Below are 72,089 nucleotides of genomic sequence, written 5' to 3'. Positions count from 1 at the left end.
GAGATACAAATATCACAGAGAGAGAGAGACTGAGATACAAATATCACAGAGAGAGAGAAAGACTGAGATACATATATCACAGAGAGAGAGACTGAGATTCATATATCACAGAAAGAGAGTGACTGATTTACAAATATCACAGAGAGAGCGAGACTGAGGTATAAGTAACACAGAGAGAGAAAGACTGATATACAAATATCACAGAGAGAGAGTGACTGAGATACAAGTATCACAGAGAGAGAGACTGAGATGCAAATATCACAGAGAGAGAGAGACTGAGATACAAAAATCTCAGAGAGAGAAACTGAGATACAAGTATCACAGAGAGAGAGAGACTGAGATACAAATTAACACAGAGAGAGAGTGAGATACAAATATCACAGAGACAGAGAGAAACTGAGATACAAATATCACAGAGAGAGAAAGACTGAGATACAAATATCACAGAGAGAGAGAGATTGAGATACAAATATCACAGAGAGAGAGACTGAGATACAAATATCACAGAGAGAGAGAGACTGAGATACATATATCACAGAGAAAGCGAGACTGAGATACAAGTATCACAGAGAGAGAGAGACTGAGATACAAATATCACATAGAGAGAGTGACTGAGATACAAATATCACAGAGAGAGTGACTGAGATGCAACTATCACAGAGAGAGAGAGACTGAGATACAAATATCAAAGAGAGAGAGAGAGACTGAGATGCAAATATCACAGAGAGAGATAGACTGAGATACAAATATCACAGTGAGAGAGATACTGAGATACAAATATCACAGAGAGAGAGACTGAGATACAAATATCACAGAGAGAGAGAGACTTAGATACAAATATCACAGAGAGAGAGAGACTGAGATACAAATACCACAGAGAGAGACTGAGATACAAATATCACAGAGAGAGAAACTGAGATACAAATATCACAGAGAGAGAGAGACTGAGATACAAATATCACATAGAGAAAGAGACTGAGATACAAATATCACAGAGAGAGAGAGAAACTGAGATTCAAATATCGCAGAGAGAGAGAGACTGAGATACAAATATCACAGAGGGAGAGAGACTGAGATACAAATATCACAGAGAGAGAGAGACTGAGATACAAATATCACAGAGAGAAACTGAGATACAAATATCACAGAGAGAGAGAGACTGAGACACAAATATCACAGGGAGAGAGAGACTGAGATACAAATATAACAGAGAGAGAGAGACTGAGATACAAATATCACAAAGAGAGACTGAAATACAAATATCACAGAGAGAGAGAGACTGAGATACAAATATCACAGAGAGAGGGACATTGAGATACAAATGTCACAGAATAATAGAGACTGAGATACAAATATCACAGAAAGAGAGTGACTGATATACAAATATCACTGAGAGAGCGAGACTGAGATACAAATATCTCAAAGAGAGAAACTGATATGCAAGTATCACAGAGAGAGAGAGACTGAGATACAAATAACACAGAGAAAGAGTGAGATAGAAATATCACAGAGAGAGAGAGAAACTGAGATACAAATATCACAGAGAGAGAGTGACTGAGATACAAATATCACAGAGAGAGAGAGATTGAGGTACAAATATCACAGAGTGAGAGAGACTGAGATTCAAATATCACAGAGAGAGAGAGACTGAGATACATATATCACTGAGAGAGAGAGAATGAGATACAAATATCACAGAAAGAGTGTGACTGATATACAAATATCACAGAGAGAGCGAGACTAAGATACAAGTATCACAGAGAGAGAGAGACTGAGATACAAATATCACATAGAGAGAGTGACTGAGATACAAATATCACAGAGAGAGTGACTGAGATGCAACTATCACAGAGAGAGAGAGACTGAGATACAAATATCAAAGAGAGAGAGAGAGACTGAGATGCAAATATCACAGAGAGAGATAGACTAAGATACAAATATCACAGTGAGAGAGATACTGAGATACAAATATCACAGAGAGAGAGACTGAGATACAAATATCACAGAGAGAGAGAGACTTAGATACAAATATCACAGAGAGAGAGACTGAGATACAAATACCACAGAGAGAGACTGAGATACAAATATCACAGAGAGAGAAACTGAGATACAAATATCACAGAGAGAGAGAGACTGAGATACAAATATCACAAAGAGAGAGAGACTGAGATACAAATTTCACAGAGAGAGAGAGAAACTGTGATTCAAATATCGCAGAGAGAGAGAGACTGAGATACAAATATCACAGAGGGAGAGAGACTGAGATACAAATATCACAGAGAGAGAGAGACTGAGATACAAATATCACAGAGAGAAACTGAGATACAAATATCAGAGAGAGAGAGAGACTGAGATACAAATATCACAGAGAGAGACTGAGATACAAATATAACAGAGAGAGAGAGACTGAGATACAAATATCACAGAGAGAGACTGAGATACAAATATCACAGAGAGGGAGACAAACTGAGATACAAATATCACAGAGAGAGAGAGACTGAGATACAAATATCAAAGAGAGAGTGAGATTGAGATACAAATATCACAGGGTGAGAGAGACGGAGATACAAATATCACAGAGAGTGAGAGACTGAGATACTAATATCACAGAGAGAGAGAGACTGAGATACAAATATCACAGAGAGAGAGAGAGACTGAGATTCAAATATCACAGAGAGAGTGAGACTGAGATACAGATATCACAGAAAGAGAGTGACTGATATACAAATATCACAGAGAGAGCGAGACTGAGGTAAAAGTAACACAGAGAGAGAGAGACTGAGATACAAATATCACAGAGAGAGAGTGACTGAGATAAAAATATCACAGAGAGAGAGACTGAGATGCAAATATCACAGAGAGAGAGAGACTGAGATACAAATATCACAGAGAGAGAGAGAAACTGAGATACAAATATCACAGAGAGAGAAACTGAGATAAAAGTATCACAGAGAGAGAAAGACTGAGATACAAATAACACAAGAGAGAGTGAGATACAAATATCACATAGAGAGAGAGAAACTGAGATACAAATATCACAGAGAGAGAGAGACAGATACAAATATCACAGAGAGAGAGATTGATATACAAATATCACAGAGTGAGAGAGACTGAGATACAAATATCAAAGAGAGAGAGAGACTGAGATACATATATCACAGAGAGAGACTGAGATACAAATATCACAGAAAGAGAGTGGCTGATATACAAATATCACAGAGAGAGCGAGACTGAGGTACACGTATCACAGAGAGAGAGAGACTGAGATACAAATATCACAGAGAGAGAGTGACTGAGATACAAATATCACAGAGAGAGTGACTGAGATACATATATCACAGAGAGAGAGAGACTGAGATACAAATATCACAGAGAGAGAGAAACTGAGATACATATATCACAGAGAGAGAGAGACTGAGATACAAATATCACAGAGAGAGTGAGATTGAGATACAAATATAACAGGGTGAGAGAGATTGAAATACAAATATCACAGAGAGAGAGAGACTGAGATACAAATATCACAGAGAGAGAGAGACTGAGATACAAATATCACAGAGAGAGAGAGAGACTGAGATACAAATATCACAGAGAGAGAGACTGAGATTCATATATCACAGAAAGAGAGTGACTGATATACAAATATCACAGAGAGAGCGAGACTGAGGCATAAGTAACACAGAGAGAGAGAGACTGATATACAAATATCACAGAGAGAGAGTGACTGAGATACAAGTATCACTGAGAGAGAGACTGAGATGCAAATATCACAGAGAGAGAGAGACTGAGATACAAAAATCTCAGAGAGAGAAACTGAGATACAAGTATCACAGAGAGAGAGAGACTGAGATACAAATTAACACAGAGAGAGAGTGAGATACAAATATCACAGAGAGAGAGAGAAACTGAGATACAAATATCACAGAGAGAGAAAGACTGAGATACAAATATCACAGAGAGAGAGAGATTGAGATACAAATATCACAGAGAGAGAGACTGAGATACAAATATCACAGAGAGAGAGAGACAGAGATACAAGTATCACAGAGAGAGACTGAGATACAAATATCACATAGAGAGAGTGACTGAGATACAAATATCACAGAGAGAGTGACTGAGATGCAACTATCACAGAGAGAGAGGGACTGAGATACAAATATCAAAGAGAGAGAGAGAGACTGAGATGCAAATATCACAGAGAGAGATAGACTGAGATACAAATATAACAGTGAGAGAGATACTGAGATACAAATATCACACAGAGAGAGACTGAGATACAAATATCACAGAGAGAGAGAGACTTAGATACAAATATCACAGAGAGAGAGAGACTGAGATACAAATACCACAGAGAGAGACTGAGATACAAATATCACAGAGAGAGAAACTGAGATACAAATATCACAGAGAGAGAGAGACTGAGATACAAATATCACATAGAGAAAGAGATTGAGATACAAATATCACAGAGAGAGAGAGAAACTGAGATTCAAATATCGCAGAGAGAGAGAGAATGAGATACAAATATCACAGAGGGAGAGAGACTGTGATACAAATATCACAGAGAGAGAGAGACTGAGATACAAATATCACAGAGAGAGAGAGACTGAGATACAAATATCACAGAGAGAGAGAGACTGAGATACAAATATCACAGAGAGAAACTGAGATACAAATATCACAGAGAGAGAGAGACTGAGATACAAATATCACAAAGAGAGACTGAGATACAAATATAACAGAGAGAGAGAGACTGAGATACAAATATCACAGAGAGAGACTGAGATACAAATATCACAGAGAGAGAGACAAACTGAGACACAAATATCACAGAGAGAGAGAGACTGAGATACAAATATCAAAGAGAGAGTGAGATTGAGATACACATATCACAGGGAGAGAGAGACGGAGAAACAAATATCACAGAGAGTGAGAGACTGAGATACTAATATCACAGAGAGCGAGAGACTGAGATACAAATATCACAGAGAGAGAGAGAGACTGAGATTCAAATATCACAGAGAGAGAGAGACTGAGATACAGATATCACAGAAAGAGAGTGACTGATATACAAATATCACAGAGAGAGCGAGACTGAGGTAAAAGTAACACAGAGAGAGAGAGACTGAGATACAAATATCAGAGAGAGAGAGAGTGACTCAGATACAAATATCACAGAGAGAGAGACTGAGATGCAAATATCACAGAGAGAGAGAGACTGAGATACAAATATCACAGAGAGAGAGAGAAACTGAGATACAAATATCACAGAGATAGAAACTGAGATACAAGTATCACAGAGAGAGAAAGACTGAGATACAAATAACACAGAGAGAGAGTGAGATACAAATATCACATAGAGAGAGAGAAACTGAGATACAAATATCACAAAGAGAGAGAGACAGATACAAATATCACAGAGAGAGAGATTGATAAACAAATATCACAGAGTGAGAGAGACTGATATACAAATATCAAAGAGAGAGAGAGACTGAGATACATATATCACAGAGAGAGAGAGACTGAGATACAAATATCACAGAGAGTGACTGATATACAAATATCACAGAGAGAGCGAGACTGAGGTACACGTATCACAGAGAGAGAGAGACTGAGATACAAATATCACAGAGAGAGAATGACTGAGATACAAATATCACTGAGAGAGTGACTGAGATACAAATATCACAGAGAGAGAGAGACTGAGATACAAATATCACAGAGAGAGAGAAACTGAGATACATATATCACAGAGAGAGAGAGATTGAGATACAAATATCACTGAGAGAGTGAGATTGAGATACAAATATAACAGGGTGAGAGAGACTGAAATACAAATATCACAGAGAGAGAGAGACTGAGATACAAATATCACAGAGAGAGAGAGAGACTGATATACAAATATCACAGAAAGAGAGTGACTGATATACATATATCACAGAGAGAGCGAGACTGAGGTACAAGTATCACAGAGAGAGAGAGACTGATATACAAATATCACAGAGAGAGACTGACTGAGATACAAATATCACAGAGAGAGAGACTGAGATGCAAATATCACAGAGAGAGAGAGACTGAGATACAAAAATCTCAGAGAGAGAAACTGAGATACAAGTATCACAGAGAGAGAGAGACTGAGATACAAATAACACAGAGAGTGAGATACAAATATCACAGAGAGAGAGAGAAACTGAGATACAAATATCACAGAGAGAGAGAGACTGAGATACAAATATCACAGAGAGAGAGAGATTGAGATACAAATATAACAGGGTGAGAGAGACTGAAATACAAATATCACAGAGAGAGAGAGACTGAGATACAAATATCACAGAGAGAGAGAGAGACTGAGATACAAATATCACAGAGAGAGAGAGACTGATATACAAATATCACAGAAAGAGAGTGACTGATATACATATATCACAGAGAGAGCGAGACTGAGGTACAAGTATCACAGAGAGAGAGAGACTGATATACAAATATCACAGAGAGAGACTGACTGAGATACAAATATCACAGAGAGAGAGACTGAGATGCAAATATCACAGAGAGAGAGAGACTGAGATACAAAAATCTCAGAGAGAGAAACTGAGATACAAGTATCACAGAGAGAGAGAGACTGAGATACAAATAACACAGAGAGTGAGATACAAATATCACAGAGAGAGAGAGAAACTGAGATACAAATATCACAGAGAGAGAGAGACTGAGATACAAATATCACAGAGAGAGAGAGATTGAGATACAAATATCACAGAGAGAGAGAGACTGAGATACAAATATCACAGAGAGAGACTGAGATACATAAATCACAGAGAGAGAGAGACTGATATACATATATCACAGAGAGAGAGAGACTGAGATACAAATATCACAGAAAGAGAGTGACTCATATACAAATATCACAGAGAGAGCGAGACTGAGTTACACGTATCACAGAGAGAGAGAGACTGAGATACAAATATCACAGAGAGAGAGTGACTGAGATACAAATATCACAGAGAGAGTTACTGAGATGCAAATATCACAGAGAGAGAGAGACTGAGATACAAATATCACATAGAGAGAGAGACTGAGATACAAATATCACAGAGAGTGTGACAGAGATACAAATATCACAGAGAGAGAGAGACTGAGATACAAAAATCACAGAGAGAGAGATACTGAGATACAAATATCACAGAGAGAGAGAGACTGAGATACAAATATCACAGAGAGAGAGAGACTGAGATACAAATATCACAGAGAGAGACTGAGATACAAATATCACAGAGAAAGAGAGACTGAGATACAAATATCACAGAGAGAGAGACTGAGATACAAATATCACAGAGAGACGGAGACTGATATACTAATATCACAGCGAGAGACTGAGATACAAATATCACAAGGAGATTGACTAAGAAACAAATATCAAAGAGAGAGAGCGAGAGACAGATACTAATATCACAGGGAGACAGAGACTGAGATACATAAATCAGAGAGAGAGAGAGACTGAGATACAAATATCACAGAGAGAGACTGTGATACAAATATCACAGAGAGAGAGAGACTGAGAAACAAATATCACAGAGAGAGAGACTGACATACAAACATCACAGAGAGAGAGAGAGACTGAGATACAAATATCACAGAGAGAGATAGACACAAATATCACGGAGAGAGAGAGAGACTGAGATACAAATATCACAGAGAGAGAGAGACTGAGATACAAATATCACAGAGAGTGAGAGACTGAGATACAAATATCACAGAGAGAGAGAGAGACTGAGATACAAATATCACAGAGAGAGAGAGAGACTGAGATACAAATATCACAGTGGGAGAGAGAGACTGAGATACAAATATCACAGAGAGAGAGAGAGACTGAGATACAAATATCACAGAAAGAGAGAGAGTGAGATACAATTATCACAGAGAGGGACTGAGATACAAATATCACAGAGAGAGAGACTGAGATACAAATGTCACAGAGAGAGAGACTGAGATACATATATCACAGACAGAGAGGCTGAGATACAAATATCACAGAGAGAGACTGAGATACAAATGTCACAGAGAGAGTGACTGAGATACATATATCACAGAGAGAGAGACTGAGATACAAATATCACAGAGAGAGAGACTGAGAAACAAATATCACAGAGAGAGAGTGAGACTGAGATACAAATATCACAGAGAGAGAGAGACTGAGATACAAACATCACAGAGAGAGAGTGAGACTGAGATACAAATATCACAGAGAGAGAGACTGAGATACAAATATCACAGAGAGAGAGTGAGACTGAGATACAAATATCACAGAGAGAGAGACTGAGATACAAATATCACAGAGAGAGAGTGAGACTGAGATACAAATATCACAGAGTGAGTCTGAGATACAAATATCACAGAGAGAGAGTGAGACTGAGATACAAATATCACAGAGAGAGTGAGACTGAGATACAAATATCACAGAGAGAGAGACTGAGAAACAAATATCACTGAGAGAGAGACTGAGATACAAATATCACAGAGAGAGAGAGACTGATATACAAATATCACAGAGAGTGAGAGACTGAGATACAAATATCACAGAGAGAGAGAGACTGAGATACAAATATCACAGAGAGAGAGAGACTGAGATACAAATATCACAGAGAGAGAGAGACTGAGATACAAATATCACAGAGAGAGAGAGACTGAGAAACAAATATCACAGAGAGAGAGAGACTGAGATACAAATATCACAGAGAGAGAGAGACTGAGATACAAATATCACAGAGAGAGAGAGACTGAGATACAAATATCACAGAGAGAGAGAGACTGAGATACAAATATGCTAGAGACGGGGCGCATTTTAGTTATAGCGACCACAACATGGAGATGGGTTTATTTCATTGTCTACTGTTGGGTGTACCTGGCTGGTTCGCAGTTCCTTCCTTTTACTGTGGATTTAAATTCAGCACTTTTAATTTTTAATCTCTTCCTGAGTTCGGACATTTGGTTTGATGTCTGTTGGTTTTCCTGAAATGTCTCGATTGGTAATTCCTTTCAGATAGGTTCCTTGTTGGCTTTCCTCATATTCAGCTTGGGAGGTGGCCTCACAATTTCAAGCAGTTCCCTACCTCATTCTATCATACAAAATCGGAGCAGGAAGTAGGCCATTCAGCCCCTCTAGCCTGCTCCGCCATTCAATAAGATCATGGCTGATCCGTTTGTCTTTCAAGTTCGACATTCCCATCTTCCTCTGATAACTTTTGATTCCCTTACCTAACATGAATCTATTTACCTCCACTTTAAAAATGCTCACTGAACCCACACCTCCACTCCGCCTTCTGAGGCACAGAGTTCCACAGTCGCACAACCCTCCAAGAGGAAAAAATTCTCCTCATCTCTGTCCTAAAAGGGCCCCTAAAACAGTCTCCCCTAGGTCTGGATTCACCTACAAGAGGGAACATCCTTTCCACGTCCACCTTGTCAAGACCGTTCAGGGTCTTATATACTTCAGTCAAATCACCCCCTCACTCTTCTAAACTCCAGTGGAAACAAGCCCAGTCTGTCCAACCTTTCCTCACCAGACAACCCACTCATTCCAGGGATCGATCGAGTGAACCTCCCCTGAACCACCTCCAATGCATTTACATCCTTCCTTAAATAAGGAGACCAAAACGGCACACACTATTCTCGTTTTCTTAAAAGTTCAACTGAAAGTTCTTTTTTTTAAAAGCAAACATTTTTTAAACATAAAGCAGCGTTTTTGTGACACTGAGCAACCCTAGGAATCTCGCCATTTCCCATTCTGTCCTGGGGATGGGAAAGTTTGCTCCTGCCTGGACCTTTCCCGCCCTGGGGTGCACTTACCCCTGACCCGCCACATGTCCCAGGTCGGTCACCTGAGCCTTGGCAAACCCGTTTCTTGTGAGGTTGACCACACGGTCAGCTTGAGAAATGGGCTTCCAGTTGTTCTCCATGGCTTTCCCAGCTGTCAGTGCGCACTGGTAGGTGGTCTTGTTCCGCTACACAGCGGTGTAGGTCCATCGCTACCTGATTCACCAGCCTTTTGGCAGGTGGCTGTGGTGTTTCTGAGTCCAGACAGTGTGACTCGGTGCTGTAAGAGCCCATCTGGAGTTGTGCAGGCGGCGGTTTCCTGCTTTTGGGGGGTCGGAGGCACCTGCCAGTATTTCTTTAATAAGTCTATCTTCGTGATATAGGCTGCGTTGCCTCCTCTGTCTACGCAACCCCCCAGGCAAGGTGTCAGGTAGGACTCAGCTCCAGTTACTGCAAGGCCTTATGGAGGCATCCAGCTGAGGCATCAGCACAACTGGGGAACTCCCAGCTGCTGTCACTGGGCTCCAGCTGTTTGGGCCCCAGCATACGTTTCATCTCCTCCCGGACCAGGGTCAGTTTCCCTGGACTGAGACAGTCGGGATTCTGCTTGAGGGGAGGGGTCTCTCCCACATCCACATTGTGTAGAGCTAAAGGGGAGCAGCCTGGCTCATTTCCACTGTTAAACGCAGTTGCCGGGTCTGTGTTTAAATGGGTGAATATGGCGTCTAATTTGTCTAAAGTGTCTGTGTTTGCTAACCGGAGAGGAGAGGCTTCAATTTGGGTCTCACGCAAGCCCCCCTCTAATACATCTTCACTCTCTCTTTCATCCTCCTGTGTTTTTTGCTATCTGACACACCGTTACCTGCTTGCCCCCTTCTGGGCTATGGTACTGCTTTAATATTGTTATAATCCCAGTTGATGCTGCTCCTGGACAAATCAGATCCCAGGGTGGAACCCAGCTTGATAGATCCTAACTTGTATTGAAACGTGGAGTGTGGCTACTGAACAGAGTCACAGGAGTCAACTGATGAACTTTTTAACAAAAGAGTAAAACATTTATTCGACCAGATGAATTATATTACAAGACTCCTTCACCCACAACTATACCTTGACAGAATTAGACAGGTTTGCAAGGATAACACAAGTTACAAAGGCTATCTTATACTCTCATGCTCCCAGTAAATGCACAGTCCAAGTAAACCAATAGGCAGCCTGTGGTCAAGCACATCACGCTCTGAAGCCAAGTGACAGATGCAATCCCAAAGTGATGCTATGGATCGCTCCTCAACTCCCCTCACCCCAAGGCACTTGTCACACCAGCAGCCAACTGGTCTCTCTGAAACTCTGTCTTTGACACAAGGGTTTAATCTCCACTCTTCAAGAAATCGCTTTGGAATCTTCTCCCAAACTGACACTTCCTCTTAGACCTTTCACAAGGGTCCACCTCCAGGGTTTTGAACTCTCCTTCTGATGTTCCTCTCCCCCTTGGATTGCCACTTGCATTCGTGCTTCACTTCCCACACACTCTCTCTCTCAGATGCTCAGCCTATGCCAACAGGATACCACGGCTTCACATTCCCCTTGCAAAGAGTCACCAACCTTTGGCTGCCTCCTTGGATCTTCTGCCTATTTTGCATCCTGCAGCTTCCTCCCTTTAAGCTCGGGGTCTTCCTCTGCTCCTCACACTTAACTTCACTTAACACGACCTTTTCCAGACTCCGACTCTTCCTTTGACCAGAAGGTCTTCTTGGGAACTTTCTCCTGTTTCACTCCCTGGTTTTGGCTTCTTCTTTATTTTGGGTCTTGCTGTCTGTCCCTTTCCTATGGTGTTTCTCCTGGCAGCTCCTTTCAACTGAACTGAAACTACTTTTCTGTTTTTCTCTGTCCCTGTGGGCCTCCTGTTGCTAGGCAGATTTTCCACCTTGTGTTTGCTTTAACTCCCCTTCATGAGTCGTAAAACCTCATTAAAATGTAGGTATCTTTTAAAGTGAAACCAAAACTGAAATTCCCCACTTTCTTAACACACAAATGCTGAAATACAAATTAAACTTAAACTTAAAGATGTACCTTATTCCTCACATACAAATACACATACCTTCATTAAAACTATCTGTAATTCCTAAAAAAAATGTGTTGACTGTTTTTTCCTCCTATCTGGGGTGTTGATTCAATAGTTTACCTTCCCAATTCTGGACATGAAATTTGAGTTGTGATCCAACTGGCCTCTGGGAATCGGGTAGCCACATCCATAACAGTAAAAATACACTGGGACCCCCCTTTGGTTTTTGGCAGGGGGCCCCAGGAAAGCACCTTGCTCAAGGGTTCCCCAAAGGTGGGTATGGGGGATCATCGGTGCAGGTTTAATTGCAGGCTGTGGTTTCCCCACTACCTGACAGATGTGGCAGGTTTTCTAGAGCCTCGTCACATCTTTCTGGAGGTGAGGCCAGCAAAAACGCTGGCTTCAGCAGGCTGGGGTTTTTCGCATACCGACAAAGCCCAGCCGTCGGGATTTTGTGGGCTAGCCTCAGTAATTTCTCCCCCCAGATACCTTGGCGGTGCCACTTTACCTGCTGGGTCGCTGTCCACTCCTCATCGGCGGGTCTGTGAGGGGCTCGCCAACTTCCTGATCAGCGCCTCATTTTTAAATTGACAGCACTGCGTGACTCTCTCCGCGTCAGCTTCGGTTTGGGCAGTCCGTGCTGATTTCTTTAGCACCGGGTTGTCTTGCTGAGTCGCAACCGAGGGAGGCCCACTCGTCACATCCTTAGAGGCTTCGAAATTACTGAGAAAGGTTTTGGATAACTCAGGTGGCAGGGTCCCCTGTCTGCAGCGGTGGTTCGATCCCCTCTACCCGGGCTCGTTTCGCTACAGACTGGGTTGCCGTGCAGTTGGGAATAATGCCAGGGACTGTCCCCTGCAGCTGCAGTGCCTCCCAAGCTTCTCTAAAACCAGGGGGCGCCACTGAGGTCATTGCTGAGGAGTAGGTCAACCCTGTCCACAAGTAAACTGGGGACGACTCCCATGGCCACTTGTCCTGAAATAAGGTTGGACTCCAGGCGCACCCTGTGGGCATGTCCAGCCCCGTGATAGCCTTCACCAGCACTCTGGCCTGTGCTCCTCCAGAGGGGAGGAAAGGTTACACCTCCTCCCAGCCATCGAGGTTTGCTGGCCCCAGTATCCCTCACTATGACTATGGGCTTCCTCGCCATGCTCTAGGGAAATGGGGGACGCATTTCGTTCTGACACTAAGTCCTCCTGACTCTCCGGGACTTTGCTAAACTCAACCACCCTCGCAGGGGCACGTTTACAGGGACTTGCTGCTGTGGCTCGGGCCAAAACCCTGCTCTGTTATGCTCGTTGTCTGGCTCCCTTTCTCTGCACAGGGCTGATGTTCCCCAGTAAATCCTACAGACTTTCCCTGGAACCTCCAGCAATCAGAAAGGAGGGTGTCCGGCTATACGGCAATTGTAACACCCAGACTTCTGCAGCCTCACTCCTCCTTCCTGCCCCATCCTTCCCGGCCGGAGGAGGGAGTCCCTGTCTCTCCAGCCACGGGCGCTCAGCTTCCTCTCTCTCTCCCGTTTGCTATCCTTTTCAGATTGTTTGGGATGAAGGCTTGTGGACAAGTTCATAACCATCAGCCAGGGCCGCTACCCATCCAGGCCCTTTTAACTCCCTCCTGTCCTATCCTGGCCCCTTTTACTTCTACTGGCCTGGCCTTTGCTTTGTAAAACTCAAGTGGCTTCTCCCTCCCTGGCCACCACAACACTTAGGGGTTCTATCATTCTCCAAAGGGCCTCCAAACCTCTTCCGGATCCCTGCCTCTCTGTAGATCCCCTGCCTCTCCATTGGTCCCTGAATCTCTGTGGATCCCTGCCTCTCCGTAGATCCCCTGCCTCTCCGTAGATCCCCTGCCTCTCCGTAGATCCCCTGCCTCTCCGTAGATCCCCTGCCTCTCCGTAGATCCCTGCCTCTCCGTAGATCCCCTGCCTCTCCGTAGATCCCCTGCCTCTCCGTAGGTCCCTGCCTCTCCGTAGAACCCTGCCTCTCTGTAGATCCCTGCCTCTCTGTAGATCCCTGCCTCTCCGTAGGTCCCTGCCTCTCCGCAGATGCCTGCCTCTCCGCAGATGCCTGCCTCTCCGTAGATCCCTGCCTCTCCGCAGGTCCCTGCCTCTTCGTAGATCCCTGCCTCTCTGTAGATCCCTGCTAGCTTTCTCCAGCCTTTTGAGTCTCTCTGGTCTGCTCTTGACTTCTTAGGGGTATTACCTTCCGGCCTAGGTTGGTTTCCTCGATTCCCTGACCCCCCTGATAACCAGCCCCCTGCCCACATGCAGCGCACATATTCTTATCTCCCTCCCTTGTTGTTTCCTTTGGAAAGCTCTCTCTTTCTACTTTCCCCTCTCACCTCTCTCACTCTTTACTCTCTTCTCTCTCTCCCCTCTCTGTTTTCAATTTGCTTTCTGTTTTTGCTTCTGTCTCTTTCGTCTCTCTTCCCTCTGTCCCTCCCTTTCAGATTCCAGCTCTAACCGTTTCTGTTCTGGCTGCAATTTCGCCAAAGCTATTTTTTCTGTTTCAATTGTCTCAGGTTCTCTGGCTGCCAGTTTGAACATGTCAGGTTTCCTGACTCTTGGGCAAAGCGCTTACGCTGACTCCTTAGCTACACTCCCCAAGGCTCAGAGCCTTTAAATTATCAAGAGTCATTCCGATCTGCTCAAAAGATGCCGCTGGCTTTGAATGTGGACATTTTTGACACTTCAGTATTGCAAGCCCAATTGGTGGAGGCGATGGTGTAGTGGTATTGTCGCTGGACTAGTAATCCCGAGACCCAGGGTAACACCCAGGGTTTGAATCCTGACACAGCAGATGGTGGAACTGAATTCAATAAAAATCTGGAATTGAAAGTCTAACAATGACCATGAAACCATTGTCGATGGTCATAAAAACCCCATCTGGTTCACTAATGCCCTTTAGAGAAGGAAATCTGTCATCACCTGGTCTGCCCTATACTCGATGGAGTTTAGAAGAATGAGGGGAGATCTGATTGAAACTTACAGAATACTGAAAGGCCTGGATAGAGTGGATGTGGGGAAGATGTTTCCATTAGTAGGAGAGACTAGGACCCGAGGGCACAGCCTCAGAGTAAAGGGAAGACCTTTTAGAACAGAGATGAGGAGAAACTTCTTTAGCCAGAGAGTGGTGAATCTATGGAATTCATTGCCACAGAAGGCTGTGGAGGCCAGGTCACTGAGTGTATTTAAGACCAAGATAGATAGGTTCTTGATTGGTAAGGGGGATCAAAGGTTATGGGGAGACGGCGGGAGAATGGGGTTGAGAAACTTATCAGCCATGATTGAATGGCGGAGCAGACTCGATGGGCCGAATGGCCTAATTTCTGCTCCTATGTCTTATGGTCTTATGGCCCTACATGTGACTCAAGAGCCACAGCAATGTGCTTGACTCTTAAATGCCCTCTGAACAAGGGCAGTTAGGGATGGGCAATAAATGCTGGCCTAGCCAGCGACGCCCACATCCCATGAATAAAATAAAACCTGGATAGCGGTTATTTTAAAAATCGCTTCTAGGTAACAATTGACTAACCCCTCTCCCAAATCTCTCCTAGGTCTATGGGATCAATCCCAGGTCAAGCGCCCTAACTTCTGTGACGAACCCGCAAGGAGGGGTGAAGTGACTCTGCTATTCTCCAGCTCCAGGTGTTCTCCACATCTGCCTAGCCCCACACACAGTATCCAGGACAAATGGCAGATTAAGAGGATAGGCTCATAGTTCATGAAGAATAAAACATGTTAGCTGTTCCTGGCCATTTTGTTCCGTTGTCTCCATGGCGATTCCCATGTTTTATTCCCAAAAGGGCCTCGGTTCGGTTGATATTCTGGCACGATGCGTTAATGGTTATGGTAATGAGATAGCGATGTGTATCATGACGTCAAAGTGAGATCAGCAGTCATGTGCTTGAGACTCTGGAGAGAAGATGGGATCATCTGTACCAGAGAGAGAGGTGCACTGATCTAGTGGCTGATCATGTGTACAGCATGAATAAAATAGTTTTGAAGAAACCTACCTGGGTCAGGCCAAAGTCACCAATGAGGAGAGGGGAATCTTCCCAGTGTGGGTAATGCATTTGGGGAGGGCAAACAATAAACGGGAGGATATTGGGAGGGGCAGTGGAAGTGACAGACCTTGGAGCTGAGAGACCCCAAAGGTGGCAGGACAGGTGGATAAGGTGGTAAAGAAAGCATATGGAATGCTTTCCTTCATTGGGCGAGGTATTGAATACAAAAACAGGGGTGTAACGCTGGAGCTGTATAAAACGCGGGTTAGGCCACAGCTGGAATTTTGTGTACAGTTCTGGTCACCACATTACAGTAAGGACATAATTGCACTGGAGAGAGTGTGGAGGAGATTTACAAAAATTGCCCCTTGAGAAGGTGGTGGTGAGCTGCCTTCTTGAACCGCTGCAGTCCCTGTGGTGTAGGTACACCCACAGCGCTGTTAGGGAGGGAGTTCCAGGATTTTGACCCAGTGACAGTGAAGGAACTGTGATATATTTCCAAATCAGGATGGTGAGTGACTTGGAGGGGAACTTCCAGCTGGTGGTGTTCCCATGTGTCTGCTGCCCTTGTCCTTCTAGATGGTAGTGGTCGTGGGTTTGGAAGGTGCTGTCGAAGGAGCCTTGGTGAATTCCTGCAGTGCATCTTGTAGATAGTACACACACTGCTGTTACTGTGCGTCAGTGGTGGAGGGAGTGAATGTTTGTGGATGTGGTGCCAATCAAGCATTTGTCCTGGATGGTGTCGAGCTTCTTGAGTTGTGGGAGCTGCACTCATCCAGGCAAGTGGGGAGTATTCCATCAAACTCCTGACTTGTGCCTTGTAGATGGTGGACAGGCTTTGGGGAGTCAGGAGCTGAGTTACTCATTGCAGGATTCCTAGCCTCTGACCTGCTCTTGTAGCCACAGTATTTATATGACTGGTTCAGTTCAGTTTCTGGTCAATGGTAACCCCCAGGATGTTGATAGTGGGGGATTCAGTGATGCTAATGCCATTGAATGTCACGGGGCGATGGTTAGATTCTCTCTTGTTGGAGACGGTCATTGCCTGGCACTTGTGTGGAGTGAATGTTACTTGCCACTTGTCAGCCCAAAACTGGATATTGTCCAGATCTTGTTGCATTTGGACATGGACTGCTTCAGTATCTGAGGAGTCGCGAATGGTGCTGAACATTGTGCAATCATCAGCGAACATCCCCACTTCTGACCTTATGATGGAAGGAAGGTCATTGATGAAGTAGCTGAAGATGGTTGGGCCGAGGACACTACCCTGAGGAACTCCTGCAGTAATGTCCTGGAGCTGAGATGACTGGCCTCCAACAACCACAACCACTTTCCTTTGTGCTAGGTATGACTCCAACCAGGGGAGAGTTTTCCCCCCTGATTCCCACTGACTCCAGTTTTGCTAGGGCTCCTTGATGCCACACTCGGTCAAATGCTGCCTTGATGTCAAGGGCAGTCACTCTCACCTCACCTCGGGAGTTCAGCTCTTTTGTCCATGTTTGAACCAAGGCTGTAATGAGGTCAGGAGCTGAGTGGCCATGGCAGAACCCAGACTGGGCATCAATGGGGAGGTTATTGCTAAGCAAGTGCCGCTTGATAGCACTGTTGATGACCCCTTCCATTACTTTACAGATGATGGAGAGTAGACTGATGGGGCGGTAATTGGCCGGGTTGGATTTGTCCTGCTTTTTGTGTGCAGGACATACCTGGATAATTTTCCAAATTGCCGGGTAGATGCCAGTGTTGTAGCTGTACTGGAACAGCTTGGCTAGGGGCACAGCAAGTTCTGGAGCACAAGTCTTCAGTACTATTGCTGGAATATTGTCAGGGCCCATAGCCTTTGCAGTATCCAGTGTCTTCAGCTATTTCTTGATATCATGTGGAGTGAATTGAATTGGCTGAAGACGGGCATCTGTGACGCTGGGGACCTCCGGAGGAGGATGAGATGGATCATCCACTCGGCCCTTCTGGCTGAAGATTGTAGCAAATGCTTCAGCCTTATCTTTTGCACTGATGTGCTGGGCTCCCCCATCATTGAGGATGGGGATATTTGTGGAGCCTCCTCCTCCAGTGAGTTGTTTAATTGTTCACCACCATTCACAACTGGATGTGGCAGGACTATAGAGCTTAGATCTGATCTGTTGGTTGTGGGATCGCTTAGCTCTGTCTATCGCTTGCTGTTTATGTTGTTTGGCATGTAAGTAGTCCTGTGTTATAGCTTCACCAGGTTGACACCTCATTTTTAGGTATGCCTGGTGCTGCTCCTGGCATGCCCTCCTGCACTCTTCATTGAACCAGGGTTGATCCCCTGGCTTGATGGTAATGGTAGAGTGGGGGATATGCCGGGCCATGAGGTTACAGATTGTGTTCGAGTACAATTCTGCTGCTGCTGATGGCCCACAGCGCCTCATGGATGCCCAGTCTTGAGTTGCTAGATCTGTTTGAAATCTATCCCATTTAGCACGGTGATAGTGCCACACAACACGATGGAGGGTATCCTCAATGTGAAGGTGGGACTTCGTCTCCACAATGACTGTGCGGTGGTCACTCCTACAGATACTGTCATGGACAGATGCATCTGCAGGTTGGTGAGGATGAGGTCAAGTATGTTTTTCCCTCTTGTTGGTTCCCTCACCACCTGCCGCAGACCCAGTCTAGCAGCTATGTCCTTTAGGACTCGGCCAGCTCGGTCAGTAGTGGTGCTACCGAGCCACTCTTGGTGATGGACATTGAAGTCCCCACCCAGAGTACATTCTGCACCCTTACCACCCTCAGTGCTTCCTCCAAGTGATGTTCAACATGGAGGAAGCACTGATTCATCAGCTGAGGGAGGGCGGGACGTGGTCATCAGCAGGAGGTTTCCTTGCCCATGTTTGACCTGATGCTATGAGGCTTCATTTGTGGCCTGTCCTGTCGGTGGGACATACCCAGGGAAGGTGATGGGGGTGTCTGGGACATTATCTGTAAGGTATGATTGCGTGAGGGTGACCATGTCAGGCTGTTGCTTGACTAGTCTGTGAGACAGCTCTCCCAATTCTGCCACTAGCCCCCAGATGTTAGTAAGGGGGACTTTGCAGGGTCGACAGGGCTGAGTTTGCCGTTGTCGTTTCTGGTGCCTAGGTCGATTCCCTGGTCCGTACTGTTTCATTCCTTTTTGACTTTTTAGCAGATTTATACCACTGAGTGTCTCGCTTGTCCATTTCAGACAACAGTTAAGAGTCAACCACGTCGCTGTGGGTCTGGAGTCACATGTAGGCCAGGCTGGGCAAGGACAGCAGATTTCCCTCCCTAAAGGACATGAGTGAACCAGATGGGTTTTTACAACAATCAACAATAGTTTTGTGGTCATCGTTAGACTTTTAATTCCAGATTTTTATTGAATTGAAATTTGACCAATGACCCATGGTGGGATTCGAATCCCGGTCTCCAGAGCAGTCCCCTAGATCTTTGGATTACTAGTCCAGGGACAATACCACCACGCCACTCACTCCCCTCCCAGAGTTTAATAATCACTAAAATAGATTTTAACATTGTCTTTAAAAAACCTGACATTATATTTGGGGGAGATGTAGTATAATGGGTTAATAGAAATGGTAAAGAGATAATGATGTGCATCAAGATGTCACAGTGACATTAGCAGTCGTCTGCTAAATACTCTGGAGAGCTAATGGAACAGTCTGTACACAAGACAGATTCAATGGCCTATTAGTTATTCATGTATATAATCTCAATAAAGTAGTTTAGAAAAAACCTACCTGAGTCTGACCTCAGATAACCTGGGGAGACAGAATTGTTCCCAGTATAGAATAGGAAACAAGATAAACTATAAAACCGAGCTGACTCTCTCTCCCTCTCCCCTGAAGGTGCTGACTCTCTCTCCCCCTCCCCTGAAGGTGCTGACTCTCTCTCCCCCTCCCCTGAAGGTGCTGACTCTCTCTCTCCCCCTCCCCTGAAGGTGCTGACTCTCTCTCTCCCCCTCCCCTGAAGGTGCTGACTCTCTCTCCCCCTCCCCTGAAGGTGCTGACTCTCTCTCCCCCTCCCCTGAAGGTGCTGACTCTCTCTCCCCCTCCACTGAAGGTGCTGACTCTCTCTCTCCCCCTCCCCTGAAGGTGCTGACTCTCTCACTCCCTCCCCTGAAGATACTGATTTGAACCCAGAATTCAGGCTGGCACTGCGGCAGTATAAGGTGCTTGCTCTGTATTGCGAGAGATGCTGTCTTTCAGATGGAACTGTAACCTGGACAAAATGCAAAATCTCTCTGCCTCCTACATGCCTCTGTGGTGCCCCTCTGACCCCATTGCCCCTCCATCACCAAGACTATATCTGTAACGTGGGCCCATCTCTGATACCATAAGACCATAAGATATAGGAGCAGAAATTAGGCCATTCGGCCCATCGAGTCTGCTCCGCCATTCAATCACGGCTGATAAGTTTCTCAACCCCATTCTCCCGCCTTCTCCCCGTAACCTTTGATCCCCTTACCAATCAAGAACCTATCTATCTCGGTCTTAAATACACTCAATGACCTGGCCTCCACAGCCTTCTGTGGCAATGAATTCCATAGATTCACCACTCTCTCTGGCTAAAGAAGTTTCTCCTCATCTCTGTTCTAAAAGGTCTTCCCTTTACTCTGAGGCTGTGCCCTCGGGTCCTAGTCTCTCCTACTAATGGAAACATCTTCCCCACGTCCACTCTACCCAGGCCTTTCAGTATTCTGTAAGTTTCAATCAGATCCCCCCTCATCCTTCTAAACTCCATCGAGTATAGACCCAGAGTCCTCAAACGTTCCTCATATGTTAAGCCTTTCATTCCTGGGATTGTTCTCGTGAACCTCCTCTGGACCCTCTCCAGGGCCAGCACATCCTTCCTGAGATACGGGGCCCAAAATTGCTCACAATATTCTAAATGTGGTCTGACCAGAGCCTTATAAAGCCTCAGCAGCACATCCCTGCTTTTATATTCTAGTCCTCTCGAAATAAATGCCAACATTGCATTTGCCTTCCTAACTACCGACTCAACCTGCAAGTTAACCTTAAGAGAATCCTGGACTAGGACACCCAAGTCCCTTTGCACTCCAGATTTCTGAATTCTCTCCCCATTTAGAAAATAGTCTATGCCTCTATTCTTCCTACCAAAGTGCATGACCTCGCACTTCCCCACCTTGTATTCCATCTGCCACTTCTTTGCCCATTCTCCTAACCTGTCCAAATCCTTCTGCAGCCTCCCCGCCTCCTCAATACTACCTGTCCCTCCACCTATCTTTGTATCATCTGCAAACTTAGCCAGGGTGCCCTCAGTTCCTTCATCTAGATCATTAATGTATAAAGTGAAAAGTTGTGGTCCCAACACTGACCCCTGCGGAACTCCACTAGTCACCGGCCACCATCCTGAGAATGACCCCCTTATCCCCACTCTCTGCCTCCTGCCAGACAGCCAATCTTCTATCCATGCTAGTACCTTGCCTCTAACACCATGGGCTCTTATCTTACTGAGCAGCCTCCTGTGCGGCACCTTGTCAAAGGCCTTCTGGAAGTCCAAGTAGATAACATCCATTGGCTCTCCTTTGTCTAACCTACTCATTACCCCCTCAAAGAATTCTAACAGATTTGTCAGGCATGACCTCCCCTTGATGAAACCATGCTGACTTTGCCCGATTTTACCATGCACTTCCAAGTATTCTGAAATCTCATCCTTAATAATACCTGCTGCTGGAACCCTCGTTGCCTCGAGATTTTGCTAAACCGATGTCCTTCCAACTGATCTTCCCGGGTGGAAGTTAAGGATCTGACGCCAACTCTTCAAGGAAAAGCCGGTGTATTTTCCCACTGTGCCCCGACGGATATATACCCTCCACCAAGATCACTAAAACCGACCATCTTGGTCATTATGTTTGGAAATAGGGACAGTTTAAGTAAGTTATATTTGTATCTGTGGGTGTTAGGAATGAGTTTTAGCTTTAAAGTTTAAGTTTAATTTCTATTTCTGCATTTGTGAGTTAAGAAAAGGCGACGGTGAGTTTCAGTTTTACTATAAAAAGGTGAAACATGGGGTTCATTAGTTTCATTTTGCAGGTCTAAAGCTACTTTGCATTTCTGAGGAGTTTTACCACTTTAAGTGAAGCTAAAGCGAACACAAGAGTAGAAAAAACTGTGCTGCTGCCAAGCAACAGGGTCCAGAGAAGCAGAACCCACCCACCCGCCCACACAGAAAAATGAAAGAGAAAGCAGTCTGAGTTCAGCTGGAAGTAGCTGCCGGAGAGCAAAGGGAGAGGTAGCAAGTTCCAAGCTGAAAGGAGGTGGTCCCCCAGTCCAGGGGAGTGGAACAGGAGAAAGTCCCAAGAAGATCTTTTAGCCAAAGGAAGACTAGGGATGTGGAAAAGGTCCTGTTAAGTGAAGTCAAGAGTGAGGAGCAGAGGAAGGCTTTGAGCTTAAAGAGAAAAGCTGCAGGAAACGGAGTCAGAGCGATATAACGGTTTGTGAGAGCCCAGAATGTCCAAAGGGATGGCTGAGTTTCTGTAACTCTATGGCTAAGTGATGCAGTGCTGTGCATCGTTGTCATGGCTGAGCGTTTGAGTGTGTATGGAAGGATGCTGGAATGTACGTGGTGGCCCGGGTGGGGGGAGAGGGACATCGGAAGGACAGTTCGAAACCCTGAGAGAAAGCGTCAGTTTGGGAGGGGATTCCAATGGAAGTTCTTGGAGAGTGGAGCCTGGCACCACCCCCCCCGCCACCCTCAGGAATGGTTTCACTGGCTGTGAGGCCTTTCGTGAGGTCCTGGGGATGCTGTTATGATGCGCAGTCATATCATGACGACTTTTTTTCCCCCCCAGCCAACTCTTTTTCAGGTTACGTTTTTCAACCCTGGGCTGAGTTTGAAGGCTGTTTTCAAAACAGACTCCGAGGTTCACCCTGGCTTTCTCCTTGTGGATCCAGACTGGAATCACTTCGGAAGTGACCAAGAGGAGACGCTCTGACAGACGGGCATTCCACAGGCGGAAGAAAGATCCATTGCTCTGAAGAAGAGTCATACGGACTCAAAACGTCATCTCTGTTTCTCTCTCCACGGACGCTGTCAGGCCTGCTGAGTCTTTCCAGCAATTTCTGTTTTTGTTTCAGGTTTCCAGCATCCGCAGCATTTTGCTTTTATCCAATGGAAAGGCGATTGGTAGAGCTTGAGTATTTTTTTGACAAGCGAGGCATGTTATCACAGCTGGCAAGAGTAACAGGGGAACAACAATTTATACTGCATGGGAAGAGAGTGGCCGGTTGGTTGGCAAGTGGTTGATTCAGGGTCCACCAATCTGGGTCTAACTGCCAACTAATCGGCACTCTCTTCCCATGCAGTATAAATTGTTGTTCCCCAGTCACTGTTGGTAAACTCTTGCTGGCTCTCCTGATGAGTGCAAGACTGAAAGTTTTGATTAGATGTCTCTTTTTTTGAGCAATCCTCAAGATCCACTGACCTGATGGCTTTGTTTGAAGGACAAAGGCCTTGGCTGCTCTGGGCCTTAAGGAATTTGAACACAGCAGGTGGTTAAGAAAAGACTGTTGAAGGGGATTACCATTTCCTTTGTTTGAAACACACATTCTGCACCGCTACAATGGCCATTTTTGCTTGAGAGAACACGGAAAAGACCCGGCAAGCTGCCTAGAAGCAGAAATGTCAGGAGGCATCTTGAAACAGCTTCAGAGGAGCAGACAGGAGCTTCAGCTTGTGGCGGGTGGGGGGAGGAGGGGACAGAGAGACACACATCCAGAAACAGCTCCTGGTTTGCTGTGAGTAACTGGACAGCCGCAAGTGCCAAACCTGCAGTAGCTTTAAAGCAAAGCAAGGAACACTTCCCTGTACCATCTACCTGGGAACGCCAGCTCAGGAAATTCAACCCTGGACGCCATCGCAGCCGCTGAGACGCTCCTGCAGTTCCAAACCTTCACGTCAGACAACCTCACACCTAAACTTCAAAGCAACAACCCTGCACCGAGTTTACTGACTGAACTGTGTTCAATTTGCTTTTTACTTCATCAGCAACTAATCTCGACAAGTGAGAAAGAGGAGGGCAGGGGTGGTGGGGAGGTAAGAGAGAGACAGGGGGACAGAGAGAAAGAGAGAGAGACCGGGGGAGAGAGAGAAAGAGAGAGACCGGGGGGAGAGAGAGAAAGAGAGAGACCGGGGGGAGAGAGAGAGAGAGACAGGGGGAGAGAGAGAGAGAGAGAGACCGGGGGGGGGGAGAGAGAGAGAGAGAGAGAGAGACAGGGGGAGAGAGAGAGAGAGAGAGAGAGAGACAGGGGGAGAGAGAGAGAGAGAGAGAGACAGGGGGAGGGAGAGAGAGAGAGACAGAGGGAGACAGGGGGAGAGAGAGAGACAGGGGGAGAGAGAGAGAGAGAGACAGGGGGAGAGAGAGAGACAGGGGGAGAGAGAGAGAGAGACGGGGAGAGAGAGAGAGAGACGGGGTGGGGGAGAGAGAACGGGGGAGGGATGGAGAGAGAGAGTGGGGAAGGGAGGGGGAGAGAGAGAGCGGAGGGAGGGAGGGAGAGAGAGAGAGAGAGAGAATGGGTGGAGGTAGAGAGAGCGCGGGGGAGGGAGATAGAGGGCAGGGAGAGAGAGAGAGCGGGGGGAGGGAGGGGGAGAGAGAGAGCGGGGGGAGGGAGGGGGAGAGAGAGAGGGGGGGGAGGGATGGAGACAGGGGGAGAGAGAGCACTGGTTGGGGACGCATGATCGGTATAATTTCTCCCTCAGTGACCCCCAGCAGTGTAGTGATAAATGAACCTGTCCTATTGGGTACAATGGGCTTTGCTGCCTGGTTATTGTAAATAGACTCACTCACTCCATGGGTAAGAAATACACATCCACACCCAAACCTCCTGATCCCGGACACCTTCCCTCCCTCAGTGACCGGCCTGGTGGAAACCTCAGCATGAACAACTCTCCAAAGCCCTGAAATCTGACCAAGGCCCAACAGCCACAGTCAGGTCTTGATCCTGGAGGAATGTCAGCCTCGGTCAGACCCAGGTTTCGCTCTCTCCACGTGCTGTCCCTCTCAGCTCACACCGACCCAGCGATACCTCCCATCTCGAGACCCCGTCCCCATTCCAGTCCCACTGCCCCAGGACGCAGCAGACCATTAGCAACCTTGCTGTCGTATCTGACCCTGAGAGGAGCTTCTGACTGCACCTCCACGCCCGCAGTAACTATTCCCCGCTTTGTAACTCCTCACACCCTCACAGGGCCCTCAGCTCCTCGGGTACTCCAATCCTCACTCACACTTCACCTTCCGGGTGTGACAATTCCAGCACTTCAGCCTCCCCATCCCTCCAACGCTCCAAACTTCAGGCTCATCCCAAACTCTCCGGCACATGCTAGCTCTCATAGAAAGGTTACCGCAGACAAAGAGGCCATTCAGCCCATCGAGTCTGCGCTGGTTAAAGGGAGGAGGGAAAACAGAAACTGGCCGCTCATTTTTAACCCCACTTTCCAGCCCCTGGTCCGTATCCTGGCAGGTTCCAGATCTTCAGCTCCAGATCCAGGTTCTGTTTACATGAGTCGAGTGTTTCAACCTCAACCACCAACTTAGGCAGCGAATTCCAGACACCCACCACCCTCCGGGGGAACAGACCACCCTCTGGGGGGGAGACAGGCCACCCTCTGGGGGGGGACAGGTTTCTCCTCCTGTCCCCTCCACACCTTCCCCTTCCCCCAACTCTAAACAAAATGATAAATCTCACATTGAGGATCCTTCACCGAGGGACAGCCTCGATTGAGAAATTCCCCTCTTCAAATCCACCCCCCACCCTCCCTCCCTCCTCCCAACCCCCCACCCTCCATCCCCCTCCCCCCCTCCCTCCGCCCCACCCTCCTCCCTCCCTCCGCCGCGCCCTCCTCCCTCCCTCCCTCCTCCCGCCCCTGCCCTCCTCCCCCATCACCTGCCCTCCTCCCCACCCTCCTCTCCACCAGCCCCCTCCCTCCCCCCCTCCGCCCTCCTCCCTCCTCCCTCTCTCCCTCCACCACGCCCTCCCTCCGCCCACTCCCCCCACAATCTCTCTAGTCGCCTCCAGGTTAAAGGGCCAGGTACCTCAGAGAGAGACGAAGGGAAAGTTCTCCTCTCGGAAGGTCGTGAATCTCCAATTCTCCACCTCAACCCCACTACCCTCCGAGGTCTCTGCGTTACTCCAACTCCGGCCTCTCGAGCATCCCCCACCCCCCGATTCCCATCGCTCCACCATTGGCGGCCGTGCCTTCAGCTGCCTGGGGGTGGGGGGCACTGAGCTCTGGGATTCCCTCCCTCAGCCTCTCCACCCCTCCACGTTGCACCTTAACATCTACCTCCTCCCACCCACCCTCGCGGTGTGGCTCATTCACATTCCTGAGAGGCACCTGGCAACGGCTTGTGCTACAATTCAGGCGCTACCTAAATGCAGGCTGTTGTTGGAGGGCAGCGCACCTGGGCTAGGAACTCCATTCGAGGGAGAGAGAGAGAGAGAGAGAAGCTGATTCCTTGCTGGAGACTTACAGATAGCCTCAGGGGTGGTTTGTGGGGGCTCCGAGGTGCTCAGTTAGGGAGTGGGTGATGGGGGGAGGCAGAGCTGTCTACCTGGGGGGGCGGGGGTAGGAACTCAGGCTTCAGGGGTTCAGAGTCAGGCAGGTCGGGGAGTGCAGCCCCTGCCTTTACCAGGAGCTGAGGTAGTGCCGGGGTCCCGAGAATGCCCAGTCCGACATGGGATCACAGCCAGGATTGGGATTTTGGGAATACTTACGAAGCGGAGTTGAGGACATTACCATTGACCAGAAACTGAACTGGACTAGCCATATAAATACTGTGGCTACAAGAGCAGGTCAGAGGCTGGGAATCCTGAGGAGAGTAACTCAGCTCCTGACTCCCCAAGGCCTGTCCACCATCTACAAGGCACAAGTCAGGAGTGTGATGGAATACTCCCCACTTGCCTGGATGAGTGCAGCTCCCACAACACTCAAGAAGCTCAACACCATCCAGGACAAAGCAGCTCCGCTTGATTGACACCCCATCCACAAACATTCACTCCCTCCACCACCGACGCACAGTAGCAGCAGTGTGTGTACCATCTACAAGATGCACTGCAGGAACTCACCAAGGCTCCTTCGACAGCACCTTCCAAACCCACGACAACTACCATCTAGAAGGACAAGGGCAGCAGACACATGGGGAACACCACCACCTGGAAGTTCCCCTCCGAGTCACTCACCATCCTGACTTGGAAATATATCGGCCGTTCCTTCACTGTCACTGGGTCAAAATCCTGGAACTCCCTCCCTAACAGCACTGTGGGTGTACCTACACCACAGGGACTGCAGCGGTTCAAGAAGGCAGCTCACCATCACCTTCTCAAGGGGTAATTAGGGATGGGCAATAAATGCTGGGCCCAGCCAGCGAAGCCCACATCCCGTGAATGAATCAAATAAAACTCGAGCTCCGACCCTAGTTAATGGCAGAAACTCCCTCTACTGTCATTTTCAGATTCATCTCCTCAGCCTCAGGGAGAAGCAGCTGGTGACGTGCAGTCCAGAGTCTGGAGCAGGGCGGCAATGGGACTGGGCAGAATCACTACTCCCAGCTCCTCCAGTCACAGCTTCCCTCCCTCCCAACGCTCACTGCTCCTCAAGGTACAGACTCTGTCTCTGGAGGAGCCAACAAACCGGGAGAGGCAGAGAGGGAGGGAGAGACAGGGGAGGGACTGGAATTGGGGGGTGACAGGGGCTGGAATGGGGGGGGTGACAGGGGCTGGAATGGGGTGGGGGGGGGTGACAGGGGCTGGAATGGCGGGGGGGGTGACAGGGGCTGGAATGGGGGGGGGCGGTGACAGGGGCTGGAATGGGGCGGAGACAGGGGTTGGAATGGGGTGTAAGAGGGGAGGGTAGGGGTTGGCGGGTGGGGTGATCTGGGAGGATGGGAAGGTGAGGGGTGCTGAGTGTGTACGTGAGGCACAGGGGAAGTGCCGGCTGAATTCTAACCCGGGTTTCGAATGGGTTGATATCGAGAGAGCGTGACAGAGACAGAGAGAAGCTGAAACTCTATAAAACCATTAACTCCATCAACCTTCAAACTCAAGACCCGCACATTCCATAGAGCACAAAACCCACAGCCCTTAAACCCCGAGTCCCATTGACGACCCCCCACCCCTCCCCGAGGCCCATTGACCCCGCCCGAGTCCCATTGACCGCCCCCACCACCCCCCCACCCCACCGAGTCCCATTGACCCCCCCGAGGCCCCATTGACCCCTGAACTCCTTGACCTATGAGCCCCACATCCAATGAACTGTAAAAGCTGCAACACAAGGCGGACAAGGTGTGCCCTTCAATCCACACAACCCCCAAACTCCAGGGCCAGGAGATCCACCAACCAAAATCCATCAACTTCACGGCCCCCAAACTACACAGCAACTGGCTAACCAACAACCAGCGACACCCTGACCTCTGAGCCTTCAACACCCAGGCCCATGAACCCCGACAAACCTTGAACCCCATGGCCTGCAGCCCATCAACTCTGGGTCCTGTTGCCCTGGCCACTTGAAACAAGGGCCTCATTGACCTACCATCCCCACAACCCAGGAGCCACCAACATAGAACAAAGTCCAGCACAGGAACAGGCCCTTCGGCCCTCCAAGCCTGCGCCGATCATATTGCCCGTCAACTAAAACATTTTGCCCTTCCGGGGTCCGTATCCCTCTATTCCCATCCTATTCATGTATTTGTCAAGCTGCCTCTTAAACATCACTATCGTACCTGCTTCCACCACCTCCTCTGGCAGTGAATTCCAGACACTCACTACCCTCTGTGTAAAAAAACTTGCCCCGCACATCTCCTCTATAGTTTTCTCCTCTCACCTTAAATCTATGTCCCCTAGTAATTGACTCTTCCACCCTGGGAAAAAGCTTCTATCTACTCTGTCCATGCCACTCATCATTTTGTAAACTACTATCAAGTCGCCCCTCAATCTCCGTCGCTGTAGTGAGAACAATCCGAGTTTCTCCAACCTCTCCTCATAGCTAATAACCTCCAGACTAGGCAGCATCCTGGTAGACCTCCTCTGCACCCTCTCCAACATCTCCATATCCTTCTGGTAATGTGGTGACCAGAATTGCACGCAATATTCCAAGTGTGGCCTAACCAAGGTTCTATACAGCTGCAGCATGACTTCCCAGCTTTTATACTCAATACCCCTGCCAATGAAGGCAAGCATGCCATATGCCTTCCTGACTACCTTATCCACCTGCGTTGCCACTTTCAGTGACCTGTGGACCTGTACACCCAGATCCCTCTGCCCGTCAATGCACTTAAGGGTTCTGCCATTTACTGTATAATTCCTGCCTGTATTAGACCTTCCGAAATGCATTACCTCGCATTTGTCCGGATTAAACTCCATCTGCCATTTCTCCACCCAAGTCTCAAACCGATCTATATTCCGTTGTATCCTTTGACAACCCTCTTCACTAACTGCAACTCCTCCAACCTTAGTGTCGTCTGCAAACTTACTAATTAGCCCAGTTACATTTTCCTCCAAATCATTTACATATACTACAAACAGCAAAGGTCCCAGCACTGATCCCTGCGGAACTCCACTAGTCACAGCTCTCCATTCAGAAAATCACCCTTCCACTGCTACCCTCTGTCTTCTATGACCAAGCCAATTCTGTATCCATCCTGCCAGCTCACCTCTGATCCCGTGCGACTTTACCTTCTGTACCAGTCTGCCATGAGGGACCTTGTCAAAGGCCTTACTGAAATCCATGTATATAACATCCACTGCCCTTCCATCGTCGATCATCTTTGTCACTTCCTCGAAAAACTCGATCAAGTTAGTGAGACACGACCTCCCCTTCACAAAACCATGCTGCCTCTCACTAATACACCCATTTGCTTCCAAATGGTAGGAAATCCTGTCACGAAGAATCTTCTCCAATAATTTCCCTACCACTGACGTAAGGCTCACCGGCCTGTAATTTCCTGGATTATCCCTGCTACCCTTCTTAAACAATGGAACAACCTGCGAACTCCATGAACCGTGTGACCTGTGCCCCTCAAAACTCTTCAGCCATGAGCCCCGCGACCCCTCTGACCCACGCCTCGAGGCCCAAGGAACCTGTCGAGCGCAATCTTCGCGCAACAAACCATAAACCCCCTGATCCGTGTGGCCCATGACCCCCCCCCACGACCTGCACACCACGAACCCGTGACCCAAGAACCTTGAGTTCCAAGGCCTATGACCCACAACCCATGACCCTTGAACCCTGGCGGCTCAGCTGGGCGACAGGGGTCAGGACAACCCGGCGTGAGTGTGGGCAGAGAACCCCGACAAAGCCAAAGCCCCGGTTTCCGCAACTTGCCCCTCAGGAAGGGGCCGGGTCTCCTGTGATAGCGAGACACCCCAAACCGGCCCCCTTGGGCGTGGTGCAGTCGTCAGAGTCAGAGGAGGAACATCATCACAACCAGTTTAAAAAAAAAACCTCCATTTTGATTTATTTAAAATGTTAGACAAATAAAACAGCTGTGCGGAGAGTCTGACCAGCAACCAAATGCAGCAGCTCAGTGTGAGACCCTCAGACATCCACTCCAGGGACACAGGGTCAGGTCACCTCACTCAGCCCGGGCACAAGCACACCATCATTTCAAGCTCTGCAGGAATCTGTTAGTGCAGCACAGGTCACAGGTCTCCAACTGAGGGGAGAGAGAGAGAGAGAGAGAGAGAGAGAGAGAGCGCGCGGGGGGGAGAGACAGACAGAAAGAGGAAGGAAGGGACTGCCAGGGGGGAGGGATGGGAGAGAGAAGGAGATAGGGGAAGGGTACAAGGGGGTGAGGAGGGAGGGGAGTGAGGGAAGAGGGAGGGAGGGGAGTGGGGGAAGAGGGAGGGAGGGGAGTGGGGGAGGAGGGAGGGAGGGGAGTGGGGGAGGAGGGAGGGGATTAGGGGAGAGGGATGGGGTGAAGGTTAGGGGAGGAAAGGAGATTGGGGGCAGAGGCAGAGATTGGGGGGCAGGGGCAGAGATTGGCGGGCAGGGGCAGAGATTGAAGGAGGGGGAGGGAGGTGATGAGGGGAGGGGGAGGGAGATGATGAGGAGAGGGGGAGGGAGGTGATTAGGGGAGGGGGAGGGAGGTGATGAGGGGAGGGGGAGGGAGATGATGAGGGGAGGGGGAGGGAGATGATGAGGGGAGGGGGAGGGAGATGATGAGGGGAGGGGGGGAGACGAGGGTTTGGGAGGTGGGGAGACGAGTGTTCGGGAGGGGGGGAGACGAGGGTTCGGGAGGGGGGGAGACGAGGGTTCGGGAGGGGGGGAGACGAGGGTTCGGGAGGGGGGAGACGAGGGTTCGGGAGGGGGGGAGACGAGGGTTCGGGAGGGGGGGAGACGAGGGTTCGGGAGGGGGGGAGACGAGGGTTCGGGAGGGGGGGAGACGAGGGTTCGGGAGGGGGGGAGACGAGGGTTCGGGAGGGGGGGAGACGAGGGTTCGGGAGGGGGGGAGACGAGGGTTCGGGAGGGGGGGAGACGAGGGTTCGGGAGGGGGGGAGACGAGGGTTCGGGAGGGGGGGAGACGAGGGTTCGGGAGGGGGGGAGACGAGGGTTCGGGAGGGGGGGAGACGAGGGTTCGGGAGGGGGGGAGACGAGGGTTCGGGAGGGGGGGAGACGAGGGTTCGGGAGGGGGAGATGAGGGTTCGGGAGGGGAAGATGAGGGTTCGGGAGGGGGGGGAGACGAGTGTTCGGGAGGGGGGGAGGAAGGAAGAGGGGTGGGGGGGTATCACTGTGCTGTGGAATCTCTTCTTTCAGGATGAACTGGATCCTGGGGCGCCACTTGTTGAAGCTTTGCTACTGTCTGAGGCAGCTTCGTCTTCTACGACAGAAAAACACAACGATCAGATATCCTGAAACTCCAGAGAGACAGAGAGAGAGACAGAGCACGAGAGAGAGAGAGAGAGAGGCAGGGAGAGAGAGACAGAGCACAAGAGAGAGAGAGTGAGGCAGGGGGAGAGAGAGAGAGAGCACGAGAGAGAGAGAGAGTGAGGCAGGGAGAGAGAGGCAGGGAGAGAGAGACAGAGCACGAGAGAGAGACAGAGAGAGGCAGGGAGAGAGAGACAGAGCACAAGAGAGAGAGAGAGGCAGGGAGAGAGAGACAGAGCACAAGAGAGAGAGAGAGGCAGGGAGAGAGAGGCAGAGCACAAGAGAGAGAGAGAGAGGCAGGGAGAGAGAGGCAGGGAGAGAGAGGCAGGGAGAGAGAGTCAGAGCACGAGAGAGGGAGAGAGGCAGGGAGAGAGAGGCAGAGCACAAGAGAGAGAGAGAGGCAGGGAGAGAGAGGCAGAGCACAAGAGAGAGAGAGAGGCAGGGAGAGAGAGGCAGGGAGAGAGAGTCAGAGCACGAGAGAGAGTGAGGCAGGGAGCGAGAGACAGAGCACAAGATAGAGACAGAGAGGGGCAGGGAGAGAGAGACAGAGCACGAGAGAGAGAGAGTGAGGCAGGGGGAGAGAGACAGAGCACGAGAGAGAGAGAGTGAGGCAGGGGGAGAGAGACAGAGCACGAGAGAGAGACAGAGAGAGGCAGGGAGAGAGAGGCAGAGCACGAGAGAGAGAGAGAGAGAGGCAGGGAGAGAGAGACAGAGCGAGGCAGGAAGAGAGAGACAGACAGAGCACAAGGGAGAGAGAGTGAGGCAGGGAGAGAGGGGCACAGCGAGGCAGGGAGAGAGAGACAGACAGAACACGAGAGTGAGTGAGAGAGAGCGAAGCAGGGAGAGAGAGGCAGGGAGAGAGAGGCAGACAGAGCACGAGAGAGAGAGAGTGAGGCAGGGAGAGAGAGACAGCGAATCAGAGAGAGAGACAGAGACAGAGCGAGGCAGAGAGAGAGACATAGACAGAGCGAGGCAGAGAGAGAGAGAGAGAGACAGACAGAGACAGGGCTCTGTAACCTCCTCCAGGCCCTACAACCCTCCCTATCTCTGTAACCTCCTCCAGGCCCTACAACCCTCCCTATCTCTGTAACCTCCTCCAGGCCCTACAACCCTCCCTATCTCTGTAACCTCCTCCAGCCCCTACACCCCTCCCTATCTCTGTAACCTCCTCCAACCCCTACAACCCTCCCTATCTCTGTAACCTCCTCCAGCCCATACACCCCTCCCTATCTGTAACCTCCTCCAGCCCCTACAACCCTATCTCTGTAACCTCCTCCAGCTCCTACAACACTCCCTATCTCTGTAACCTCCTCCAGCCCCTACAACCCTCCCTATCTCTGTAACATCGTCCAGCCCGTACACCCCTCCCTATCTCTGTAACCTCCCCCAGCCCCTACAATCCTCCCTATCTCTGTAACCTCCCCCAGCCCCTACAACCCTCCCTATCTCTGTAACATCGTCCAGCCCGTACACCCCTCCCTATCTCTGTAACCTCCCCCAGCCCCTACAATCCTCCCTATCTCTGTAACCTTTTCCAGCCTCTATAACCCTCCCTATCTCTGTAACCTCTTCCAGCCCCTACACCCCTCCCTATCTCTGTAACCTCTTCCAGCCCCTACACCCCTCCCTATCTCTGTAACCTCCTCCAGCTCCGACAACCCTCCCTATCTCTGTAACCTCCTCCAGCTCAGATAACCCTGCTCATGTCCGACAATCCTACAAGAGACGGGGACGGGAGAGCGGAGGCTGGTGAGGATGGGGAGGGGTTGAGTGCGGGTGTCTGTGCTCTGCGGATTCCAGCCCCTTGAGCATGCCCCGATTTCAATCGCTCCCCTCCATTGGTCGCTACGCCTTTGGGTGTCTGGGCATGAAGCTCTGCAATTCCCACCCCTACCCCCAAAACTCTCCACCTCGCTGTCTTCCATCAAGACACTCCTCAAAACGCAACTCACTGACGAAGCCTTTGGCCCCTCTCTTTGAACATCTGCTCCTAGTGTGGGAAATGGGGTTTGATTAAGCTGCGGTGAAGGCCGGGAGGGAGTAACGCTCGCTGAGAGGAGCCGTGTCACTGTACGCCTGGGTGACTGGCTCCTCAGGCGTGCTGCCCTCTACCCGCGGTTGACTCCCCATGTTCCGGCGCTCAGCTCAGGAACTCACCAACCGGGGTGAAGCTGAAGAGCTCAGGGAGCTCCCGTCCATTAGGCAGTCGCGTGGAACTCTCCCGTAACTCATCAAAGAACGAGTGTGCACAGGATTCGAGGGGCGAGAGGCGCAGAGCAGGCGTGTATTCCAGCAATCGGCTGCACAGGGCAATAGCTTCAGGTGGTGTCCGGGCTTTGAAAACCTGCAAGTGAACGAAGAGAGAGAGAGAGAGAGAAAACCTCAACAGAGAGCATACGCCCAGGAAACCAGCTATACAGGGGGTGATAAGAGAGATCGAGCGGTGAGGGTGCTTGTTAAACAGGACGGTGATGGGGAGATTGAGGGGTTACAGTGTGAGTGTTAAACAGGACAGTGATGGGGAGATTGAGGGGTTACAGTGTGTGTGTTAAACAGGACTGTGATGGGGAGATTGAGGGGTTACAGTGTGTGTGTTAAACAGGACAGTGATGGGGAGATTGAGGGGTTACAGTGTGTGTGTTAAACGGGGCAGTGATGGGGAGATTGAGGGGTCACAGTGTGTGTGTTAAACAGGACGGTGATGGGGAGATTGAGGGGTTACAGTGTGTGTGTTAAACAGGACAGTGATGGGGAGATTGAGGGGTTACAGTGTGAGTGTTAAACAGGACGGTGATGGGGAGATTGAGGGGTTACAGTGTGTGTGTTAAACAGGACAGTGATGGGGAGATTGAGGGGTTACAGTGTGTTAAACAGGACAGTGATCGGGAGATTGAGGGGTTACAGTGTGTGATAAATGGGACGAGGTACTTTGGCAGAGGGTGTCATCAGATTTACGAATGGACAATCAGAGTTTATCAGAACACAAAAACTAGATTGTAAACCGCTGAGGCCCCAGCACTGACCTTTGTGACCCTCCACTATTCACTACCTGCCAACTGGAACATGTCCCATTTATGCCTACTCTCTACTACCCTTATTTTAACCAATCCTCTGTCCATGTTAATACATTACCTCCAACTCCATGCGTACTTACCTTGCCTAATATCCTTTTGTGTGGCACTTTATCGAAATCCTTTTGGAAATTCAGGTGTACATCTACTGGCTTCCCTTAATCTACCCTGCCAGTTACATCCTGAAAAAAACCTCTAATAAAAACAGGATTTCCCTTTTCAGTAAAGCGATGTTGACGTGTTCTGACCTTACTGTGCTTTTCCAAATGTATTGTTCAAACTACTTAATGATAGATTCCAGCATTTTCCCAACGACTGCTGTTAGATTAACTGGCCTGTCGTTCCCAGTTTTCTCTCTCTCCCTCCTTTCTTGGAAAGCAGAACAACATTTTCCAACTTCCAATCTATTGGGGCCATTCCAGAATCCAATGAATTCTGGAAAATCTCAGCCAACGCATCCACTATCTCTGCAGCTATCTTCCTCAAAACCCTAGAGCGTCCCGGGGAATTTGTCGGATTTTACTCCCTCAAGTTTCTCCAATACTTTTTCTCTATTGATATTAATTTCCCTAATTTCCTCACTCTTTTTAGCCCCTAGTTTACCACCTATTTCTGGAACGAAACCCGCGTCTTCGACCGTGAGGTCAGGTACAAAGTATTTGTTCAGTGACTCTGCCATTTCCTCATTCCCCATGATAATTTCTTCCGTCTCTAATTCTGAATGACCGATGTTAACTTTAGCTACTCTCCTCCTTTTTATCTACTGATAAAAGCCCTTAGAATCTGTGTTTATGTTTCTCGCTTTTTTACTCTCATATTCTACTTTCTTCCCTTATCAACTTTTTGGTGGCCCTCTGCTCATTTCTAAAACACCCCCAATCCTCAGGCTTGCTACTGTTTTTTTTTTAAAACAGCATTGTCATCTCTTTTTTTAACCTGATACTATCCTTAACTTTGAGTGAGCCACGGACAGGTCCTTCTTTCGGTTTTTGTTTTCCAATGGAGTGTATTTTTGTTAAACATTTTGAATTTTTTCTTTAAATGTCTCCCACTGTTCATTTACCTCCATACCTTTTAGTCTATTTACCCAGTTAACCTTAACCAGTTCTCCCCTCATACCTATGTAATTGGCTTTGTTTAAGTTTAAGATTCTTGTTTGTGATTGGAGTATGTCACTTTCAAACTGAACATGGGATTCAATGATATTATGATCACTATTTCCCAGTGGTGTTACTGTACTGTACAGTGCTGATACATGACTAATTGACCCTGTTTCATTACACAATACCAGATCTAACATAGCTTCATCATCCCCAGTCGGTTCCACAACGTGTTGCTCCAAGAAACTATGATTAAAACATTCTACAAACTCATCTTCTATTGCCAATTTGATTGTCCCAGTTTATATTAAGATAAATAGCCCACAATTATGACATCGCCTTTGTTAAAAGCTCCAATGGTGCCTTGTTTGATGCTCTGTCCAATGGTATAACTACTGTTCAGGGCCTATAAACTACTCCCACCAGTGTTTTCTGACTTGCTATTTCTCATTTCCACCCGTACTGACTTTACTTCATGGCCTTCTGAGGCCAGATCCCTTTCTCGCTAATGTTCTTACATTATCTTCTGCTGTCTACTCCTCCTTTGACATTCTGTCTTTCCAAAATATTGTGTAACCTGGGATATTTATTTTCCAACCTTGTAACCATGTGTCTGTAACAGTGATTAAATCCAAATCGTTTACCTCGATCTGTGTCACTAATTCATCTACCATACTCTGCAGCTGTTTCACGCATTCAGATAAAGAACTTTTAATTTCCTTTCATTACTTCTGTTGCCTCCAACATCTTTATTCGCCAATGTACGTTTTTGTTAAACTTTCCCACTCTGCTCTGGTCTTTCCCCACATCGCTACACTCTTCTGATGCCTCAGCCTTTCTCTTTGGATTTCTAAATCTTCACACAAACCCTCCGCCCACCCCCATCTCTGTTATTTTAAATCCATAAGACCATAAGACATAGGAGCAGAAGTAGGCCATTCAGCCCATCGGGTCTGCTCTGCCATTCAATGCGATCAAGGCTGATCTGATAATCCTCAACTCCAGTTTCCTGCCTTTTCTCCATCGCCCTCGATTCCCTTCCTGATTAAAAATCTGCCTATCTCAGATTCTATCTGAACATAGTTAACGACACAGCCTCTACAGCCCTCTGCGGTAAAGAATTCCACAGATTGACTACCCTCTGAGGGAAGAAATTCCTCCTCATCTCTGTTTTAACTGGGTGCCTCCTTACTCTGAGATTGTACCCTCTGGCCTAGACTCTCCCACAAGGGGAGACAACCTCTCAGCATCTACCCTGTCAAGCCCCCTAAGAATCTTATATGTTTCAATAAGGTCACCTCTCATTCTTCTAAACTCCAAAGAGTACAGGCACAACCTACTCAACCTCTCCTCATAAAAAAATCCCTCCATACCCAGAATCAACCTAGTGAACCTTCTCTGGACTGCCTCCAATGCCAGCATATCTTTCCTTAAATAAGGGGATCAAAATTGTTCACAGTATTCTAGGTGTGGTCTAACTAGTGCCTTGTATAGTTTTAGCAAGACTTCCCTATTTTTATACTCCATTCCCTTTGAAATAAAGGCCAACATTCCATTTGCCTTCCCTGTTACCGGTTGAACTTGTGTGTTAGCTTTTTGGGATTCATGCACAGGGACTCCCCAGTCCCTCTGTGCTGCAGCTTTCTGCAGTCTTTCTCCATGTAAATAATGTTCAGCTCTTCTATTCTTCCTGCCAAAGTGCATAACCTCACATTTTCCCACATTATATTCCATTTGCCACTCTTTTTTCCACTCACTTAACCTGACTATATCCCTCTGTAGACTCCGTGTGTCATCCTCACCACTTGCCTTCCCACCTATTTTTGTCTCATCCGCAAACTTGGCGATCGTACATTCGCTTCCCTCATCTAAATCATTAATATATATTGTAAATAACTGAGGCCCCAGCACTGATCCTGGTGGCACTCCACTAGTTACAGGTTGCCATCCTGAAAATGCCCCCCTTATAAGACTCTGTCTTCTATGAGTTAGCCAATCCTCTATCCATGCTAATATACTACTCCCCAGCACCAAGGGCTCTTATCTTATTAAGTAGCCTTACGTGCGGTACCTTATTGAACACCTTTTGGAAATCCAAATATATTACATCTACTGGTTCCCCTTTATCTATCCTGCTAGTTACCTCCTCAAAAGAATTCTAATAAATTTGTTAGGCATGAGTTCCCCCTCATGAAGCCATGCTGACTCTGCTTGGTTAGATTATGTATTTCTAAATGCTCTGCTATTACATCCTGTATAATACACTCTTAACATTTTCCTAATGACAGATGTTAAGCTGACTGGCCTATAGTTTTCTGTCCCCCTCCCTTTTTGAATAAGGGTGTTACATTGGCATTTTTCCAGTATCTAAGGGTTCTTAGAAGATTACTACCACGACCTCTGTAGCCATTTCCTTAAATATCCTAGGATGCAACTCATGAGGTCCAGGGGACTTATTGGCCTTTAGCTGCATTAGTTTCCCTAGTACTTTTTCTCTAGTGATGGTTATTGTATTTATTTCTTGCCCCTCTTTTGCCCCTGGATTATTTAGTATTGAATGCTATTAGTGTCTACTACCGTGAAGACTGAAGCAAAGTATTTATTTAAATCCGTGTCCATAGCCCTGGATATATGATTGGCCAGGACACTGGTCCAAGCCCAGTTCAAGTGGAGCCCATCCCAACGGAATAACTCACTCTCCCCTCAGTACTGATGCCAGTGACCCACGAATCAAACCCCCTTCATCGCACACCACTCTTTCGGCCACATGTTAAATTCTTACATCTGCTTGACCCTATGCCAATCGGAGGGTGGTTCAATGTAGACCTGATTACCCTTTGATGTTCTGTGTTTTAATCTAACTCCTCAAATACTTTTCAACAGATCATCATTCTCGGTTCTACCTATGTCGTTGGTTCCCACATGGGCCATGACAACTGGATCCCATCCCTACCCGTCCAAGTTCCTCACCAGCCATGAAGAAATGTCCTTAACCCTGACACCGGGCAGGCAACACAACCTTCGGAGGTCCTGTCACAGCTGCAGAGCACGGGATCTATCCCCCTGTCTATACTGCTTCCTATCACTGCCACTTTCCTCTTCACTCCCCCCCACTCGAATGGCAATCCTTCACCAAAGACAAACAGGACCTAGGTCCCCAGGTGAGATGAGATCGAGAGGCAAGTCTGTACCCCGGGAATTACCAACACACAGATTAGGAGCAGGATTAGGCCACTCGGCCCCTTGAGCCTGCTCTGCCATCCAATAAGATCATGGCTGATGTAACCCCTCTATTTAAAAAGGGAGGTAGAGAGAAAACAGGGAATTATAGACCAGTCAGCCTGACGTCGGTAGTGGGGAAAATTCTAGAGTCCATTATAAAAGATTTAATAGCTGAGCACTTGGAAAACAGTGGCAGAATCGGACAGAGTCAGCATGGATTTACGGAATGGGAATCATGCTTGACAAATCTACTGGAATTTTTCGAGGATGTAACTAGTAGAGTTGATGAGGGGGAGCCAGTGGATGTGGTTTATTTGGACCTACAGAAGACTTTTGACAAAGTCCCACATAAGAGATTAGCATGTAAAATTAAAGCACATGGGATTGGGGGTAGTGTATTGAGATGGATAGAAAACTGGTGGGCAGACAGGAATAAAGAGCAGGAATAAACGGGTCTTTTTCCGAATGGCAGGCAGTGACTAGTGGGGTACCGCAGGGATCGGAGCTGGGACCCCAGCTATTCACAATATATATTAATGATTTAAGTGAGGGAATTAAATGTAATATCTCCAAATTTGCAGATGACACAAAGCTGGGTGGGAGGGTGAGCTGTGAGGAGGATGCAGAGATGCTTCAGTGTGATTTGGACAAGCTGAGTGAGTGGGAAAATGCATGGCAGATGCAGTACAATGTGGATAAATGTGAGGTTATCCATTTTGGTAGCAAAAACAGGAAGGCAGATTACTACCTGAATGGCTATAAATTGAGAGAGGGGAATGTGCAATGAGACATGGGTGTCCTTGTACACCAGTCGCTGAAGGTAAGCATGCAGGTGCAGCAGGCGGTAAAGAAGGCAAATGATATGTTGGCCTTCATAGCCAGAGGATTCGAGTACAGGAACAGGGATGTCTTGCTGCAATTATACAGGGCCTTGGTGAGACCACACCTGGAATATTGTGTGCAGTTTTGGTCTCCTTATCTGAGGAAGGATGTACTTGCTATAGAGGGAGTACAGCGAAGGTTTACCTGACTGATTCCTGGGATGGTGGGACTGACATATGAGGAGATATTGAGTCGGTTAGGATTATATTCGCTGGAGTTCAGAAGAATGAGGGGGGATCTCATAGAAACCTATAAAATTCTAACAGGACTAGACAGGGTAGCTGCAGGAAGGATGTTCCCGATGGTGGGGGATTCCAGAACCAGGGGTCACAGTCTGAGGATACGGGGTAGACCATTTAGGACTGAGATGAGGAGAAATCTCTTCACCCAGAGAGTGGTGAGCCTGTGGAATTCGCTACCACAGAAAGTAGTTGAGGCCAAAACATTGTATGTTTTCAAGATGGAGTTAGATGTAGCTCTTGGGGCGAAAGGGATCAAAGGATATGGGGAGAAAGCAGGGGCAGGCTATTGATTTGGATGATCTCCATGATCATAATGAATGGCGGAGCAGGCTGGAAGGGCCGAATGGCCTACTGCTCCTAGTTTCTATGTTTCTATGTATGTTTCTATTCTATCCAGGCCAACATTTTACCTCCTACATCATGAGCTTTTATTTTCCACAATAACCTTTGATGTGGCAATTGCCTTCTGGAAATCTAAGTTCAGCACATCCACCGATTCCCCTTTATCCACAGCACATGTGGTTGCTTCAAAGAACTCCAATAAATTGGCTAAAGATGATTTCCCTTTCACAAAACCATGTTGACTCTGCCTGATTGCCTTGATATTTCCAAACACCCTGCCCGATCATCTTTAATAACAGCCTGGAACATCTTCCCTATGACAGGGGTTATTCTAACTGGCCTGTAGTTTCCTGCTTTCTGTCTCCCTCCCTTTTTGGATAGAGTTATATTCGCTATTTTACAATCTAACGGAAACTTCCCTGAATCGAGGCAGTTTTGGAAACTTAAAATTAATGCATGTCCTTAACCACCCCTTTCAAGACCTTCGGGTGAAGTTGATCAGGACCTCGGGATTCGTCAGCCCGAAGCCTGAACCATTTCCTCAATACCACTTCCCTGGTGACTGTGCTTTTCCCGAGTTCCCCCCTCCCTTCCATTTCCTGATATTTCCGGGATGTTACTTCTGTCCGCGATAGTGAAGACCCCCCCGGGACCAAGGGAGCTGACCGCTCCCCTCCCCGGGGACCAAGGGAGCTAACCGATCCCCCCCCCCACCGGAGACCGGGGGAGCTAACCGCTCCGCCCCCCACCGGGGTCCGAGGGAGCTGACCGTTCCCCCCTCTGAAGACCGAGGGAGCTGACCGTTCCCCCCTCTGAAGACCGAGGGAGCTGACCGTTCCCCCCTCTGAAGACCGAGGGAGCTGACCGTTCCCCGGGGACCGAGGGAGCTGACTGTGCCCCGGGGACCGAGGGAGCTGACCGTTCCCCCCCGGGGACCGAGGGAGCTGACTGTTACCCCCCGGGGACCGAGGGAGCTGACCGTTCCACCCCCGGGGACCGAGGGAGCTGACCGTTCCCCCCGCGGGGACCGAGGGAGCTGACCGTTCCCCGGGGACCGAGGGAGCTGACCGTTCCCCCCCGGGGACCGAGGGAGCTGACCGTTCCCCCCGGGGACCGAGGGAGCTGACCGTTCCCCAGGGGATTGAGCTTGCCATAGATGAACCCTTTCCCCTCGGTCGATTGTGGAGCTTCTCCGTTGCCCACTGACACTGACCTTTGCCCAGGGGTGAGCTTTAATTTGGGGGAATTTGAACTCTGTATAGTTCGGATTCATTTCCCGGATCTGCTCCCGTGTGGGTGTTCCCAGCACCTGCAAAAAAACAAGGAATCAGGAAGACTCAAACAATCCTGGAGAGCCGGAATCAGAGCACATCCTCCATAAAGAGACAGAGAGAGGGGGAATGGGGCGGTGAAGGCGAGAGAGAGAGAGAGAGAGAGAGAGAGAGAGAGAGACTGGGGGCGAGAGAGAGAGTGGGGGCCGGAGAGAGAGAGAGACTGGGGGCGAGAGAGAGAGAGAGAAAGAGAGATACTGGGGGTGGGAGAGAGAGAGAGAGAGAGATTGGGGAGAGAGAGAGACTGTGGGCGAGAGAGAGAGACTGGGGGCGAGAGAGAGAGAGAGAGATGCTGGGGATGGGAGAGAGAGAGAGAGGCGGGGGAGAGAGAGAGAGACTGTGGGCGAGAGAGGGAGAGAGAGACTGTGGGCAAGAGAGAGAAAGAGACTGTGGGCGAGAGAGAGAGAGAGACAGGGCGAGAGAGAGAGAGACAGGGCGAGAGAGAGAGAGACAGGGCGAGAGAGAGAGAGACGGGGAGAGAGAGAGAGACTGAGGGCGAGAGAGGGAGAGAGAGAGAGACTGAGGGCGAGAGAGAGCGAGAGAGAGAGACGGGGGAGAGAGACTGTGGGCGAGAGAGAGAGAGAGAGAGAGAGACGGGGGAGAGAGAGAGACTGTGGGCGAGAGAGAGAGAGACTGTGGGCGAGAGAGAGAGAGAGACTGTGGGCGAGAGAGAGAGAGACTGTGGGCGAGAGAGAGAGAGACTGTGGGCGAGAGAGAGAGAGACTGTGGGTGAGAGAGAGAGAGAGACTGTGGGCGAGAGAGAGAGAGACTGTGGGCGAGAGAGAGAGAGACTGTGGGCGAGAGAGAGAGAGACTGTGGGCGAGAGAGAGAGAGACTGTGGGCGAGAGAGAGAGAGAGACTGTGGGCGAGAGAGAGAGAGACTGTGGGCGAGAGAGAGAGAGACTGTGGGCGAGAGAGAGAGAGACTGTGGGCGAGAGAGAGAGAGAGACTGTGGGCGAGAGAGAGAGAGAGACTGGGGGTGAGAGAGAGAGACGGGGAGAGAGAGAGAGAGACTGGGGGCGAGAGAGAAAGAGAGACTGGGGCGAGAGAGAAAGAGAGAGAGAGAGACAGGGGGGAGAGAGAGCGAGAGAGAGAGACATGGGGAGAGAGAGAGAGAGAGAGACTGGGGGAGAGAGAGAGAGACGGGGGAATGAGAGAGACTGTGGGCGAGAGAGAGAGAGAGACTGTGGGCGAGAGAGAGAGACAGGGGGAGAGAGAGAGAGACAGGGGGCGAAAGAGAAAGGGAGACTCGGGGGGGCGAGAGAGAGAGAGACTGGGGGCGAGAGAGAGAGTCTGGGTGTGAGAGGGAGAGTGGGGGTGAGAGAGAGAGAGAGACTGGGGGCGAGAGAGAGAGAGACTGTGGGCGCGAGAGAGAGAGAGACTGTGGGCGAGAGAGAGAGAGAGACAGTGGGCGAGAGAGAGAGAGAGACTGGGCGCGAGAGAGAGAGAGAGACTGGGGGTGAGAGAGAGAGACGGGGAGAGAGAGAGAGAGACTGGGGGCGCGAGAGAAAGAGAGACTGGGGCGAGAGAGAAAGAGAGAGAGAGAGACAGGGGGGAGAGAGAGCGAGAGAGAGAGAGACATGGGGAGAGAGAGAGAGAGAGAGACTGGGGGAGAGAGAGAGAGACGGGGGAATGAGAGAGACTGTGGGCGAGAGAGAGAGAGAGACTGTGGGCGAGAGAGAGAGACAGGGGGAGAGAGAGAGAGACAGGGGGCGAAAGAGAAAGGGAGACTCGGGGGGGCGAGAGAGAGAGAGACTGGGGGCGAGAGAGAGAGTCTGGGTGTGAGAGGGAGAGTGGGGGTGAGAGAGAGAGAGACTGGGGGCGAGAGAGAGAGTCTGGGTGTGAGAGGGAGAGTGGGGGTGAGAGAGAGAGAGACTGGGGGCGAGAGTGAGAGGGAGACTGGGAACGAGAGAGAGAGAGATACTGGGGGTGAGAGGGAGAGCTGGGGCGAGAGAAAGAGAGAGACTGGGGCTCAGGGAGTGGCTGAGCCAGAGGGAGAGGCAGGGGGAGAGAGAGAGAGAGAGACAGGGGGAGAGAGAGAGAGAGACAGGGGGAGAGAGAGAAAGAGAGAGAGACAGGGGGAGAGAGAGAAAAAGAGAGAGACAGGGGGAGAGAGAGAAAGAGAGAGAGAGACAGGGGGAGAGAGAGAAAGAGAAAGAGAGACAGGGGGAGAGAGAGAGAGGGGGAGAGACAGGGGGAGAGGAGAGAGAGAGAGACAGGAGGAGAGAGAGAGAGAGAGAGACAGGGGAGAGAGAGAGACGGGGAGAGAGAGAGAGAGACTGGGGGCGAGAGAGAAAGAGAGACTGGGGCGAGAGAGAGAGAGAGAGAGAGACAGGGGGTGAGAGGGAGAGCTTGGGCAAGAGAAAGAGAGAGACTGGGGCTCAGGGAGTGGCTGAGCCAGAGGGAGAGGCAGGGGGAGAGAGAGAGAGAGAGAGGAGAGAGAGAGAGAGAGACAGGGGGAGAGAGAGAGAGAGAGAGACAGGGGGAGAGAGAGAGAGAGAGAGAGACAGGGGGAGAGAGAGAAAGAGAGAGAAACAGGGGGAGAGAGAGAAAGAGAGAGAGACAGGGGGAGAGAGAGAGAGAGACAGGGGGAGAGAGAGAGAGAGACAGGGGGAGAGAGAGAGAGAGAGAGGGAGAGACAGGGGGAGAGGGAGAGAGACAGGGGGAGAGAGAGAGAGAGACAGGGGGAGAGAGAGAGAGAGACAGGGAGAGAGAGAGAGAGAGAGAGAGACAGGGGGAGAGAGAGAGAGAGAGACGGGGGAGAGAGAGAGAGACAGGGGGAGAGAGAGAGAGAGAGAGAGAGAGAGAGAGACAGGGGGAGAGAGAGAGAGAGAGAGAGACGGGGGGAGAGAGAGAGAGAGAGACAGGGGGAGAGAGAGAGAGAGAGAGACAGGGGAGAGAGAGAGAGACAGGGGGAGAGAGAGAGAGACAGGGGGAGAGAGGGAGAGAGAGAGACGGGGAGAGGGAGAGAGAGAGAGCAGGAGGAGAGAGAGAGGGAGAGACAGGGGAAGAGGGGGAGGGGGGAGAGGGGAAGGGGAGGGGGAGAGAGGAAAGCAGGGGGAGAGGGAGAGGGAGGGGGAGGGGGAGAGAGGGAGGGGAGAGGGGGGAGAGGGAGGGAGGGAGGGGGAGGAGGGGAGAGGGAGGGGAGGGGTAGGGGGAGGGAGGGGGAGAGGGAAAGGGAGGGGGAGAGGGAGAGGGAGGGGGTGAGGGAGGGGGGAGGGAGGGGAGGGGAGGGGGAGGGGGAGGGGGTGAGGGAGGGGGGAGGGGAGAGGGTGCAGCACACGTGGGCGGAGATTGATAGAGGGCAGCAGCTACCTTGATGCTTCCTCACCTCCCCTCACCTTGCCTCAGAACCCCCGACCCACCCTCACCCTCCCCTTAGCTCCTATTACCCTCCCTAACCCCTTCCCTCAGCTCCCCCGACCTGCCCTCAGCTCCCCCGACCTGCCCTCAGCTCCCCCGACCTGCCCTCAGCTCCCCCGACCTGCCCTCAGCTCCCCCGACCTGCCCTCAGCTCCCCCGACCTGCCCTCAGCTCCCCCGACCTGCCCTCAGCTCCCCCGACCTGCCCTCAGCTCCCCCGACCTGCCCTCAGCTCCCCCGACCTGCCCTCAGCTCCACCGACCTTCCCTCAGCTCCCCCGACCTTCCCTCAGCTCCCCCGACCTTCCCTCAGCTCCCCCGACCTTCCCTCAGCTCCCCCGACCTTCCCTCAGCTCCCCCGACCTTCCCTCTCTTCCCCTGACCTTCCCTCAGCTCCTCTGACCTTCCCTCAGCTCCTCTGACCTTCCCTCAGCTCCCCCCGACCTTCCCTCAGCTCCCCTGACCTTCCCTCAGATCCCCCGACCTTCCCTCAGCTCCCCTGACCTTCCCTCAGCTCCCCTGACCTTCCCTCAGCTCCCCTGACCTTCCCTCAGCTCCCCTGACCTTCCCTCAGCTCCCCTGACCTTCCCTCAGCTCCCCCGACCTTCCCTCAGCTCCCCTGACCTTCCCTCAGCTCCCCTGACCTTCCCTCTCTTCCCCTGACCTTCCCTCAGCTCCCCTGACCTTCCCTCAGCTCCTCTGACCTTCCCTCAGCTCCCCTGACCTTCCCTCAGCTCCCCCCGACCTTCCCTCAGCTCCCCTGACCTTCCCTCAGCTCCCCCGACCTTCCCTCAGCTCCCTGACCCTCCCTCTCTTCCCCTGACCTCTGTCGACCCCCTCTCATTCTCTAATGCCCCTCACCGTTCTCCACAGTATCCGTGCTCACCTTAATTATCTCTACAAGCTGGTCCACTCCACTGTCCCCCGGGAATATCGGCTGTCCCAGAAGCAACTCAGCCAGCACACAGCCGGCTGACCAGACGTCTGCAGGAAAGAAAATTCAGCTTAGTTTTTCAAACACAAACTGGCCCAAAGGACACACCTGAAAGCAGGGAAAATCTGTCAATACATATGGCAGCTTTAAATCACTACCCAACACTCCCAGGACAGGTACAGCACGGGGTTAGATATAGAGTAAATCCCCCTCTACACTGTCCCCATCAAACACTCCCAGGACAGGTACAGCACGGGGTTAGATATAGAGTAAATCCCCCTCTACACTGTCCCCATCAAACACTCCCAGGACAGGTACGGCACGGGGTTAGATACAGAGCAAAGCTCCCTTAACACCGTCCCCATTAAACACACACAGGACAGGTACAGCACGGGGTTAGATACAGAGCAAAGCTCCCTCTACACCGTCCCCATCAAACACTCCCAGGACAGGTACAGCACGGGGTTAGATACAGAGTAAATCTCCCTCTACACCGTCCCCATCAAACACTCCCAGGACAGGTACAGCACGGGGCTAGATACAGAGTAAAACTTCCTCTACATCGTCCCCATCAAAGACTCCCAGGACTGGTAGAGCACAGGGTTAGATAGAGAAAAGCTTCTTCTACACTAAAGGACAGTGTGCAAATCACCAAGTAACGTGGAGGGGTAAGGGACAGTGTGTAAATCACTGGGTAATGTGGAGGGTTAAGGGACAGTGTGTAAATCACCGGGTAACATGGAGGGGTAAGGGACAGTGTGTAAATCACTGGGTAACATGGAGGGGTAAGGGACAGTGCGTAAATCACTGGGTAACATGGAGGGGTAAGGGACAGTGTGTAAATCACTGGGTAACGTGGAGGGTTAAGGGACAGTGTGTAAATCACCGGGTAACATGGAGGGGTAAGGGACAGTGTGTAAATCACTGGGTAACGTGGAGGGGTAAGGGACAGTGTGTAAATCACTGGGTAACATGGAGGGGTAAGGGACAGTGCGTAAATCACTGGGTAACATGGAGGGGTAAGGGACAGTGTGTAAATCACTGGGTAATGTGGAGGGGTAAGGGACAGTGTGTAAATCACTGGGTAATGTGGAGGGGTAAGGGACAGTGTGTAAATCACTGGGTAATGTGGAGGGGTAAGGGACAGTGTGTAAATCACTGGGTAATGTGGAGGGGTAAGGGACAGTGTGTAAATCACTGGGCAAAGTGGAGGGGTAAGGGACAGTGTGTAAATCACTGGGTAACATGGAGGGGTAAGGGACAGTGTGTAAATCACCGGGTAACATGGAGGGGTAAGGGACAGTGTGTAAATCACCGGGTAACGTGGAGGGGTAAGGGACATTGTGTAAATCACCGGGTAACATGGAGGGGTAAGGGACAGTGTGTAAATCACCGGGTAATGTGGAGGGGTAAGGGACAGTGTGTAAATCACTGGGTAACGTGGAGGGGTAAGGGACAGTGTGTAAATCACCAGGTAATGTGGAGGGGTAAGGGACATTGTGTAAATCACCGGGTAAAGTGGAGGGGTAAGGGACAGTGTGTAAATCACCGGGTAAAGTGGAGGGGTAAGGGACAGTGTGTAAATCACCGGGTAAAGTGGAGGGGTAAGGGACAGTGTGTAAATCACCAGGTAAAGTGGAGGGGTAAGGGACAGTGTGTAAATCACCGGGTAACGTGGAGGGGTAAGGGACAGTGTGTAAATCACTGGGTAAAGTGGAGGGGTAAGGGACAGTGTGTAAATCACTGGGTAAAGTGGCGGGGTAAGGGACAGTGTGTAAATCACTGGGTAAAGTGGAGGGGTAAGGGACAGTGTGTAAATCACTGGGTAAAGTGGAGGGGTAAGGGACAGTGTGTAAATTACTTAAGACCATAAGACATAGGAGCAGAAGTAGGCCATTTGGCCCATTGAGTCTGCTCCGCCATTCAATGTGATCATGGCTGATCTGATAATCCTCAACTCCACTTTCCTGCCTTTTCCTCATAACCCTTGATTCCCTTCCTGATTAAAAATGTCTATCTCAGCCTTGAATATAGTTAACAACCCAGCCTCTACAGCCCTCTGCGGTAAAGAATTCCACAGATTCACTACCTTCTGAGAGGAGAAATTCCTCCTCATCTCTGTTTTAACTGGGCGACCCCTTACTCTGAGATTATGCCCTCTGGCCTAGACTCTCCCACAAGGGGAAACAACCTCTCAGCATCTACCCTGTCAAGTCCCCTAAGAACCTTATATGTTTCAATAAGGTCACCTCTCATTCTTCTAAACTCCAATGAGTACAGGCCCAACCTACTCAACCTCTCCTCATAAGAAAATCCCTCCATACCCGGAATCAACTTAGTGAACCTTCTCTGGACTGCCTCCAATGCCAGTATATCTTCCCTTAGATAAGGGAACCAAATCTGTTCACAGTATTCTAGGTGTGGTCTAACTAGCGCCTTGTATAGTTTTAGCAAGACTTCACTGCTGAACTTGTATGTTAGCTTTTTGTGATTCATGCACAAGGACCCCCAAATCCCTCTGTGCTGCAGCTTTCTGCAGTCTTTCTGCATTTAAATAATATTCAGCTCCTCTATTCTTCCTGCCAAAGTGCAGAACCTCACATTTTCCCACATTATATTCCATCTGCCGAGTTTTTTCCCACTCACTTAACCTGACTATATCCCTCTGTAGACTCCGTGTGTCATCCTCACCACTTGCCTTCCCACCTATTATTGTCTCATCTGCAAACTTGACGATAGTACATTCGCTTCCCTCATCTAAATCATTAATATATATTGTAAATAACTGAGGCCCCAGCACTGATCCCTGTGGCACTCCACTAGTTACAGGTTGCCATCCTGAAAATGCTCCCCCCTTAACCCAGCTCTCGGTCTGCTATGAGTTAGCCAGTCCTCTATCCATGCTAATATACTACCCCCAGCACCATGGGCTCTTATCTTATTAGGTAGCACCTTGTCGAAAGCCTTTTGCAATATATTACATCTACTGGTTCCCCTAATGTGGGGGGGGGGGGGTAAGGGACAGTGTCCAAGCCACTGGACAATGTGGAGGGGTAAGGGACAGTGTGTCAATTGCTGGGTAATGTGGAGAGGTAAGGGACAGTGTGTAAATTGCTGGATAATGTGGAGGGGTAAGGGACAGTGTGTCAATTGCTGGATAATGTGGAGAGGTAAGGGACAGTGTGTAAATTGTTGGATAATGTGGAGGGGTAAGGGACAGTGTGTCAATTGCTGGGTAATGTGGAGGGGTAAGGGACAGTGTGTCAATTGCTGGATAATGTGGAGAGGTAAGGGACAGTGTGTAAATTGCTGGATAATGTGGAGGGGTAAGGGACAGTGTGTCAATTGCTGGGTAATGTGGAGGGGTAAGGGACAGTGTGTCAATTGCTGGGTAATGTGGAGGGGTAAGGGACAGTGTGTAAATTGCTGGGTAATGTGGAGGGGTAAGGGACAGTGTGTAAATTGCTGGGTAATGTGGAGAGGTAAGGGACAGTGTGTCAATTGCTGGGTAATGTGGAGAGGTAAGGGACAGTGTGTCAATTGCTGGGTAATGTGGAGGGGTAAGGGACAGTGTGTAAATTGCTGGATAATGTGGAGGGGTAAGGGACAGTGTGTAAATTGCTGGATAATGTGGAGGGGTAAGGGACAGTGTGTCAATTGCTGGGTAATGTGGAGGGGTAAGGGACAGTGTGTCAATTGCTGGGTAATGTGGAGGGGTAAGGGACAGTGTGTCAATTGCTGGATAATGTGGAGAGGTAAGGGACAGTGTGTAAATTGCTGGATAATGTGAGGGGTAAGGGACAGTGTGTCAATTGCTGGATAATGTGGAGGGGTAAGGGACAGTGTGTAAATTGCTGGATAATGTGGAGAGGTAAGGGACAGTGTGTAAATTGCTGGATAATGTGGAGGGGTAAGGGACAGTGTGTCAATTGCTGGATAATGTGGAGAGGTAAGGGACAGCGTGTAAATTGCTGGATAATGTGGAGGGGTAAGGGACAGTGTGTCAATTGCTGGGTAATGTGGAGGGGTAAGGGACAGTGTGTCAATTGCTGGATAATGTGGAGGGGTAAGGGACAGTGTGTCAATTGCTGGGTAATGTGGAGGGGTAAGGGACAGTGTGTCAATTGCTGGATAATGTGGAGAGGTAAGGGACAGTGTGTAAATTGTTGGATAATGTGGAGGGGTAAGGGACAGTGTGTCAATTGCTGGGTAATGTGGAAGGGTAAGGGACAGTGCATAAATTTCCGGGGACAGGTACACAGCTAATTCATTGTGTATAAAAGGTCCTTTTTTTTATTCATAGAAAGCAGGTGTCGCTGTCTAGACCAGCATTTATTGCCCATCCCTAATTGCCCTTGAGAAGGTGGTGGTGAGCTGCCTTCTTGAGCCGCTGCAGTCCCGTGTGGTGTAGGTACACCCACAGCGCTGTTAGGGAGGGAGTTCCAGGATATTGACCCAGTGACAGTGAAGGAACGGCCGATATATTTCCCAGTCAGGATGGTGAGTGACTTGGAGGGGAACTTCCAGGTGGTGGTGTTCCCCATGTGTCTGCTGCCCTTGTCCTTCTAGATGAGCATGGGAACACTTTGCTTGTCCGCTGGCAAGGGGTAGTATGGAAATGTAGAGAGGGAAGGGACAGTGTGTCAATCAGCAAGGGACACAGTACAAATGCACACAGGGAATGGACAGTATCACTGTATTCACACAAGGGTTTGGGTGTAAGTAGACAAGGGTAAACAACAGCCTTGACATTGGAATGGTGGAGCCCATTAGGGAGGCGATGGTGCAGTGGTATTGTCGCTGGGCTAGCAGTCCAGGGACCGAGGGGGATGCTCTGGGGACCCGGGAACAAACCCCTACATGGCAGGTGATGGAATTTGAATTCAATAGAAATCTGGAATTCTAACAATGACCGTGGAACCACTCTTGTTGTAAAAACCCATCTGGTTATCTGCTGCCCTTTAGGGAAGGAAATCCCTCACCCTGGCCTACTGGTGACTCCAGACCCACAGCAACGTGGTTGGCTCTTCAATACCCTCAGTTGTAACAAACTGCGACAAAGTCACAAAAAAGGAATGAAACCAGACGGACCACCCGGCATCGACCCAGGCACCGGACACGACAACGGCAAACTCAGCCCTTTCACCCCTGCAAAGTCCCCCTTACTAACATCTGGGGGCTAGTCACAGGCTAGACATCCTCACAGAATCATTCCAGATTATGTCCCAGACACCCCCATCACCGTCCCTGGGGATGTCCTGTCTCACCGACAGGACAGGCCCAGCAGAGGTGGTGACAGTGATATAGAGTCAGGAGGGAGTTGCCCTCAACATCCACTCCGGACGTTGCTGGCTGGGCCCAGCATTTATTGCCCATCCCTAATTGCCCCTTAAGGAGGTGGTAGTGAGCTGCCTTCTTGAGCCGCTGCAGTCCATGTGGTGTAGGTACACCCACAATGCTGTTAGGGAGGGGAGTTCCAGGATTTGGACCCAGCGACAGTGAGGGAACGGTGATATATCGGTCAACGCCGGGTGGCCCGTCCGGTTTCATTCTTTTTAGACTTGGCAACAGTTTGATACAACCGAGTGTCTCGCTCGGCCAGTTCAGATGCCATTTCAGAGTCAACCACATGGCTGTGGGTCTGGAGTCACATGTAGGCCAGACCGGGAAAGGACAGCAGATTTCCTTCCCCTCGTGGGGCATTAGTGAACCAGATGGGTTTTTACAATAATCGACAATGGTTTCATGGTCTCTATTGCCAAGACGAGCTTCATAATTCCAGGTTTATGAGCCGAGTTTAAATTTCACCAGTTGCCATGTACCCAGAGCGTTTTCGCCTGGGCCTTTGGATTGCTAGTCTAGCGACATTAAGCCACTGCCTCTTCTCTCTCACAATCTGCCAAATCTCTTTAGATACACGGGTGGTGCCAGCGGACTGGGGAGTTATAAATGTGAAAGGCCTGTTCAAGAAGGGAGTGAAGGGTCAGTCCAGCAAGTACAGAACGTAAAACCAGAGGAAATAGCAGCAGAACCCCCGAATCCCTTGATGATCAGAAAGCTGTCTAACTCAGTCTTGACTATATTCAATGACCCAGCCCCCACTGCTCTCTGGGGAAGAGCATTCCAAACATCAAGGACCCTCAGTGAGAAGGAATTCCTCCACCATCTCCATTTTAACGAAACCGTGTGCCCCCCACCTTCTAGATTCTCCCACGAGGGGGAAACATCCGATCAGCCTCCGCCCTGTCAAGTCCCCTCAGGACCTTCCACGTTTCAATAAGATCACCTCTCGTCCTTCTAAACTCCAATGGGTCCAGGCCCAACCTGCTCAACCCTTCCTCATTAGGCAACCCCTCCCCTGTCATCGCAAGGCCAGTCAGTTTAACCTCAGCAATGGGGAAGCTTTCCCAGGCGAGAATGCTGGAGAAAGTGAACAGTCTCTTTGACAAGAACGGCCCAGCGAGGGAAAGCCAGCACGTCTTTATCAAAGGCAAATGGTGCTCAACTCCTCTGGAGTTTGTGAAGAGCGAGTGGGCTGGGTGAGGACAGTCGACATTGTGGACGTGAACCTTGGAAAGGTATGTGATAAATTACTACGTGTTAGGAATTGAAGCCGAATTACAGCCCTTGGTGTGAAAGGGGCAGGACCTGCCCGGTGACAAAATTGCTTTCTGGACAGAGCAGACAGGAGAGCTGTTTAGAAATGGCAGTGGGACAGGCGTGGGTAACTGCAGGGGGAGCAACAAGGGCCACTCCAATTCCTGAAGAGTGTTAATGCTTTGGACGGGTGGGTGGAGAGCACAATGTTAAATACTCAAATGAAGAAACCTGGGAGAAAGGGGGTGGGGCCTGTGAACAGAGGCGGGGCCGGGGCAGAGCACGAGGTGACTTGGGTCTCTCCCTCCTGACCACTCCCACCTAACCCCTCCCTCTTCCCTCCCTCTCTGCCCCTCCCTTCCTCTTCCTCCCTCTCTTCCTCCCCCCTCAGCCTCGCCCTCCCCCCTCAGCCTCGCCCTCCCCCCTCAGCCTCTCCCTCCCCCCTCAGCCTCTCCCTCCCCCCTCAGCCTCTCCCTCCCCCCTCAGCCTCTCCCTCCCCCCTCAGCCTCTCCCTCCCCCCTCAGCCTCTCCCTCCCCCCTCAGCCTCTCCCTCCCCCCTCAGCCTCTCCCTCCCCCCTCAGCCTCTCCCTCCTCTCCCTCCCCTCCCTCAGCCTCTCCCTCCCCTCCCTCAGCCTCTCCCTCCCCCTCCCTCAGCCTCTCCCTCCCCTCCCTCAGCCTCTCCCTCCCCTCCCTCAGCCTCTCCCTCCCCTCCCTCAGCCTCTCCCTCCCCTCCCTCAGCCTCTCCCTTCCCTCCCTCAGCCTCTCCCTCCCCTCCCTCAGCCGCTCCCTCCCCTCGCTCAGCCCCTCCCTCAGACCCTCCCTCCCCTTCCTCAGACCCTCCCTCAGCCCCTCCCTCAGCCCCTCACTCCCCTCCCTCAGCCCCTCACTCCCCTCCCTCAGCCCCTGCCTCCCCTCCCTCAGCCCCTGCCTCCCCTCCCTCAGCCTCTCCCTACTCTCCCTCAGCCTCTCCCTCCCCCTCAGCCTCTCCCTCCCCCTCAGCCTCTCCCTCCCCCTCAGCCTCTCCCTCCCCCTCAGCCTCTCCCTCCCCCTCAGCCTCTCCCTCCCCCTCAGCCTCTCCCTCCCCCTCAGCCTCTCCCTCACCCCTCATCCACTCTCCCCTCCCTCAGCCTCTCCCTCCCCCTCAGCCCCTGCCTCTCCTCCCTCAGCCCCTCCCTGCCCACGGTGCTCTCTCTCCAGTGCTCACCAATATTTGACGTGTAGTCTGTTGCTCCGAATATCAGCTCTGGTGCTCGGTAATACCGGGAACAGATGTAGGAGACGTTGGGCTCTCCCCTGATGAGCTGCTTCGCGCTGCAGTCAATAGAAAGACACAATGTTAGGCTGGTCGAGCAGAGAGCTCCCTCTCTCTTCATGTACAGGAACAATGAAAGCTGCGAACCACTGACACTACATCCCCCAGGGACACGTCTTCAGCCAGGTTATTATCCTCTCTGTCAGGGGCCCAACACCGGATAAGTCTGTAAGCGGCCAGGAGTGAGGGGGTCACAATTCCTCCCACACTCCCCAGGATCCTGTCACACCACATGGCAAGCAGCAGCCAACAGCTGAGAGATGTGATCACACCCAGCGGACTGGACTGGCTCATTGTACAGAGCAGGAACATCCTGTACAACAAGGGGAAGGTCATCCTGTACAACAAGGGGAAGGTCATCCTGTACAACAAGGGGAAGGTCATCCTGTACAACAAGGGGAAGGTCATCCTGTACAACAAGGGGAACCTCATCCTGTACAACAAGGGGAACGTCATCCTGTACAACAAGGGGAACCTCATCCTGTACGACAAGGGGAACCTCATCCTGTACAACAAGGGGAACCTCATCCTGTACAACAAGGGGAACGTCATCCTGTACAGCAAGGGGAACGTCATCCTGTACGACAAGGGGAAAGTCATCCTGTACGACAAGGGGAAAGTCATCCTGTACAACAAGGGCAACGTCACCCTGTACGACAAGGGGAACGTCATCCTGTACGACAAGGGGAACGTCATCCTGTACGACAAGGGGAACGTCATCCTGTACAACAAGGGGAACGTCATCCTGTACAAGAAGGGGAACGTCATCCTGTACAACAAGGGGAACGTCATCCTGTACAACAAGGGGAAGGTCATCCTGTACAACAAGGGGAAGGTCATCCTGTACAACAAGGGGAACCTCATCCTGTACAACAAGGGGAACCTCATCCTGTACAACAAGGGGAACCTGATCCTGTACAACAAGGGGAAGGTCATCCTGTACAACAAGGGGAAGGTCATCCTGTACAACAAGGGGAACGTCATCCTGTACAACAAGGGGAACGTCATCCTGTACAACAAGGGGAACCTCATCCTGTACAACAAGGGGAACGTCATCCTGTACAACAAGGGGAACCTCATCCTGTACAACAAGGGGAACCTCATCCTGTACAACAAGGGCAACGTCATCCTGTACAACAAGGGGAACGTCATCCTGTACAACAAGGGGAACCTCATCCTGTACAACAAGGGGAAGGTCATCCTGTACAACAAGGGGAACGTCATCCTGTACAACAAGGGGAACGTCATCCTGTACAACAAGGGGAACGTCATCCTGTACAACAAGGGGAACCTCATCCTGTACAACAAGGGGAACCTGATCCTGTACAACAAGGGGAAGGTCATCCTGTACAACAAGGGGAACGTCATCCTGTACAACAAGGGGAACGTCATCCTGTACAACAAGGGGAACGTCATCCTGTACAACAAGGGGAACGTCATCCTGTACAACAAGGGGAACGTCATCCTGTACAACAAGGGGAACCTCATCCTGTACAACAAGGGGAACGTCATCCTGTACAACAAGGGGAACGTCATCCTGTACAACAAGGGGAACCTCATCCTGTACAACAAGGGGAACCTCATCCTGTACAACAAGGGCAACGTCATCCTGTACAACAAGGGGAACGTCATCCTGTACAACAAGGGGAACCTCATCCTGTACAACAAGGGGAACCTCATCCTGTACAACAAGGGGAACCTCATCCTGTACAACAAGGGGAAGGTCATCCTGTACAACAAGGGGAACGTCATCCTGTACAACAAGGGGAACGTCATCCTGTACAACAAGGGGAACGTCATCCTGTACAACAAGGGGAACGTCATCCTGTACAACAAGGGGAACGTCATCCTGTACAACAAGGGGAACGTCATCCTGTACAAGGGGAACGTCATCCTGTACAACAAGGGGAACGTCATCCTGTACAACAAGGGGAACGTCATCCTGTACAACAAGGGGAAGGTCATCCTGTACAACAAGGGGAACGTCATCCTGTACAACAAGGGGAACGTCATCCTGTACAACAAGGGGAACCTGATCCTGTATAACAAGGGGAACCTCATCCTGTACAACAAGGGGAACGTCATCCTGTACAACAAGGGGAACCTCATCCTGTACAACAAGGGGAACCTCATCCTGTACAACAAGGGGAACCTCATCCTGTACAACAAGGGCAACGTCATCCTGTACAACAAGGGGAACGTCATCCTGTACAACAAGGGGAACGTCATCCTGTACAACAAGGGGAAGGTCATCCTGTACAACAAGGGGAACGTCATCCTGTACAACAAGGGGAACGTCATCCTGTACAACAAGGGGGACGTCATCCTGTACAACAAGGGGAACCTCATCCTGTACAACAAGGGGAACCTCATCCTGTACAACAAGGGGAACCTCACCCTGTACAACAAGGGGAACGTCATCCTGTACAACAAGGGGAACGTCATCCTGTACAACAAGGGGAACGTCATCCTGTACAACAAGGGGAACGTCATCCTGTACAACAAGGGGAACCTCATCCTGTACAACAAGGGGAAGGTCATCCTGTACAACAAGGGGAAGGTCATCCTGTACAACAAGGGGAAGGTCATCCTGTACAACAAGGGGAACGTCATCCTGCACAACAAGGGGAAGGTCATCCTGTACAACAAGGGGAAGGTCATCCTGTACAACAAGGGGAACGTCATCCTGTACAACAAGGGGAACGTCATCCTGTACAACAAGGGGAACCTCATCCTGTACAACAAGGGGAACCTCATCCTGTACAACAAGGGGAACGTCATCCTGTACAACAAGGGGAACGTCATCCTGTACAACAAGGGGAACGTCATCCTGTACGACAAGGGGAAAGTCATCCTGTACGACAAGGGGAACGTCATCCTGTACAACAAGGGCAACGTCACCCGGTACGACAAGGGGAACGTCATCCTGTACGACAAGGGGAACGACATCCTGTACGACAAGGGGAACCTCATCCTGTACAACAAGGGGAACGTCATCCTGTACAACAAGGGGAACGTCATCCTGTACAACAAGGGGAACGTCATCCTGTACAACAAGGGGAAGGTCATCCTGTACAACAAGGGGAACCTCATCCTGTACAACAAGAGGAATGTCATCCTGTACAACAAGGGGAACCTCATCCTGTACAACAAGGGGAACCTGATCCTGTACAACAAGGGGAAGGTCATCCTGTACAACAAGGGGAACGTCATCCTGTACAACAAGGGGAACGTCATCCTGTACAACAAGGGGAACGTCATCCTGTACAACAAGGGGAACCTCATCCTGTACAACAAGGGGAACGTCATCCTGTACAACAAGGGGAACGTCATCCTGTACAACAAGGGGAACCTCATCCTGTACAACAAGGGCAACGTCATCCTGTACAACAAGGGGAACGTCATCCTGTACAACAAGGGAAACGTCATCCTGTACAACAAGGGGAACCTCATCCTGTACAACAAGGGGAAGGTCATCCTGTACAACAAGGGGAAGGTCATCCTGTACAACAAGGGGAACGTCATCCTGTACAACAAGGGGAACCTCATCCTGTACAACAATGGCAACGTCATCCTGTACAACAAGGGGAACGTCATCCTGTACAAGGGGAACGTCATCCTGTACAACAAGGGGAACGTCATCCTGTACAACAAGGGGAACGTCATCCTGTACAACAAGGGGAAGGTCATCCTGTACAACAAGGGGAACGTCATCCTGTACAACAAGGGGAACGTCATCCTGTACAACAAGGGGAACCTCATCCTGTACAACAAGGGCAACGTCATCCTGTACAACAAGGGGAACGTCATCCTGTACAACAAGGGGAACCTCATCCTGTACAACAAGGGGAAGGTCATCCTGTACAACAAGGGGAACCTCATCCTGTACAACAAGGGGAACGTCATCCTGTACAACAAGGGGGACGTCATCCTGTACAACAAGGGGAACCTCATCCTGTACAACAAGGGGAACCTCATCCTGTACAACAAGGGGAACCTCATCCTGTACAACAAGGGGAACCTCACCCTGTACAACAAGGGGAACGTCATCCTGTACAACAAGGGGAAGGTCATCCTGTACAACAAGGGGAACGTCATCCTGTACAACAAGGGGAACATCATCCTGTACAACAAGGGGAACGTCATCCTGTACAACAAGGGGAACCTCATCCTGTACAACAAGGGGAACCTCATCCTGTACAACAAGGGGAAGGTCATCCTGTACAACAAGGGGAACCTCATCCTGTACAACAAGGGGAACGTCATCCTGTACAACAAGGGGAAGGTCATCCTGTACAACAAGGGGAAGGTCATCCTGTACAACAAGGGGTACCTCATACTGTACAACAAGGGGAACCTCATACTGTACAACAAGGGGAACGTCATCCTGTACAACAAGGGGAACCTCATACTGTACAACAAGGGGAACGTCATCCTGTACAACAAGGGGAACGTCATCCTGTACAACAAAGGGAAAGTCATCCTGTACAACAAGGGGAACCTCATCCTGTACAACAAGGGCAACGGCATCCTGTACAACAAGGGGAACGTCATCCTGTACAACAAGGGGAACGTCATCCTGTACAACAAGGGGAACCTCATACTGTACAACAAGGGGAACCTCATACTGTACAACAAGGGGAACGTCATCCTGTACAACAAGGGGAACCTCATACTGTACAACAAGGGGAACGTCATCCTGTACAACAAGGGGAACGTCATCCTGTACAACAAAGGGAAAGTCATCCTGTACAACAAGGGGAACCTCATCCTGTACAACAAGGGCAACGGCATCCTGTACAACAAGGGGAACGTCATCCTGTACAACAAGGGGAACCTCATCCTGTACAACAAGGGCAACGTCATCCTGTACAAAAAGGGGAACGTCATCTTGTACAACAAGGGGAACCTCATCCTGTACAACAAGGGGAACGTCATCCTGTACAACAAGGGGAACATCATCCTGTACAACAAGGGCAACGTCATCCTGTACAAAAAGGGGAACGTCATCTTGTACAACAAGGGGAACCTCATCCTGTACAACAAGGGCAACGTCATCCTGTACAACAAGGGGAACGTCATCCTGTACAACAAGGGGAACCTCATCCTGTACAACAAGCTGAACATAACCCTGGGTGGCACACCACATGCTGCATAACAGAGGAAACCTTGCATTGAAAAGAAGGGGAGAAACAACCGGGAAAACATGGGGTGCAGTGGAGAAAGGGGGAGCATTAACAACACACGGCCCGAGGGGAACATTCACCCGTATCAGGAGTAGCATCGTGTCTCACGTTGGGAGCAGGCGGCAGACAGCAACAAGCGGAGCAGGAAGCGGACAGGTACAGCCCCCTGGTATCGTCGCCCGTTACGTACGGGCTCCTTGTAACGCAGCCCGTGACGTACGGGCTTGTTATATCGCAGCCCGTGATGTACGGGCTTGTTATATTGCAGCCTGTGATGTACGGGCTCCTTGTATCGCTGCCCGTGACGTACGGGCTTGTTATATCGCAGCCCGTGACGTACGGGCTTGTTATATCGCAGCCCGTGACGTACGGGCCCCTTGTATCGCAGCCCGTGACGTACGGGCTTGTTATATCGCAGCCCCTGACGTACGGGCTCCTTGTATCGCAGCCCGTGACGTACGGGCTTGTTATATCGCAGCCCGTGACGTACGGGCTTGTTATATCGCAGCCTGTGACGTACGGGCTCCTTGTATCGCAGCCTGTGACGTACGGGCTTGTTATATCGCAGCCCGTGACGTACGGGCTTGTTATATCGCAGCCCGTGACGTACGGGCTCCTTGTATCGCAGCCCGTGCCATACGGGCTTGTTATATCGCAGCCTGTGACGTACGGGCTCCTTGTATCGCAGCCTGTGACGTACGGGCTTGTTATATCGCAGCCCGTGACGTACGGGCTTGTTATATCGCAGCCCCTGACGTACGGGCTCCTTGTATCGCAGCCCGTGACGTACGGGCTTGTTATATCGCGGCCTGTGACGTACGGGCTCCTTGTATCGCAGCCCGTGATGTACGGGCTCCTTGTATCGCAGCCTGTGACGTACGGGCTTGTTATATCGCAGCCCGTGACGTACGGGCTTGTTATATCGCAGCCCGTGACGTACGGGCTCCTTGTATCGCAGCCCGTGACGTACGGGCTTGTTATATCGCAGCCTGTGACGTACGGGCTTGTTATATCGCAGCCTGTGACGTACGGGCTCCTTGTATCGCAGTCCCTGACGTACGGGCTTGTTATATCGCAGCCTGTGACGTATGGGCTCCTTGTATCGCAGCCCGTGACGTACGGGCTTGTTATATCACAGCCTGTGACGTATGGGCTCCTTGTATCGCCGCCCGTGACGTACGGGCTTGTTATATCGCAGCCTGTGACGTACGGGCTCCTTGTATCGCAGCCCGTGACGTACGGGCTTGTTATATCGCAGCCTGTGACGTACGGGCTTGTTATATCGCAGCCTGTGACGTACGGGCTCCTTGTATCGCAGCCCGTGACGTACGGGCTTGTTATATCGCAGCCTGTGACGTACGGGCTCCTTGTATCGCAGCCTGTGACATACGGGCTTGTTATATCGCAGCCCGTGACGTACGGGCTTGTTATATCGCAGCCTGTGACGTACGGGCTCCTTGTATCGCAGCCCGTGACATACGGGCTTGTTATATCGCAGCCTGTGACGTACGGGCTTGTTATATCGTAGCCTGTGACGTACGGGCTCCTTGTATCGCAGCCTGTGACGTACGGGCTTGTTATATCGCAGCCTGTGACGTACGGGCTCCTTGTATCGCAGCCTGTGACGTACGGGCTTGTTATATCGCAGCCTGTGACGTACGGGCTCCTTGTATCGCAGCCCGTGACGTACGGGCTCCTTGTATCGCAGCCCGTGACGTACGGGCTTGTTATATCGCAGCCCGTGACGTACGGGCTTGTTATATCGCAGCCCGTGACGTACGGGCTTGTTATATCGCAGCCTGTGACGTACGGGCTCCTTGTATCGCAGCCTGTGACGTACGGGCTTGTTATATCGCAGCCCGTGACGTACGGGCTTGTTATATCGCAGCACGTGACGTACGGGCTTGTTATATCGAAGCCTGTGACGTACGGGCTTGTTATATCGCAGCCTGTGACATACGGGCTCCTTGTATCGCAGCCCGTGACGTACGGGCTTGTTATATCGCAGCCCGTGACGTACGGGCTTGTTATATCGCAGCCCGTGACGTACGGGCTCCTTGTATCGCAGCCCGTGACATACGGGCTTGTTATATCGCAGCCTGTGACGTACGGGCTTGTTATATCGTAGCCTGTGACGTATGGGCTCCTTGTATCGCAGCCTGTGACGTACGGGCTTGTTATATCGCAGCCTGTGAAGTACGGGCTCCTTGTATCGCAGCCTGTGACGTACGGGCTTGTTATATCGCAGCCTGTGACGTACGGGCTCCTTGTATCGCAGCCCGTGACGTACGGGCTCCTTGTATCGCAGCCCGTGACGTACGGGCTTGTTATATCGCAGCCCGTGACGTACGGGCTTGTTATATCGCAGCCCGTGACGTACGGGCTTGTTATATCGCAGCCCGTGACGTACGGGCTCCTTGTATCGCAGCCCGTGATGGAAAGAACGAGACAAAATGCAGGTTTGGGCAGATAATTGGCATTTGCCAGGCAATGACCATCTCCAGCCGGAGGGAGACTGACCAGCTCCAGCCGGAGGGAGTCTGACCAGCTCCAGCCGGAGGGAGACTGACCAGCTCCAGCCGGAGGGAGTCTGACCAGCTGCCCTTGACCTTCACTGGCACGGCCATTACTGATCCTCCCACCACCAACATCTGGGGAGGTGACTGTAAACAGGAAACTCGGTGTAAAACAGACTCACTATCAGCTCCACCCAAACACCATCCCGCACACTACAGGCATCGCCCCCTCCCCCTCCCTCATATTCCCCGTCTCTCCCCCTCCCCCTCATTCCCACTCAGTGTCTCTCCCCCTCCCCCTCATTCCCACTCAGTGTCTCTTCCCCTCCCCCTCATTCCCACTCAGTGTCTTTCCCCCTCCCCATCATTCACCGTCCCTCCCCCTCCCCCTCGGTGTCCCTCCCCCTCGGTGTCCCTCCCCCTCGGTGTCCCTCCCCCTCCCCCTCGGTGTCCCTCCCCCTCCCCCTCGGTGTCCCTCCCCCTCCCCCTCGGTGTCCCTCCCCCTCCCCCTCGGTGTCCCCTCCCCCTCCCCCTCGGTGTCCCTCCCCCTCCCCCTCGGTGTCCCTCCCCCTCCCCCTCGGTGTCCCTCCCCCCTCCCCCTCGTGTCCCTCCCCCTCCCCCTCAGTGTCCCTCCCCCTCCCCCTCTCCCCTCCCCCTCCCCCTCCCTCTCTCCCCCTCCCCTCCGTGTCTCTCCCCCTCCCACGCAGTGTCTCTCCCCCCTCCCACGCAGTGGTCTCTCCCCCTCCCACGCAGTGTCCTCTCCCCCTCCCACGCAGTGTCTCTCCCCCCTCCCCCTCCGTGTCTCTCCCCCTCCCCCCTCCGTGTCCCTCCCCCTCCCCCTGTGTCCCTCCCCCTCCCCCTCAGTGTCTCTCCCCCTCCCACGCAGTGTCTCTCCCCCTCCCCCTCCGTGTCTCTCCCCCTCCCCCTCCGTGTCCCTCCCCTCCCCCTCCCCCTCCGTGTCTCTCCCCCCTCCCCCTCAGTGTCTCTCCCCCTCCGTGTCCCTCCCCCTCCCCCTCCGTGTCCCTCCCCCTCCCCCTCCGTGTCCCTCCCCCTCCCCCTCCGTGTCTCTCCCCCTCCCCCTCAGTGTCTCTCCCCCTCCCCCTCAGTGTCTCTCCCCCTCCCCCTCAGTGTCTCTCCCCCTCCCCCTCAGTGTCTCTCCCCCTCCCCCTCAGTGTCTCTCCCCCTCCCCCTCAGTGTCTCTCCCCCTCCCCCTCAGTGTCTCTCCCCCCTCCCCCTCAGTGTCTCTCCCCCTCCCCCTCCGTGTCTCTCCCCCCTCCCCCTCAGTGTCTCTCCCCCTCCCCCTCCCCCTCAGTGTCTCTCCCCCTCCCCCTCCCCCTCAGTGTCACTCCCCCTCCCCCTCAGTGTCTCTCCCCCTCCCCCTGTGTCTCTCCCCCTCCCCCTCAGTGTCTCTCCCCCTCCCCCTCCCCCTCAGTGTCTCTCCCCCTCCCCCCTCCCCCTCAGTGTCTCTCCCCCCTCCCCCTCAGTGTCTCTCCCCCTCCCCCTCCCCCTCAGTGTCTCTCCCCCTCCCCCTCAGTGTCTCTCCCCCTCCCCCTCAGTGTCTCTCCCCCTCCCCCTCCCCCTCAGTGTCTCTCCCCCTCCCCCTCCCCCTCAGTGTCTCTCCCCCTCCCCCTCCCCCTCAGTGTCTCTCCCCCTCCCCCTCCCCCTCAGTGTCTCTCCCCCTCCCCCTCAGTGTCTCTCCCCCTCCCCCTCCCCCTCAGTGTCTCTCCCCCTCCCCCTCAGTGTCTCTCCCCCTCCCCCTGTGTCTCTCCCCTCCCCCTCAGTGTCTCTCCCCCTCCCCTCCCCCTCAGTGTCTCTCCCCCTCCCCCTCCCCCTCAGTGTCTCTCCCCCTCCCCCTCAGTGTCTCTCCCCCTCCCCCTCCCCCTCAGTGTCTCTCCCCCTCCCCCTCAGTGTCTCTCCCCCTCCCCCTCAGTGTCTCTCCCCCTCCCCCTCAGTGTCTCTCCCCCTCCCCCTCAGTGTCTCTCCCCCTCCCCCTCCCCCTCAGTGTCTCTCCCCCTCCCCCTCCCCCTCAGTGTCTCTCCCCCTCCCCCTCCGTGTCTCTCCCCCTCCCCCCTCAGTGTCTCTCCCCCTCCCCCTCCCCCTCAGTGTCTCTCCCCCTCCCCCTCCCCCTCAGTGTCTCTCCCCCTCCCCCTCCCCCTCAGTGTCTCTCCCCCTCCCCCTCAGTGTCTCTCCCCCTCCCCCCTCCCCCTCAGTGTCTCTCCCCCTCCCCCTCTCCCTCAGTGTCTCTCCCCTCCCCCTGATTCCCATTGATTCCAGTTTTGCTCGGGCTCCTTGTTGCCTCACTCGGTCAAATGCTGCCTTGATTGTCAATCATATGATGCGTATCATACCTTACAGACAATGTCCCAGACACCACCATCGCCATCCCTGGGTATGTCCTGTCTCACCAGCAGGACAGACCCAGCAGAGGTGGTGACACAGTGGGATACAGGGATTTGCCCTGGGAGTTCACAACATCGACTCCGGTCCCCCTGAAGTCTCATGGCATCAGGTCAAACATGGGCAAGGAAACCTCCTGCTGATGACCACGTCCTGCCCTCCCTCAGCTGAGAGGAAGCACTGAGGGTGGGGGAGTTCAATGTCCATCACCAAGAGTAGCTCGGTAGCACCACTACTGACCGAGCTGGCCGAGTCCTAAAGGACATCGCTGCTAGACTGGGTCTGCGGCAGGTGGTGAGGGAACCAACAAGAGGGAAAAACATACTTGACCTCATCCTCACCAACCTGCCTGCCACAGATGTATATGTCCATGACAGTATCGGTAGGAGTGACCACCGCACAGTCATTGTGGAGACGAAGTCCCGTCTTCACATTGAGGATACCCTCCATCGTGTTGTGTGGCACTATCACCGTGCTAAATGGGATAGATTTCAAACAGATCTAGCAACTCAAGACTGGGCATCCATGAGGCGCTGTGGGCCATCAGCAGCAGCAGAATTGTACTCGAACACAATCTGTAACCTCATGGCCCGGCATATCCCCCACTCTACCATTACCACCAAGCCAGGGGGTCAACCCTGGTTCAATGAAGAGTGCAGGAGGGCATGCCAGGAGCAGCACCAGGCATAGCTAAAAATGAGGTGTCAACCTGGTGAAGCTACACAGGACTACAGTGCTATCAAGCGGCATTTGCTTAGCAATAACCTGCTCACTGATGCCCAGTTTGGGTTCCGCCAGGGCCACTCAGCTCCTGACCTCATTACAGCCTTGGTTCAAACATGGACAAAAGAGCTGAACTCCCGAGGTGAGGTGCGAGTGACTGCCCTTGACATCAAGGCAGCATTTGACCAAGTGTGGCATCAAGGAGCCCTAACAAAACTGGAGTCAATGGGAATCAGGGGGAAAACTCTCCACTGGTTGGAGTCATACCGAGCACAAAGGAAGATGGTTGTGGTTGTTGGAGGTCAGTCATCTCAGCTCCAGGACATCACTGCAGGAGTTCCTCAGGGTAGTGTCCTCGGCCCAACCATCTTCAGCTGCTTCATCAATGACTCTCCTTCCATCATAAGGTCAGAAGTGGGGATGTTCGCTGATGATTGCACAACGTTCAGCACCATTCGCGACTCCTCAGATACTGAAGCAGTCTGTGTCCAAATGCAGCAAGACCTGGACAATATCCAGGCTTGGGCTGACAAGTGGCAAGTAACATTCACGCCACACAAGTGCCAGGCAATGACCATCTCCAACAAAAGAGAATCCAACCATCTCCCCTTGACATTCAATGGCATTATCATCACTGTATCCCCCACTATCAACATTGACCAGAAATTGAACTGGACTAGCCATAAAATTACTGTGGCTACAAGAGCAGGTCAGAGGCTGGGAATCCTATGGCGAGTAACTCACCTCCTGATTCCCCAAAGCCTGTCCACCATCTACAAGGCACAAGTCAGGAGTGTGATGGAATACTCCCCATTTGCCTGGATGAGTGCAGCTCCCACAATACACAAGAAGCTGGACACCGTCCGGGACAAAGCAGCCCCACTTGATTGGCACCACATCCACAAACATTCACTCCCTCCACCACCGACGCACAGTAGCAGCAGTGTGTGTACCATCTACAAGATGCACTGCAGCAACTCACCAATGCTCCTTCGACAGCACCTTCCAAACCCACGACCACTACCATCTAGAAGGGCAAGGGCAGCAGACACATGGGGAACACCACCACCTGGAAGTTCCCCTCCAAGTCACTCACCATCCTGACTTGGAAATATATCGGCCGTTCCTTCACTGTCGCTGGGTCAAAATCCTGGAACTCCCTCCCTAACAGCACTGTGGGTGTACCTACACCACATGGGACTGCAGCGGTTCAAGAAGGCAGCTCACCACCACCTTCTCAAGGGGCAATAAGGGATGGGCAATAAATGCTGGGCCCAGCCAGCGACGCCCACATCTCGTGAATAAGTGATAAAAAGGCCAGTCGCTCTCACCTCACCCCTCCACCAGAAGCCACACCACACCCAAGGTAACATGGCCCCATGAGAAGCTCTTCCCCCCCTTTCCGGGCACCCAACCTGCACCCCCTTCACCGCTTCCCATCCACCACGCCCCAACCGGCCACCTCCACCTCCTCCACCCCGGCTCGCAGTTCCAGACTCAGGTGAACAGGCCCACATCGGGCTGACCTACCTGCCGAAATCACAGAGCTTGAGGACAGCTGTTTCAGGGTCCACTAACAGGTTCTGAGGTTTAATGTCTCGATGACACACGCCCTGAGAATGGATATACGCTAAACTGCGGAATAACTGGTATATGTACACCTGTGAGGGCACAGCAGAGTGTTCAAATGTCACACACACATTTTCGTAGGTCATCTACAATATTAAACTTTAAATCTTACTCGACACACGGTAACTCTGCAAGGACATGGACAGCGCGCCCTGGCCGAGGGTCCACACAGTGGCTCCTGCACCAAAGCCAAGTGCGTGTCCAGACTTTCATAACACACACCTGAGAACGCAAGTATCTCTTCAACAGATCAAGCGACAATGCAGCAGACCTGTGTAAGTTACACACAACTATTGCATGAATCTGCAAACCTTCTGTACAACCTCCTAGCCTTACCCCATCAGCAGCTGTGACACAGGGGAGAGTGGTCAGTACTGAGGGAGTGCTGCACTGTCGGAGGGTCAGTACTGAGGGAGTGCTGCACTGTCGAAGGGGCAGTACTGAGGGAGTGCTGCACTGTCGGAGGGTTAGTACTGAGGGAGCACCGCACTGTCAGAGCGTCAGTACTGAGGGAGTGCTGCACTGTCGGAGGGTCAGTACTGAGGGAATGCCGAACTGTTGGAGGGTCAGTACTGAGGGAGCGCCGCACTGTCGGAGGGTCAGTACTGAGGGAGTGCTGCACTGTCGGAGGGTTAGTACTGAGGGAGTGCTGCACTGTCAGAGGGTCAGTTCTGAGGGAGTGCTGCACTCTCGAAGGGGCAGTACTGAGGGAATGCCGCACTGTTGGAGGGTCAGTACTGAGGGAGCGCCGCACTGTCGGAGGGTCAGTACTGAGGGTGTGCTGCACTGTCGGAGGGGCAGTACTGAGGGAGTGCGGCACTGTCGGAGGGTCAGTACTGAGGGAGTGCCGCACTGTCGGAGGGTCAGTACTGAGGGAGTGCCGCACTGTCAGAGGGTCAGTACTGAGGGAGCGCTGCACTGTCGGAGGGTCAGTGCTGAGGGAGTGCTGCACTGTCGGAGGGTCGGAGTACTGAGGGAGCGCCGCACTGTCAGAGGGTCAGTACTGAGGGAGTGCTGCACTGTCAGAGGGTCAGTATTGAGGGAGTGCTGCACTGTCGGAGGGGCAATACTGAGGGAGTGCTGCACTGTCGGAGGGTCAGTACTGAGGGAGTGCTGCACTGTCGGAGGGTCAGTACTGAGGGAGTGCTGCACTGTCGGAGGGTCAGTACTGAGGGAGTGCTGCACTGTCAGAGGGTCAGTACTGAGGGAGTGCCGCACTGTCAGAGGGTCAGTATTGAGGGAGGGCTGCACTGTCGGACGGTCAGTACTGAGGGAGCGCCGCACTGTCAGAGGGTCAGTACTGAGGGAGCGCTGCACTGTCGGAGGGTCATATGAACATAAGAAATAGGAGCAGGAGAAGGCCATTCAGCTCCTCAAGCCTGCCCCTCCATTCAATAAGATCATGGCTGATCTGCCCCAGGCCTCAACTCCTCTTTTGTGCCAGTTCCTCATAGCCCTTAACTCCCCGATATTTCAAAAATCTATCTACCTCCTCTTTAAATACTGTGAGATCTAGCCTTCACAACTCCCTGGGGTAGAGAATTCCAGACATTCACTACCCTCTGAGAGAAGAAATTCCTTTGCATCTCAGTTTTAAATGATTGTCCCCTTATTCTGTAACTATGCCCCCTAGTTCGAGATTCCCCCACTAGTGGAAACATCTTCTCAACATCTACCCTGTCAAGCCCCCTCAGAATCTTGTACCTTTCAATAAGATCAGCCCTCATTCTTCTAAACTCCAATGGATAAAGGCCTGACCTGTTGACTTGATAAGTCAACCCCTTCATCCCAGGAATCAGCCTAGTGAATCTCTTTTGAACAGCCTCCAATGTCAGTATATCCTTTCTTAAATACAGGGACCAAAACTGTACACAGTACTCCAGGTGCAGCCTCGCCAACACCCTGTACAGTTGTAACAAGACTTCCCTATTTTTAAACTCCAAACCCCTAGCAATACAGACCAAAATCCCATTTGCCTTTTTAATTACTTGCTGCACCTACATGCTAATGTTTAGTGTTTCATGCACGAGAACTCCCAGATCCTTCTGTGCTGCACTTTTTTGGAGTCTCTCTCTATTTAAGTAACAGTCTGCCTTTTGATCCTTCCTACCAAAGTGCATGACCTCTCTCTTTCCTACATTAAACACCATCTGCCAAGTTTTTGCCCACTCACTCAACCTGTCTATATCCCCTTACAGATTCCTTATGTCCCCATCACAACATGCCCTCCCACCTATTTTTGTATCATCAGCAAATTTGGATACATTACACTCTTCCCCCTCCTCCAAGTCATTAATATAGATAGTAAATAATTGAGGTCCTAGGACTGATCCTTGTGGCACTCCACTAGTTACGTCTTTCCAGAGACGTGATAGAGACCCATTAATCCCGACTCTCTGTCTTCTGTGTGTTACCCGATCCTCAATCCATGCTAACACATTACCCCCAATACCGTGAGCTCCTATCTTATGTAATAACCTTTTATGTGGCACCTTATCGAATGCCTTCTGGAAATCCAAATACACTACATCTACCGGTTCCCCTTTATCAACCCTGCTTGTTATATCCTCAAAGAACTCTAGCAAATTTATCAAACGTGATTTCCCTTTCACAAAACCATGTTGACTCTGTCTGATTGTGCTCAGCTTTTCTAAATGTCTTCTACTCTATTTCTTCCTTAAGAATGGACTCTAGCATTTTAATGCTGAGGGAGGCAAGGGAGGAGATCGCAGGGGATCTGACCCGAATTTTTAATTCCTCTATGGCCACGGGGGAGGTGCCAGAGGGCTGGAGAACAGCTAATGTGGTTCCGCTATTTAAGAAGGGTTGTAGAGATAAGCCAGGGAACTACAGGCCAGTGAATCTCACGTCAGTGGTAGGGAAACTATTGGAGAAAGTTCTGAAGGAGAGTATCTATCTCCACTTGGAGAGGCAAGGTTTGATCAGGGATAGTCAGCATGGCTTTGTCAGAGGGAGGTCATGCCTAACAAATGTGATTTAAATTTTTGAGGAGGTGACCAGGTGTGTAGATGAAGGTAGTGCAGTTGATGTAGTTTATATGGATTTCAGCAAAGCCTTTGACAAGGTCCCACATGGGAGACTTATAAAGAAGGCAAATGCACATGGGATACAGGGTAATTTGATAAGGTGGATTCAAAATTGGCTTAGTTGTAGGAGACAGAGGGTGATGACAGAAGGATGCTTTAGTGACTGGAAGCCAGTGTCCAGTGGCGTACCACAGGGATCTGTGCTGGGTCCCCTATTATTCATTATTTATATAAACGACATAGATGACTATGTGGGGGATAGGATTAGTAAGTTTGCGGATGACACAAAGATTGGCCGGGTGGTTAACAGTGAGGTTGAGTGTCTTGGGCTACAGGAAGATATAGACGGGATGGTCAGATGGGCAGATAAGTGGCAGATGGAATTTAACCCTGAAAAGTGTGAGGTGATACACTTTGGAAGGAGTAATTTGACAAGGAAGTATTCAATGAACGGCATGACACTAGGAAGTTCTGAGGAACAAAGGGACCTTGGCGTGTGTGTCCATAGATCTCTGAAAGTGGAGGGGCATGTTAGTGGGGTGGTGAAAAAGGCATATGGGACACTTGCCTTTATCAATCGAGGCATAGATTACAAAAGAGGTCATGTTGGAGTTGTATAGAACCTTGGTGAGGCCACAGCTGGAGTACTGTGTGCAGTTCTGGTCGCCACATTATAGGAAGGATGTGATTGCACTGGAGGGGGTGCAGAGGAGGTTCACCAGGATGTTGCCTGGGATGAAACATTTAAGTTGTGAAGAGAGGTTGGAAAGACTTGGGTTGTTTTCGTTGGAGCAGAGAAGACTGAGGGGCGACCTGATTGAGGTGTACAAGATTATGAGGGGCATGGACAGGGTGGATAGGGAGTAGCTGTTCCCCTTAGTTGAAGGGTCAGTCACAAGGGGGCATAAGTTCAAGGTGAGAGACAGGAGGTTTAGGGGGGATGTGAGGAAAAACTTTTTTACCCAGAGGGTGGTGATGGTCTGGAATGCACTGCCTGGGAGGGTGGTGGAGGCGGGTTGCCGCACATCCTTTAAAAAGTACCTGGATGAGCACTTGGCACGTCACAACATTCAAGGCTATGGGCCAAGTGCTGGTAAATGGGATTAGGTAGGTAGGTCAGGTGTTTCTCATGTGTTAGAGCAGACTGGATGGGCCGAAGGGCCTCTTCTGCACTGTGAGATTCCCAACAACAGATATTAGGCTGACTGACCTATAGTTTCCTGCTTTTTGTCTCCCTCCCTTCTCGAACAGGGGCATCACATTAGCGGTTTTCCAATCCACTGGGACTCTCCCGGGATGCAATGAGTTCTGAAATATTTCGACTAAAGTCTCCACTATCTCTGCAGCCACTTCCTTGAAATCCCTTGGGTGCAGGTCATCAGGTCCTGGCGACTTGTCGGCCTTTAGACCCTTTAGTTTGCCAAATACTTTGCCCCTCGTGATGGAGACTGTTACAAGATCTTTCCTCCCATTAGCTCCTGGTTTCCCTGATACCTTTGGGATGTTTATAGTGTCCTCCACCGTGAAGACCGATGCAAAATATTGGTTTAAATTATCTGCCTGTTACTTCCCTGTTCCCCATTATCAATTCTCCAGTCGCATCCTCCAAGGGTCCCATGCTCACTTTAGCTACTCTCTCTCTTTTTATATACCCGTAGATGCTCTTGCTGTTTGTTTTTATATTTCTTGCCAATTTACTTCCGTAGTCATTTTTCTCCCTCTTTATTAGCTTTTTAGTCACCCGCTGCTTTCTAAAAAATTCCCAATCCTCTGGCCTCCCACTAGTTTTCGCTGCTTTGTGTGCCTGAGTTTTGGATTGGATACTGTCCTTGACCACCTTTGTTCACCACAGGTGGTCCATCCTTCTCATCGAGTCCTTCTTTTTGATCGGGATAAATTTTTGCTGATCGTTATGAAATATCTGCTTAAATGTCTGCCACTGACCTTCCTCTTCGTCTATTCTCCCAGCCCACTTTAGACAATTCTCCCTCCATACCTCTGGAATTGCCCTTATTTAAGTTGAGGACACTGGTTTGAGAGCCGAGTTACTCACCCTCAAACTGAATTTGAAATTCTACCATGTTGTGATCGCTACCCGCTAAGAGGGTCCTTAACTATGATCTCTCTCATTAATCCCACCTCATTACACATTACTCCATCTAAAATAGCCTGTTCCCGGGTAGGTTCTGCAACCTATTGCTCTAACAAACAATCCCTGATGCACTTTACAGATTCGTTTTCCATGTTACCCCTGACAATCTGATCTGTCCAGTCAATATGCAGGTTAAAATCACCCATTGCAGCGGCCTCATACACGTCTCCATTATTTCCCGATTTATACTTTGTCCTACAGTGAGGCAGCTCTTCAGAGACCTATAGACAACTCACAGCCGTGACTTTTCCCCCTTGCTATTCCC

At 50.7% G+C, this 72,089-nt stretch overlaps 1 protein-coding gene across 1 annotated transcript; it reads right to left on the bottom strand.

The window, feature by feature from the left end:
• Positions 1-31,623: 31,623 nt before the first annotated feature.
• On the bottom strand, positions 31,624-66,657 carry LOC144671542 (glycogen synthase kinase-3 beta-like; the record flags this gene model as incomplete). Its single annotated transcript, XM_078533494.1, has 6 exons — positions 31,624-31,733; positions 33,938-34,124; positions 41,853-41,948; positions 46,218-46,315; positions 54,067-54,173; positions 66,527-66,657. Coding segments are annotated over 6 exons (687 nt in total), but the record flags the coding sequence as incomplete, so codon positions are not given.
• Positions 66,658-72,089: the final 5,432 nt, after the last annotated feature.

Source organism: Cetorhinus maximus, chromosome 33, assembly GCF_964194155.1.
Source record: "Cetorhinus maximus chromosome 33, sCetMax3.hap1.1, whole genome shotgun sequence".
Taxonomy (NCBI): domain Eukaryota; kingdom Metazoa; phylum Chordata; class Chondrichthyes; order Lamniformes; family Cetorhinidae; genus Cetorhinus; species Cetorhinus maximus.
The sequence above is the reverse complement of the archived record's forward strand: the minus strand, read 5'-3'. Positions and strand labels throughout refer to the sequence as shown.